The sequence below is a fragment of the Ranitomeya variabilis genome, chromosome 2, assembly GCF_051348905.1.
Source record: "Ranitomeya variabilis isolate aRanVar5 chromosome 2, aRanVar5.hap1, whole genome shotgun sequence".
Classification (NCBI taxonomy): Eukaryota; Metazoa; Chordata; class Amphibia; order Anura; family Dendrobatidae; genus Ranitomeya; species Ranitomeya variabilis.
Window position 1 is genome coordinate 339051436 of NC_135233.1, and position 72089 is coordinate 339123524.

Consider the following 72089-nt stretch of genomic DNA (forward strand, 5'->3'; position numbering starts at 1 on the left):
TCGCGCTGCCAGACATGTTCTCTGGCGGGCGGGACAAGTTTGTCTTGTTCCAGGAGGCCTGTAAACTTTATTTCCGGCTGCGTCCGGTATCCTCTGGTTCAGAGGAGCAACGGGTGGGGGTTGTTATCTCACTCCTGCAGGGGGATCCGCAAGCATGGGCATTTTCTCTCCCATCTGACTCACAGTCTCTCAAGACAGTAGAGGGCTTCTTTGAGGCTTTGGGCTTAGTGTATGATGACCCTGATCGTGTCTCCTTGGCTGAGTCATCTCTGCTCAACTTCAGCAAGGAGACCGTCTGGCGTAGGAATACTGCTCCGAGTTCCAGTGGTGAGTCACTGACACTAGGTGAAATGACCCGGCTCTCCGTAGTCAGTTCTGTGAGGGTCTCTCTGTGTGAGTAAGGGATGCATTAGCTCTCTATGAGACTCCAGACTCCCTTGAAGCAGCCATGTCTCTGGCAATCCGGGTTGATCGCCATCTTCACCAGAGACATAGGGAGACACATCTGGGGGCAGGAGGTTCAAGTTTGAACGTGACCAGTATTGATTCCACTGTGAAGCCCATGCAAGTGGGTGCGGCGTCCCAACCTAGCAAACTTGCATTAACCCGGCGTAAGGGAGGAGTGTGTTTCTGTTGTGGCAAGAAGGGTCGTTTCGTGAGCACATGCCCTACCTGTCACTTGTTTAAACAACCGCCGGAAAACTAGAGGGCCCGGGTTGCGGGGAGGTTGGCAACTTTGGTATAGTCATAACCTCTGTGGGAAAGACTCAGTTTTTCCTTCCAGTTATTTTATATGTGGGTGAAAATAAGGTTGATGTGTCTGCCTTCTTGGACCGTGTGGCGGGGTTTAATTTTGTCGACGCTAGGTTCGTCCCGGACCAAGGTCTGATCTCACATATCTTGTTCAGACCGATACCCATTATAGCTATCGATTCTGGCCCTCTAAAACAGGGGCACTTCACACGGGTGGTCCGTGACTTATGGCTTCTGGTGGGGGCCATACACTCTGAGGTGTTAAACTGCTATTTACTTGAGGGCCTGCCCTCAACTGTGGTAATGGGACTTCCTTGGCTCGCTCTGCACAATCCAGTATTTGATTGGCAGACACAGGAAGTGGTAAAGTGGAGTACATACTGTCAAGGACATTTTTTGGGTACCCGGTTGGCAAGGGTGGATACCCAGTCCATGCCCCATTACCTATCAGACTTTGTGGATGTGTTTTCTAAGCTAGGGAGCCAAGAGCTTCCTCTTCTTCATCCTTATGATAGTGCCATCAATCTGGTTCCTGGTGCCAAGTTGCCCAAGAGCAGACTCTATAACATCTCTGGTCCAGAAAGGCAGGCCATGACGGACTATATTTCAGAAAGTCTGGCTAAGGGTCATATCCGACCATCCTCTTCTCCCCTTGCTGCAGGGTTCTTTTTCATCAAGAAGAATGATGGCGGGTTACGTCCTTGCCTGGATTTCCGGGAACTTAATGCGATCACTGTCCGTGATCTGTATTTGCTACCTCTTATCCCTGACCTTTTTAATCAAATTGTTGGGGCAAAATGGTTCTCTAAGATAGACCTCAGGGGGCGTACAACCTCATCCGCAATAAGGAGGGGTATGAGTGGAAGACTGCATTCAGTACGCCAGAAGGACACTACACGAATCTGGTGATGCCTTTTGGGTTGACGAACGCGCCCACCATCTTTCAGCACTTTATTAATTACATCTTTAATCACCTAGTAGGCAGGTTTGTTGTTATCTACCTGGATGACATTCTTGTGTATACACCTGACCTTGAGTCACACCAGCAACATGTCAGGCAAGTCTTACAATACTTTGTAGCAATAAATTGTATGTCAAACCGGAAAAGTGTATGTTCTCGGTTGATGAGATCCCTTTCCTTGGATATATATTATCTGCCACCAGTTTTCGCATGGATCCGGCGAAAGTCCAGACAGTATTGGAATGGGATCGTCCTGAGGAGTTGAAGGCCTTGGAAAGGTTTGTGGGTTTCGCGAATTACTACCGTAAATTCCTAAAAGACTTTTCGGTAGTAGCTAAACTGCTCCCTGATGTGACTAAAACGGGGACGGACTCCTCCATGTGGTCCAGTCCTGCCAGGGAGGCATTTGACACATTGAAAAGGTGTTTTGCTTATGCGTTGATTCTTATTCAGCCTGATGTCACTCAGCCTTTCATTGTGGAGGTGGAAGCGTCTGAGGTGGGAGTGGGGGCTGTATTGTCACAGTGTGCGTCTCCTGGTAAATGGCAACCATGCGCACACTTTTCTAAAATACTTTCACCAGCTGAAAGAAACTATGATATTGGTAATAGGGAACTCTTAGCTATCAATGGGCATTTGAGGAGTGGCGTCATTTTTTGGAGGGAGTGGTTCATCCAGTAATGGTGATTACTGACCATAAGAATCTGGTTCACTTGGAGTTGGCAAAACGTCTTACACCTCGTCAGGCAAGGTGGGCATTATTCTTTACCAGGTTTAATTCCTTTGTTACTTTTAGGCCAGGGAGCAAAAATGTCAAGGCAGATGCTTTGTCCCATTGCTTTCCTGGGGGTGGCAATAAGTTCAAACGGTGCTGGCTGGACATCCTGGGAATAAGGCCACCGCAGATCTACTTACACATCGTTTTTGGTGGCCAGGTGCTTATAAGGATGTTCAGGAGTATGTGGCCGCCTGCCTATCTGTGCGCGTTCTAAGACCTCACATACTCGTCCGTCAGAGGTTCTCCTACCATTGGAGATTCTCAGCAGACCTTGGACTCATTTGTCGATTGATTTTATTACGGATCTACCTGTGTCTGCAGGGAACACTATAATCCTGGTGGTGGTGGACAGGTTCAGTAAAATGTCTCATTTCTCTAGTCACCTTCCACGACAGCAGTATCGGAGGATGTCTCCCCGCCCTAATAGGGGACAGGAACAGAAAGAGGTTAAATACCCCTCCCCTTCCTGCAACCACCAGTGTTTTTCCTGTCCCCTATGGGGCATGAAGAGGTTCTTTGATAGTGCTGCCGTGGCCGGCGAACGGGAGTACTGTTACCTGATAGCCGGGCAGTCGCGGTCGGGAGCTCCGCTCTCCTCCTCTTCTAGACTGCTCCCATCTCCGCGGTCCCCGCGTGACTTGGGACCTCCGCCCACTCTTCCTGCGCCACTTTCGGGTGGCAATGCAGAGTGGTGTAGTGCTCCGGGGTTCTCCTGTAGCTCCCCGGCTTCCTCCTCCCTCCACGCTGCAGCTGGGGTTGGCGCGCGCGCACTGGAAGTGAGGCGCACCCGGACTTCCGTTTTTTTCGGGCTGGTGCCGGCTGGTGTCCTGGACCTAGGATCATCAGCGGCAGCCAGGGCGGGCGTCTCGGACCCCCCCTCAGGGACACTATCGAGGGGGAGGAGCACAAAACTCGTTGGAGTCTCGGTAAGATTACTTATTCCTGACTGGGGAGGCCTCCTAGTAAGACGTCTGTCTGTGACTCCCTGGACCTCTGACGTTATGGACGGCGACAAACCCTTACACTCTGCTCCTGCAGAGCCCAGCGTGCACCCCTCTACCGTAAGTAGTGGGATGATGTCCCTTGTTGTCCGTTCTTTAATTTAAGCGACTCAGTCCAATTTTCTCTCTCGTTCCAGGGAGACAAGGTCACTGGCACTAAGAAGCCCAGCCGCAAGTGTGGTGCTTGTGCGTCCAAGCTCCCCTCAGCGTATAAAAAGAAGCTCTGCCAACCATGCACAGACGAAGTGCTGCGTAGCAAACAGCCTTCTTTAATGGATAGCATCAGAACCCTCATTAGGCAGGAGGTTCAGTCCTCTATGGCAGCCTCTTCTCAGGCCCCGACTCCGCAGCCTCCCCTCCTAAGAAAAGGAAGATGGGCCGGGTAGCCTCAGACTCTGACTCAGGCGAGATACATACCTCAGGTTCAGAGTATTGCTGGGAAAACGAGGGTTCTACTTCTACTTCTGCTCCCAAATCTGATAGTAGAAAATACCTCTTCTCCTCTGAGGATTTGGAAGAATTAATTTCCATGGTGAGAGGCACCATGGGGGTAGAGGAGGAGATAGAGGGCCATTCCGTGCAGGATGATATGTTCGGGGGTCTGAAACCTAGGTCGGTAAAGGGATTCCCCATACACGAAAACATCGAGAACCTTATCCTCCAGGAGTGGGGCCTGCCGGAAAAGGGGTTAAATGTTCCATCTGAGTTTAAAAATTGCTTCCCCCTTGAGGGAGATTGTTCTTTATTTGAATTGCCCAAAGTGGATGTTCAGGTGTCAAGGGTAACCAAGAAAACGGCCCTACCCTTTGAAGATTCCTCCCAGCTGAAAGATCCTATGGATCGTAAAACTGAGAGTTTACTGAGGAAATCTTGGGACACCTCAACTAATTTATTGAAATCCAACGTGGCCTCAACAAGTGTGGCCAGATCGTTGTTTCTCTGGCTTCGTACCTTAGAGAACCACCTCGTACAGGGTACATCCAGGGAGGACATCCTTAATTCTCTCCTGCTGCTCCAAAAAGCAACCGGATTCCTCGCGGATGCCTCCGCAGAATCAGTTCGGGTAGCCGCTAGATCCACTGTCCTTACAAATTCAGCTAGAAGGGCCTTGTGGCTTAAGTCTTGGGGAGGAGACATTACCTCAAAGTCCAAACTTTGTGGTATTCCTTTCCAAGGTCATCATGTCTTTGGGCCAGCCTTAGATGACATCCTGGACAAGGCTTCAGACAAAAAGAAAGTCCTTCCAGAACAAAGGAACCCTAGGAAGCGGTTTTTTCGTTCCCCTCGTGACCAACCACCCCAACAGAATTATAGGGGAAAAGGCAAATCGGGACGATGGAGCTACCCCAAAGGTGGGAAAGCCAGAAATATCATGGTCCCCCTGCCCCAGCAGTCCTCTGAGAAGCAATGACTGCTCCCAGGTCGGGGGTCGACTCTCGGATTTTCTCTCCAGGTGGCAGGAGATCACCAGGGATCGGTGGGTCCTGCGTACCATACAGGATGGCCTAAGATTGGAATTCGAGAGCCCTCCTCCTCACCATCTAACGATCACTTCTCCACAATCTCCAAAACTTCAGGAAGCTCTGAGGTCGGATATTCTGAGCCTGCTCTAAGCAAAGGTGATTTCCCATGTACCACATCAGGAAAGAGGAGAAGGCCATTACTCCCATCTCTTTCTGGTGAAGAAACCCTCAGGGAAACACCATATCATCGTAAACCTGAAACCTCTAAATCAGGTGACAAGATATTGAAGATTCAAGATTAAATCTATCAGATCAGCAATCCCGCTGATTGGACAGAACTGGGTAATGGCGACATTGGACCTGAGGGACCCATACTACCATGTGCCAATACATCCAGACCACAGGAGGTTCCTCAGGTTCGCTATTTCCCAAAACAAGCGGATCAGCCATTACCAGTTCAATGTCCTTCCTTTCGGAGTATCATCAGCTCCACATGTCTTCACCAAGATCATGTTAGAAGTGATAATCTTTATCCGACAACAGGGGGTCTGCGTCATTCCATACTTGGACGATTTCCTCCTCATTGCCCCATCAGCTTCTCGCCTCAATCAGGACGTGAGGAAGGTTCTCGATATTTTAACATCTCTTGGGTGGATTCCGAATCTGGCAAAATCAGATCTCCGGCCATCTCCACAGAAGAAATTCCTAGGACTTCTTCTGGACTCAGAGAATAGAATGTCCTTCCTACCCAGGGACCATCGGATCGATCTTGTCCACAAGATCTCCAGATTCAGAGGCCAAAAATTCCCAACTCTAAGAGACTCTATGTCAATCCTGGGTTCTCTAACATCATGCATCCAGGCAGTACCCTGGGCCCAGGCCCATACAAGAATTCTTCAATCTCACATCCTGTCATATTCAAGAGGACATCAGATGGCTTTATCCAGGAAGATCCCTTTTCCCACTCATGTAAGATCCTCCCTCTCATGGTGGCTGAACTCCCGAAACCTACAGCGGGGAGTCAGCTGGGATCAAACTCCTCTCAGCGTACTTACAACAGACGCAAGTCAGAGGTTGGGGTGCTGTGATCGAGAAATCCCACTTTCAGGGGTTGTGGCCCCCAGATGTGAGACGCAGTTCCTCAAATCTGAGAGAATTAAAAGCAGTAGAGCAAGCGCTGAAAGCCTCATCGGCCCTCGTCCAGTATCACCATGTACGAGTGATGTCCGACAATATGACCACTGTCGCCTATCTCTGACACCAAGGGGGTTAGAGATACTCAAGCCTAAAGCTAACTGCTGGAAGGATTTTTTCCTGGGCAGAGAAGCACCTCCTGTCCATCTCTGCAGTGCATATAAGGGGGTTGGACAATTCCCAGGCGGATTACCTCAGCAGGAGGGACTTTCATCCAGGGGAATGGTCCCTAAACCAGGAGGTATTCCTATCCTTGGTCCAGAGGTGGGGAACCCCCGAGGTGGACCTGTTCACCAGCAGACAGAATACAAAGTCAGACACCTTCTTCTCCCTAAGCACCTCAAACGAGGCTCAGGGGCTGGACGCATTCTCCCATCGTTGGGAATTTGCCCTAGCATATGCCTTTCCGCCAATCTCATTGCTATCCAGAACATTGCAGAAAATCCGGATAGATCAAGTCACAACGATTCTGATAGCCCCATTGTGGCCAGGGAGAAGCTGGTTCAACGCGTTAACAGACATGTGCCTAGAAGGTCCAATCCTGCTTCCCCAGAGACGCGACCTGCTTCAACAGGGTCCTCTATTTCATCCAGACCTGCACAAGCTGAAGTTAGCAGCCTGGTTTCTGAAGCCGAGATCCTGAAAGCCAGAGGGCTCTCTCAAGACGTGATTGAAACCCTACAAAAAAGTAGGAAGCCGATAACTAATGCCATTTATGGAAAAATATGGAAGAAATTTTCTTCATGGTGTTTCCCGAACAAACCAGATCCATTCAACCCAGAGATTGCACAAATCCTTCAATTCCTCCAGAAGGGCTTGGAGCTGGGGCACTCACCGAGTACCCTAAAAGTTCAGGTGTCATCCCTGGGGTCTTTCTTCGACCAAGATCTGGCAAATCACTGATGGATCAAACGTTTATAGCTTCAGCAACTAGAATCCGTCCAAGACGTCTCATCCACACTCCTCCGTGGGACTTGAATCTTGTTCTAAAGAGTCTGACCGGTGACCCTTTTGAACCTCTTTCAGCCTCCAACTTAAAAATCTTGACCCTTAAAACAGTCTTTCTGGTGGCTATCACTACCGCCAGGCGTATAGGGGAGATACAGGCTTTGTCAATCCAGGAGCCATTCCTGACCATAACTATGGACAGCATAATCCTCAAATTAGATCCTTCCTTTATGCCTAAGGTAGTCTCAGAATTCCATGGAAATCAAGAGATCATCTTACCCTCATTCTGTCCGAATCCCTCTAATCCAAAAGAGGAGGTCTTTCATACCCTGGAAGTCCGTAGAGTGGTCCTATTCTACCTTCAACAGACAGAAAGTTGGAGGGTGGATCAGAATCTGTTCGTCCAGTGGACAGGACGAAATAAAGGCAAGAAGGCAGCCAAAAGTACAATAGCAAATTGGTTTAAACAGGCCATTAGTCTTGCCTACTCATCCCAGAATCTGACTCCTCCAGCTTCTCTAAAAGCACACTCTACCCGTGCAGTCTCAACTTCCTGGGCAGAGAGGGGTAGCGCATCTTCGGAGCAGATATGCAGAGCCGCCACCTGGTCGTCAGTCCATACATTCACCAGACACTACAGGCTCAACTTCAATAGGGACCTATAGTTTGGCAGATGAGTTCTCCAGGCTGTCGTCCCTCCCTAAAGAAATTAGCGGTTGGTATCACTCCGATACTGCTGTCGTGGAAGGTGACTGGAGAAAATAGAATTAGAACTTACCGGTAATTCTCTTTCTAGGAACCTTCCACGACAGCACTAATTTCCCTCCCTATCTGATTTATGTATTAGATGTTTCCTGCACTTAAGTGGTAACTATACATGCTACTGTGTCCAGAAAAAACACTGGTGGTTGCAGGAAGGGGAGGGGTATTTAACCTCTTTCTGTTCCTGTCCCCTATTAGGGCGGGGAGACATCCTCCGATACTGCTGTCGTGGAAGGTTCCTAGAAAGAGAATTACCGGTAAGTTCTAATTCTATTTTTATTGCTTTGCCAGCTTTGCCTAATGCCAAAACTCTGGTGCAAATCTTTGTCAGGGAAATAATAAGACTGCATGGGATTCCTACGGATATTGTTTCGGATCGGGGGGTGCGGTTTATTTCCAAATTTTGGAAGGCGTTTTGCCCCCGCCTGGGGATCCATTTGTCTTTTTCTTCTGCTTTTCAACCGCAGTCTAACAGGTAGACTGAACGGGTTAATCAGAATTTAGAGACATATCTTAGATGTTTTGTCTCTGAGAATCAGGAGGACTGGGTAACCTACTTACCGTTGGCTGAATTTTCAGTTAATAATCACTGTCAGGAATCAACCGGTAAGTCCCCATTTTTCGGGGCATATGGGTTCCATCCACAGTTTAGTTCATTCAATGGTGATTGGCCTTCTGGTTTACCGGAGGAGGAATGGTTCTCTTCTTCTATTTCTACTATATTGCAGGGGGTGATTAATAATTAGCAAAAGATGGGTTCCAAATATAAGAGTGAGGCTGATCGGAGACGTTTGGTGGGTCCGGACCTGAGTGTTGGTGACTTGGTATGGCTGTCCTCAAGGAACATTAAGCTAAAGGTTCCATCTTGGAAATTGGGTCCCAGGTTTATTGGTCCTTATAAGATCTTAGCCGTCATCAATCCAGTAGCATTCCGTCTTGCTCTGCCACCTAATTTTAAAATCCATAATCTTTTTCACCGTTCACTTCTCAAGAAGTACGTGGCATCTGCAGGACCTTCACCTCTGCCACCTTCTCCTGTCATTGTCGATGGTAACCTGGAGTTCCAGATAGCAAAGTGTTATGATCCGGTGACCTTGGAGCCGCATGAGAGACTTTCTCAGGAGTAGGTGGTACCTATACTGACCGCAAACCCTAAACTAACACCGCTACTAGAAGTAGCCGTGGGATGTACCTAACACGTCCTAGACACCTCGACACAGCCGGAGGACTAAATCCCCCTATAGATGGAAATGGGAATTCTATCTTGCCTCAGAGCAGAACCCCAAAGGATAGGCAGCCCCCCACAAATATTGACTGTGAGTATAAGAGGAAAAACACACGCAGGCAGAAAAACAGGATTTAGCAAAAGAAGCACTTCTAGCTAAATAGAAAAGGATAGGACTTCATAGCCAACAACTCCCGATTGCCGACATCATAATTGCGTTCAGCAGGTGAAAACTTACGGGAAAAGAAGGCACACGGTTTCATCAAGGAACCATCAGAATTCCTCTGAGACAAAACGGCCCCTGCCCCAATCTCAGAAGCGTCAACCTCAACCTGAAACTGAAGAGAAACATCTGGCTGACGCAACAGCGGGGCAGAAGTAAATCAGCGTTTAAGCTCCTGAAAGGCAGAGACAGCCACAGGGCACCAATTAGTTACATCAGCGCCTTTCTTCATCAAATCGGTCAGGGGTTTAACCACACTGGAGAAGTTGGCAATGAAACGGCGATAAAAATTAGCAAAGCCCAAACATTTCTGAAGGATCTTCACAGATGTGGGCTGAATCCAATCATGAATGGCCTGAACCTTAACCTGATTCATCTCTATAGATGAGGTAGAAAAAATGAAGCCCAAAAAAGAAACCTTCTGCACTCCAAAGAGACACTTAGACCCCTTCACAAACAAAGCATTATCACGAAGGATCTGAAATACCATCCTGACCGGTTTCACATGAGACTCCCAATCATCGGAAAAAATTAAGATGTCATCCAAATATACAATCATGAATTTATCAAGATAATTCCGGAAGATATCGTGCATGAAGGACTGAAAAACAGATGGAGCATTAGAGAGCCCGAATGGCATCACAAGGTATTCAAAATGGCCTTCGGGCGTATTAAACGCAGTTTTCCATTCGTCACCCTGCTTAATACGAACAAGATTATATGCCCCCCGAAGGTCAATTTTAGTAAACCAACTAGCCCCCTTAATCCTGGCAAACAAATCGGAAAGCAAAGGTAAAGGGTATTGAAACTTGACCGTGATCTTATTCAAGAGGCGATTATCAATACAGGGTCTCAAGGAGCCATCCTTCTTAACAACAAAAAAAATCCCGCTCCCAACGGTGAAGAAGATGGCCGAATATGCCCTTTCTCCAAAGACTCCTTAACATAACTCCGCATGGCGGTATGTTCCGGCACAGACAGGTTGAAAAGTCAGCCCTTAGGAAACTTACAGCCTGGAATCAAGTCAATAGCACAATCACAGTCCCTGTGCGGTGGAAGGGAACTGGACTTGGGCTCATCGAATACATCCTGAAAATCAGACAAAAAACTCTGGAACTTCAGAAGAGGAGGAAGAGGAGATTGACATCACAGGAACATCTTTATGAACCCCCTGACAACCCCAACTAGTCACAGACATAGACTTCCAATCCAACACAGGATTATGTATCTGCAACCATGGAAAACCCAGCACAATAGCATCATGCAAATTATGCAACACCAGAAAACGACAATCTTCCTGATGGGCTGGCGCCATGCACATGGTCACCTGTGTCCAAAACTGGGGTTTATTTTTAGCCAAAGGTGTAGCATCAATGCCCCTTAAAGGAATAGGGTTCTGCAAAGACTGCAAGGGGAAACCACAACGCCTGGCAAATTCAAAGTCCATTAAGTTCAAAGCGGCGCCTGAATCCACAAACGCCATGACAGAAAATGACAACAATGAGCAGATCAAGGTCACAGATAACAGAAATTTAGGTTGTACAGTTCCGATGGTAACTGAACTAGCGATTCTCTTTGTACGCTTTGGGCAGACTGAAATGACATTAGAAGCATCGCCACAATAAAAACACAACCTATTCTGACGTCTGAATCCTTGTTGTTCCGTTCTAGACAGAATCCTATCACACTGCATAGGCTCAGGCATCTGCTCTGAGGAAAACGCCACAGCGCGCACAGTTCTGCGCTCCCGCAAGCGCCGATCAATCTGAATGGCCAGAGACATAGAATAACTCAGACCAACAGGCGTGGGAAACCCCACTATAACATCTTCAACAGATTCAGAAAGACCCTTTCTGAAAATTGCCGCCAAAGCATCCTCATTCCATTTAGTCAGCACAGACCATTTTCTAAATTTCTGACAATACAATTCTCCCGCATCTTGACCCTGAGACAGGGCCAACAAGGTCTTCTCCGCTTGATCCACAGAATTTGGTTCATCATATAATAATCCTAGAGCCTGAAAAAAGGCATCTACATTAAGCAAGGCCGGATTCCCAGATTCCAGGGAAAATGCCCAATTCTGAGGGTCGCCACGCAGCAGGGAGATGACAATTTTAACCTGCTGAATGGGATCACCAGAGGAACGAAGCTTCAGAGCAAAAAACAGTTTACAATTGTTTTTAAAACTCAAAAATTTGGACCTGTCCCCAAAAAACAAATCAGGAGTAGGAATCCTAGGCTCTAAAAGCGGAGTCTGAGCAATATAATCAGAAATACCCTGTACCCTAGCAGCAAGCTGGTCTATACGAGAAACTAATCCCTGAACATCCATGTTAGCACTCCTCAGTCACCCAGAGGAAAAGAGGGAAGAAAAGACAAAGCAGGCTACAGAAAAAAAATGGCTCTTTCTTCCCTTCTTCTGAGATGCATTTAACTCATTGTTGGCCAGTTGTACTGTTATGATCCGGTGACCTTGGAGCCGCATGAGAGACTTTCTCAGGAGTAGGTGGTACCTATACTGACCGCAAACCCTAAACTAACACCGCAACTAGAAGTAGCCGTGGGATGTACCTAACACGTTTTAGACACCTCGACACAGCCGGAGGACTAAATCCCCATATAGATGGAAATGGGAATTCTATCTTGCCTCAGAACAGAACCCCAAAGGATAGGCAGCCCCCCACAAATATTGACTGTGAGTATAAGAGGAAAAACACACGCAGGCAGAAAAACAGGATTTAGCAAAAGAGGCACTTCTAGCTAAATAGAAAAGGATAGGACAGAATTCTAAGCAGTCAGTATTAAAATCCTAAAAATATCCACAGCAGATAATACAAATATTCTACATCTAACTAAAGACATAGAAAGTATATCTGCATCTCCTGAGAATCCAGCATGACTGAAAAATCCAAACAAAGTCTAAGCTGGACAAAAAGACAATGAATTGCACTGAATTGCAAAGCACACTGAATGTGTACACAGAGACAAAAACCAGACACTTATTTTAGCTGAATTGGCAGCAGGGCATGAGGAGCCAGAGAGAGATGCAATCCCTCCAAGAACAATGGACAACTGGCAAGGACTCATGGATCCTGCACACCTAAATACCTAATGGAGCTGAAATCAGCAGAAACACCTGCCCTGGATTACAACCTCAAGACAACTGCACTACCACCAACAACCACCGGAGGGAGCCCAAGAACAGAATTCACAACAGCAAAGGTCTTAGACTCTCGTCTTGTTCGTCAGTCACTTCAATACATGGTACATTGGAAGGGGTACGCTCCTGAGGAGAGGATGTGGGTTCCAGCTTCTGACGTCCATGTGGCCAGATTGGTTCAGGCCTTTCATACGGTTCACCCAGATAAACCTGGCCCTGAGGTTCTGGAGGTCCCTCATAGAAGGGGGTGTATTGTCACGGAGTTACTGTGACAGAGCAGTACCAGAAGTCCACAGCGTCTGATGGCTCCTGCTTCGACGCTGAGAAGAAGTACTTCTCCGGCATATTAAAGGTCCTTGTTTTCTTTCAGCAGGACAGGGGTTAATAGGCCATGTGGAAATCCCTGCTTTCAGCTGTGCTCAGTTAGTCACTCCTCTCTCCTATAAAAGCTAGGCCTTCTGGCCAGATTCTTGTCTGAGATAGCACTTGCTAGATAGATCTGGAGTAGTGAGGAGATGGTGTTTGGAGAGCTGGAGGAGTTTATTGTGCGACAGGTGTTTGGTTTGTACGTTTGGAAATTCCTCATTCTTTCCTGCCTTATTTTCTTCCCCCGTCCTTCACACCCTGGTGAATACCTCTGTTATTTGTGAGAGTATATTTTGTGTGAGTGGAGTTTTCTTTTACCCTTGTCTTGGTTCCCCTGTTTGTCGGGTTTGTGTACTACGGTACACGGTAGTGTCTATCTTCCCTGGGTGGGGAAGGGGACAGACACAGGGCTGCAGTTAGGAGACAGGTCAAGGGCGGAGGCCCCGGCATCCTCACCATCTGAGGTATCCCGGGGAACAGGGCAAGTTAGGGTGCCCCCTAGTGCTAGGGCCAGGAAAGGTGCCCCTGGTCCCAGTTTACTCGCCAGTCCAATCGTGACATTATCGAAATGAGCCATCGGGGAGGTCAGCTGGCAGGTGGGACAGGACATACATAAATTCACAATATCACAGTGATATTCGGGCCACTAGAACCTCCGGAGGATCCGTTCCTGGGTTTTCTCTACCCTAGATGACCACTAACACATGGGCATGGGCCATATCTAATACCTTGCATCTGTACGGCCCTGGTACTAGTAGCTGCTCTAGTACCTCCCCTCTCATCTTGGTGACCCAATATATTAACCCCTTCACCCCCAAGGGTGGTTTGCACGTTAATGACCGGGCCAATTTTTACAATTCTGACCACTGTCCCTTTATGAGGTTATAACTCTGGAACGCTTCAACGGATCTTGGCGATTCTGACATTGTTTTCTCGAGACATAATGTACTTCATGATAGTGGTAAAATTTCTTCGATATAACTTGCGTTAATTTGTGAAAAAAATGAATATTTGGCGAAAATTTTGAAAATTTCGCAATTTTCCAAATTTGAATTTTTATGCCCTTAAATCACAGACATATGTCACGCAAAATACTTAATAAGTAACATTTCCCACATGTCTACTTTACATCAGCACAATTTTGGAACCAAAATTTTTTTTTGTGACGGAGTTATAAGGGTTAAAAGTTGACCAGCAATTTCTCATTTTTACAACACCATTTTTTTTTAGGGACCACATCTCATTTGAAGTCATTTTGAGGGGTCTATATGATAGAAAATACCCAAGTGTGACAACATTCTAAAAACTGCACCCCTCAAGGTACTCAAAACCACTTTCAAGAAGTTTATTAACCCTTCAGGTGTTTCACAGGAATTTTTGGAATGTTTAAATAAAAATAAACATTTAACTTTTTTTCACACAAAATTTATTTCAGCTCCAATTTGTTTTATTTTACCAAGGGTAACAGGAGAAAATAGACCCCAAAATTTGTTGTACAATTTGTCCTGAGTACGCTGATACCCCAAATGTGGGGGTAAACCACTGTTTGGGCGCATGGCAGAGCTCGGAAGGAAAGGAGCGCCATTTGACTTTTCAATGCAAAATTGACTGGAATTGAGATGGGACGCCATGTTGCATTTGGAGAGCCCCTGATGTGCCTAAACATTGAAACCCCCCACAAGTGACACCATTTTGGAAAGTAGACCCCCTAAGGATCTTATCTAGATGTGTGGTGAGCACTTTGACCCAACAAGTGCTTCACAGAAGTTTATAATGCAGAGCCGTAAAAATAAAAAATCATATTTTTTCACAAAAATGATCTTTTCGCCCCCAATTTTTTATTTTCCCAAGGGTGAGAGAAGAAATTGGACCCCAAAAATTGTTGTGCAATTTGTCCTGAGTACGCTGATACCCCATATGTGGGTGTAAACCATTGTTTGGGCGCAGGGCAGAGCTCGGAAGGGAAGGAGCGCCATTTGACTTTTCAATGCAAAATTGACTGGAATTGAGATGGGACGCCATGTTGCGTTTGGAGAGCCCCTGATGTGCCTAAACATTGAAACCCCCCACAAGTGACACCATTTTGGAAAGTAGACCCCTTAAGGAACTTATCTAGATGTGTGTTGAGCACTTTTACCCAACAAGTGCTTCACAGAAGTTTATAATGCAGAGCCGTAAAAATAAAAAATCATATTTTTTCACAAAAATGATCTTTTCGCCCCCATTTTTTTATTTCCCCAAGGGTAAGAGAAGAAATTAGACCACAATAGTTGTTGTGCAATTTGTCCTGAGTACGACAATACCCCATATGTGGGGGTAAACCACTGTTTGGGTGCATAGCAGAGCTCGGAAGGGAAGGAGCGCTATTTTACTTTTCAATGCAAAATTGACTGGAATTAAGATGGGATGCCATGTTGCGTTTGGAGAGCCCCTGATGTGCCTAATCATTAAAAACCCCCACAAGTGACACCATTTTGGAAAGTAGACCCCCTAAGGAACTTATCTAGATGTGTTTTGATAGCTTTGAACCCCCAAGTGTTTCACTACAGTTTATAACGCAGAGCCGTGAAAATAAAAATTCTTTTTTTTTTTCACAAAAATGATTTTTTAGCCCCCAGTTTTGTATTTTCACAAGGGTATCAGGATAAATTGGACCCCAAACATTGTTGTCCAATTTGTCCTGAGTACGCTGATACCCCATATGTGGGGGGGAACCACTGTTTGGGCGCATGACAGAGCTCGGAAGGGAAGGAGCGCCATTTGGAATGCAGACTTAAATGGATTGGTCTGCAGGCGTCACGTTGCATTTGCAGAGCCCCTGATGTACCCAAACAGTACAAACCCCCCACAAGTGACCCCATATTGGAAACTAGACCCCCCAAGGAACTTATCTAGATGTGTTGTGAGAACTTTGAACCCCCAAGTGTTTCACTACAGTTTATAACGCAGAGCCGTGAAAATAAAAATTTTTTTTTTTTTCACAAAAATGATTTTTTAGCCCCCAGTTTTGTATTTTCACAAGGGTATCAGGATAAATTGGACCCCAAAAGTTGTTGTTCAATTTGTCCTGAGTACGCTGATACCCCATATGTGGGGGGGAATCACTGTTTGGGCGCATGACAGAGCTCGGAAGGGAAGGAGCGCCATTTGGAATGCAGACTTAAATGGATTGGTCTGCAGGCGTCACGTTGCATTTGCAGAGCCCCTGATGTACCCAAACAGTACAAACCCCCCACAAGTGACCCCCATATTGGAAACTAGACCCCCCAAGGAACTTATCTAGATGTGTTGTGAGAACTTTGAACCCCCAAGTGTTTCACTACAGTTTATAACGCAGAGCCGTGAAAATAAAATTTATTTTTTTTTTCTTCACAAAAATGATTTTTTAGCCCCCAGTTTTGTATTTTCACAAGGGTATCAGGATAAATTGGACCCCAAAAGTTGTTGTTCAATTTGTCCTGAGTACGATGATACCCCATATGTGGGGGGGAATCACTGTTTGGGCGCATGACAGAGCTCGGAAGGGAAGGAGCGCCATTTGGAATGCAGACTTAAATGGATTGGTCTGCAGGCGTCACGTTGCATTTGCAGAGCCCCTGATGTACCCAAACAGTACAAACCCCCCACAAGTGACCCCATATTGGAAACTAGACCCCCCAAGGAACTTATCTAGATGTGTTGTGAGAACTTTGAACCCCCAAGTGTTTCACTACAGTTTACAACGCAGAGCCGTGAAAATAAAAAATCTTTTTTTTCCCACAAAACTTATTTTTTGGCCCCCAGTTTTGTATTTTCCCAAGGGTAGCAGGATAAATTGGACCCCAAAAGATGATGTCCAATTTGTCCTGAGTATGCTGATACCCCATATGTTGGGGTAAACCCCTGTTTGGGCACACGGGAGAGCTCTGAAGGGAAGGAGCACTGTTTTCCTTTTTCAACGCAGAATTGGCTGGAATTCAGATCGGATGCCATGTCCCGTTTGGAGAGCCCCTGATGTGCCTAAACAGTGGAAACCCCCCAATTATAACTGAAACCCTAATCCAAACACACCCCTTACCCTAATCCCAACAGTAACCCTAACCACTCCTCTAACCCAGACACACCCAACCCTATTCCCAACCGTAAATGTAATCCAAACCCTAACCCTATCTTTAGCCCCAACCCTAACTGTAGCCCCAACCCTAGCCCCAACCCTAGCCCTAACCCTAACCCTAATGGGAAAATGGAAATAAATACATTTTTTAATTTTTTTATTTTTCCCTAACTAAGGGGGTGATGAAGGGGGGTTTGATTTACTTTTATAGCGGGTTATTTAGCGGATTTTTATGATTGGCAGCTGTCACACACTAAAAGACGCTTTTCATTGCAAAAAATATTTTTTGCGTTACCACATTTTGAGAGCTGTAATTTTTCCATATTTGAGTCCACAGAGTTATGTGAGATCTTGTTTTTTGCGGGACGAGTTGACGTTTTTACTGGTAACATTTTCGGACACGTGACATTTTTTGATCGCTTTTTATTCCGATTTTTGTGAGGCAGAGTGATCAAAAACCAGCTATTCATGAATTTCTTTTGGGGGAGGCGTTTATACCGTTCCGCGTTTGGTAAAATTGATAAAGCAGTTTTATTCGTCGGGTCAGTACGATTACAGCGATATCTCATTTATATCATTTTTTTAATGTTTTGGCGCTTTTATACGATAAAAACTATTTTATAGAAAAAATAATTATTTTGGTATTGCTTTATTCTCAGGACTATAACTTTTTTATTTTTTTGCTGATGATGCTGTATGGCGGCTCGTTTTTTGCGGGACAAGATGACGTTTTCAGCGGTACCATGGTTATTTATATCAGTCTTTTTGATCGCGTGTTATTCCACTTTTTGTTTGGCGGTATGATAATAAAGCGTTGTTTTTTGCCTCGTTTTTTTTTTTTTTTTCTTACGGTGTTTACTGAAGGGGTTAACTAGTGGGGCAGTTTTATAGGTTGGGTCGTTACGGACGCGGCGATACTAAATATGTGTACTTTTATTGTTTTTTTTATTTTATTTAGCTAAAGAAATGTATTTATGGGAATAATATATATTTTTTTTTCTTTATTTAGGATATTTTTTTTATTTTTTTTTTACACACATGTGGGGAATTTTTTTTTACTTTTTTACTTTGTCCCAGGGGGGGACATCACAGATCATTGATCTGGCAGTGTGCACAGCACTCTGCCAGATCTGTGATCTGCTGTGCAGGGCTGCAGGCTTACCAAGTGTCTGCTCTGAGCAGACACTCGGTAAGCCACCTCCCTCACTGCAGGACCCGGATGCCGCGGCCATCTTGGATCCGGGACCTGCGGCAAGGAGGGAGGTAGGAGACCCTCAGAGCAACGCGATCACATCGCGTTGCTCCGGGGGTCTCAGGGAAGCCCGCAGGGAGCCCCCTCCCTGCGCGATGCTTCCCTTTACCGCCGGTACACCGCGATCATGTTTGATCGCGGTGTGCCGGGGGTTAATGTGCCGGGGGCGGTCCGTGACTGCTCCTGGCACATAGTGCCGGATGTCAGCTGCGATAGTCAGCTGACACCCGGCCGCGATCGGCCGCGCTCCCCCCGTGAGCGCCGCTGATCGGTGATGACGTACTATCCCGTCGGCGGTCATACGGGCCCACCCCACCTCGACGGGATAGTACGTCAAATGTCGGGAAGGGGTTAACTCCCCTCTCATGGCAAAATATAAGTAGCGGGCGTCAGCCTCCGGCTCTTGAGCAACACCATTAAGTACTGTCACATTATCAAACGCCCTTTTTAGAGTTAAATCCCTGAGTTGGGCTGTTGCAAAGTTTCCCCCAGACACCTCTAGCTCAGGGAAGTTGGCCTCTGGGGATGCTGTCTCATCCTTATCGCCAACAAGCACACATAACGGAAACCTATCAGCTGCGGCCTGCAACAAGGTTTCTTTAGGAGGGACCTGGCTGTTGTCTGGGCAACCCGATGTCCTCCCTATCCCCACAAGTCCCCAAAAAATGCAAAGTCCCTACCTGTTATAATAGGGAGCAATAGGTCTTTGACTATGTTTACCTCATGGGACTCAGTACCACAGTCTGTGTTTATGGCCACTTGGGCTGCAGGGTAGTCTTTAGCATCACCATGCACACAGCAGACCCCCACCTTCTTCCCAGGAATCAGCCGATGAGGAATGGTGGCCATCACTAGGGTTACCAAACTATCTGAGTCCAGCACGCCTGTCATTTGCGCTCTGTTTACTGACACCGGGCATGCCTGCAGCCCCCCTCCCATTTGAAGGACAGCACTGCAGGCAGGATATGTAAAATATAAGCAGCACTGTCCCATGCTGCAGACCATTGGCTCAGTAGTCATGGGACAATGGGCGAGTATGTGGCCTGGGGTATGAAACCTCCAACAAATTACCCTATTGGATGCGACCTTGGACAATAACTCCTGGGCTCTTGGATTCCCCACAGGTGTGGCACTCTTTTGGGTTTCAGCCCCCCTTTGGGAACCCCATTATGGAGATTCTACAACCCCTTGCTTCCTCAGGGAACTCTCGACTGCCCGGTACATCTCCACTTGGCCTACCAGGTCATCTGCATTTTGGGGATCTCCCTGGGCAACCCAGGACTGAATGGGCTTTGGCAGAGAGTGGATAAACCAATCCACACCCACTCTGTTGACCATCTAGGCTGGGGAACAAATCTCAGGTTTCAGCCACGTTAATACCAGGTGCAAAAGGTCAAACATTTGTATTTATCGCGGTGGAAGTCCCAGAGATGGATGCGCTATGCCCTGACTGCCAGGGTTATACCCAGCCAAGCCAAAATCTCAGCTTTAAGTGTGTCATACTCTTGGCATCTCTTAGGGTCAAATCAAATTACGCTTTTTGTGGCTGTCTGGGCAGATATGGCTCTATAACCTCCACATACTGCTCTGGTGGTAGTCTCTCACGGTTCAACACCCTTTCAAACACGGCCAGGAATGCCTCAACGTCATCCCACGGAGTCATCTTTTGCAACACCCTTCTCACGGATTTCCTCACCTGGTCTCGTCGCTTCAGCCTGGAGGTGGTGCGGCTTCTCTGACATGGACAGCCTCCGCCAGGAGCGTCATCTGCTCCTGATGCGTTGTTGCTGCTGTTGCATTAACAGATTGTTGGTCTCCTGCTAATGTAGCAGGAGACCAACTGCACCAGCTATTAAATTAGCTCCTCCATGGTTGCAGGCTGCGCTTGCATGGCTCCGGCTGCCTTGACCAAGACAGCAATTGCCAGTCCTTTAGGATTTCTGCCTGCATTCGAAGCACCAATTGTAGGGTTTTGTACTCATTCAGCTGTGGTTGAGGTAGGCAAAGGAAAAGGTGTTGCTGAAATGTCCAGGCAAGTTTATTTAAACTTCATAAACCACTCAGTATAGCAAACAAAAGAACAGCCTTTCCCGGTGCAAAGTCTAAACACAAAGTAAAAAGTCCATACACCATATAGCGGGTGGGTCCACCCACTCAGGATAGTGTCTGTTCTTTAGGTTTTAGCACAAACCAACACACAGGAGATCCACACATCTCCAGATCCAGACACTGAATGAGACACTCGGTCGCCATTTTATCTGCCAAACTACGCCCCTGGGGTTGGGATATGTGAGCAGTCATCCCCACCCATCTCCTATGACTGCTTGTAAAACCTGACTTTGGAATGGCCTATTAACTCTCTCAGCACTATATGTGCTGGAGCATGCTTCCGAGCTCACATCACTGCAGCTAATAACCGCGATGATACATATTTCCTCTCAAGGACCTGTCCGGCCGCCATCTTACAATAGATAGAGAGATGATGGAAGATAGATATAATAAAGAGGTGATTGATATTATAGAGAGATGATAGATAGATAGATAGATAGATAGATAGATAGATAGATAGAAAGATAAATAATAGATATATACATAGATAGATGACAGATAAATAGAAATATAATAGATAAATAGATAAAGTCAACACTCCAAAAGTTAGAAATGGAAAAGGATGTGAGTTTATTTATTAACCCGGGATGCGACATTTAAAGTTACACAATGAGGCCTTTCTGAAGCTTCTTCTAAAAGGCTTCATTGTGTATGCCAAAAAGTTGTATCCGTGTGGAATGAATTCACATCCTTTTTCACTTTAGTACTGGCTGTTATGCAGAGTACAGATTTGCACCTGCAGATGTGGATTGTGCTGTTATTTTTTTACTGTCAATATAAATAAAATAGATAGATAGATGATAGATAGACTGATAGATGAGAGAGAAAGAGAGAGAGAGAGAGAGAGAGAGAGAGAGAGAGAGAGAGAGAGATGGTAATAGATTATAGAAAGTCCCAGGCAATCCCTTTATTACACAATTATAAATGTGCACTACATTGGTGAAAGGAGGTCCCTTCTGTAGAAATGGCATAATTGACAAAATATTGTCTGTTCTGTTTACCAATTTAATGAATGAATGACAGCAGAGTCTTCTCAGTGTGACTCAGGCAGGGGCTGCCCTCCTCTGACCACACCTCTCAGTCCCAATATTTATTCTGCTCTGTTATATTGAGAAGCAAAACACTGAGCTGCTGCTGGTTCCAGAATAAGCCATTTGGTAAGTGCCCAGTGATGTTTTATGAGAATTACACTTATGGCAAATATATTTTAAAATTAGGAAAAAATGTTACTATGTGATCAGATTAATTTAGATTAGCTTTATGGAGGTGCTTGGTTTTTTTTTTTCTTTTGCTTGTCAGTATATTTTTAACATTAAAAATATCAAACATATTGAATAGTGGTGCTGTCTATATGTTTTGGTCTCTCTCACAATCTATCTATTACCTATCTTTCTATCTATCTCTCTATTATCTATCTATCTATTATGTATCTATCTATCTTTCTATCTATCTATCTATCTATCTATCTATCTATCTATCTATCTATCTATCTATCTATCTATCTATCATTATCTACCTATTATCTATCTATCTATCTATCTATCTATCTATCTATCTATCTATCTATCTATCTATCTATCTATCTATCATTATCTACCTATTATCTATCTATCTATCTATCTATCTATCTATCTATCTATCTATCTATCTATCTATCTATCTATCCATTATCTATCTATTATCTATCTAACTATTATGTATCTATTATCTATCTATTATCTATATATCTTTCTATCTATCTATTGTATAAAATGTGATATATGACACATATAAGAGACTCATTTGTTATAATAACATTTTCTTTCATGTATCAGTTTCACCTTTGGGCACGAGAATCTCAAAGTCTTACAAGATAAGTCATATTTATGAATAAATAATTTCAGAATTTTCATGTTCTGATTTGAGCAGGCTGTAATTATGGGGGTGAAATACTTTAGCTGATTGCATTCACCCCAAACCCACTAATATGGGTGAATTATTAAATGCAATATTAATAGCGACATTTGCATTGGAAGCAATGTATGATTTCTTGTACTGACCACTAACGCTGTAATATTTTTGGGCAGCAGGTCGGGTCCTACAATGACCTTTTTGTATAAATGTATCTGAGTATAGAGTCTGTTGCATACATACAGTAGGGCTGCTTTGTTATCTATGCATACTATACTTATATATAGCAAATGCAATGGATTCTCTGTATATTGTCCATTTATAACATGTAGTTCTTTTATAGAGGCAGGTTATTGTGTGCACACCAACAGCACAGTCCTGCAGCGACGGCCACTAAAGTCTGTTGACAAGCGAATATTGGGCCTTTGTATCTTTTTATTGGAGAGGGTTATAGACGCTTTAATGAGGAGCTTTATGGATGCTGTTCTTGTTAGGCAGTGCTGAAATTGGCAGCAATAATTGGCACCGCAGGTGGCTGACACTGCTGAAACACAAAGCTCCTGCAGACATCAGGCAGTGGAGATAACTAGACTATTGTTATATTTCTCCAGTATTATAATGAAGTAACATAAGAACAGAAAGTGTTAAAAAATAATAATAACATAATCTTTAAAATAAAAATTAACAATTTTTTACCCATTAAATCTCTTGTTTATTCATAAAGGGATTGTCCTGGACTATTTTTTTTTTTACTTTGGACCTACAAACTAGCAGGCACTAAGTTGAAAAATGAGGTAAATACCTACCAGTTCTACTCAGCGCCGGCTCAAAGATGTCACCAACCGCTCCTGCCGGTGATTCAGCTGCACCACGTCATCAGAGCAGCTCTTCCCCTTCCGGGATGTTTCATCGACAGGGCGGAACTGCTGAAGATCATGCTCCCCACAGTTAAGCAGCGGGGAGCTGACATCAATCAGCATGACATCGTCAGTCACGCCCCATAAACAGGGCAGAGCAGAAAAGAAGCAGCTGCTTTGTTGATGTGACGTCAGCGGAAACATTAACTATCAATTTGTTAGTTCTTAGACCTGTATTAAAAAGCTATATAGTTCTGGATAACCCCTTTAAGACATCGCGTGTCCCATCCATGCCATTAATATTTCTATTGTCTACGTGCTCCATTTTCTTTACTGCCAGACAGTAAGCAATAGAATAATACTTTGGGTGTCACATATGTGGCATAGTTGTGTAAGAGTTGTAATTCTGCAAAGTTGTTTCAATAAAGATCGGTTACGAATACAGTTGAATATACATAGATTTAATAGCTATCTCTAAGCTAGTGGGTGGAGACTAGCTCCAATGATGTCTCCCATACACAGCACACAGTTTCCTGTTCTTCTGTCTCTATGTAGTACATGTTTAGAAGCAGCAGCCACATGAAGGACATTATACACCAGTACTGAGCAGTGTAGCTGTGAATATGGCACTGAAATGATTTAATATAGTTACTAAAAAGCCAAACTGTTGTTTCATTGACTGTTTAATCTGTCCCTCCTCTCCTTTTCCCCATCACCACAAACTACAAAAATCAGCTGAAATATGATCCATAAGTGAGCTTGCAGCCTATCTTGTTTCAACCATGCTGGATTTTAGCAGTTTTTAAGTGTGATTGATAAAATGGGGAGGTAGGAGGAAAAGAAGGGGCTCATAAATGGAGAAAGAAACCAACTGCACAAAAATGTACCAACTTTTTTCTATACTAGTTTTGACCAGCTCTTGTAAAATGGGTAGAGCTGGGGTGGGATGTAGATGGGACAGCATGGGCGGACACATTGCATGTGCAGCCGGTGCAGCTGCATCGGGGCCCAGAAGCTCCAGGGGGCCCCTGCAGGGCAGCTAATAATGAGCGCAATCTGGCCTGGCCTGAGGCTCTGGGGGGCCCCTGGCCAGATTGCCCTCATGTGGGGCGGGCAGGGAGAGATCACTGCAACTCTGCCTACAGAAGAAAATGGCAGCGGAGCTGCAGCGATCCATTCTGCGTCCTGCTTCTTGGCCGCACTTCCTGTCTCTCACAGCAATCAGCGGCATGGCTGGATGACGTCATAATTCAGCAGCGTGGCTGATGGTTGTGCCAGAGAGAGGAAGCTGCCGGAAAAGGAGATGCTGCGGGAGAGCGTGTGGAGAGGTGAAAGGGGTATGTGGGTGTGTGTGTGTAGGAGAGGGGAATGATGGGGGTGATTTCGGAGAAGGCATTGATGGGGATGGTGAGGGAGAAAGCAATGATGCAGGTGGTGGAAAGGACAATGATATGGGTGGTGGAGAGAAGGCAATGATGGAGGTGGTCAAAAGGGCCATAATGGGGTGGTGGGGAGGAAATGATGAAGGTGGTGGAAAGGGCAATTTTGGGGGTGGTGGGGAAAAGGCAATGATGGTGGTGGAAAAAGACAGTGATGGTTGTGGTCAAGGAAGAAATAATGGGGTGGTGGAATGGGCAATAATGGGGGTGGTGGGGGAAAAGGCAATGATGGTGGTAGTGGAAAGGACAATGATGGGGTGGTGGGGGAGAAAGCAATGATAAATGTGGAAAGGGCAATAAAGGGGGTGCTGGGGAGAAGGCAATGATGGGGTGGGGGAGAAGGCAATGAGGGGTGTGGGGGATTGGGAAGGGAGGAAGGGGGATTTATAATGGATTTAGGAACAGGGAGAGGTGGAGGAAGACGTTATTAATGCTTCTTATGTTTAAAGGGAACCTGTCACCTGTTTTGGCCTCTATATGATATGGCCACTGCCTTTCAGGGCTTATTTACAGCATTCTATAATGCTCTAGATAAGCCCCCGGTCGGACATGCAAGTGAAGAAAAATAAGTTATATTATACTCACCGGGGGGGGGGGGGGGCGGTCTGGTCCAATGGGTGTCGCAGGTCTGGGTCCAGCGCCTCTCATCTTCTTGCGATGCAACCCTCCTGCTTGGTTTGTAGCTCCCTGGCATCGCGCTCCTGCGCAGGTGCACTTATCTGCCCTGTTGAGGGCAGCTTAAAGTACTGCAGTGTGTATGCGCTGGGCCTCTCTGGCCTTTCCTGCCTTCTGCGCACTGCAGTACTTTGCTCTGCCCTCAACACGGCAGGTAAGTACACCTGAACAGGAGCGTGATGGTGCTGTCCCTTAATATATAGCTTCCTCTGGTGTTATGTACAGTGCTGTCTCTTACATTGTGTATTTTTGTTATTTTGTTATTCACAGCACCCTCTTTTATTACATAGTTCGCTCCCTTATTAGATATAAAATGACTGCTAATGGAGGAGCCGGTGACCAGACTACCAGTCTATTATCTCCTCCATTAGAAAAGAAGCTTTCCCATTCTCCATCAGCCATCATTGCATTATATACCTGTATGTATATACAGTACATGTATGTGTGTGTGGATATATATATATGTAGCTTTGTCGCCATAAAAGGAGGGTGGTCCAGATGCATTTTTTGCACAGCGGCCCCAAGCTGTCAGTGTCCGCCCCTGTGCAATGCCCTTCTGTCGAATTCATACTGAACTTTGGCTTACCTTACGCTACAAATCTTACTCCATGTGCCTCTATATGAATCAGTCACATATCACTTCAACATACTTCATCATCAAGACCTGCGTGAGGTACGCTGCTCTTGATGACTCGGGGCTATATAGTTATTTTATAAAGATTGACTTCCTTTTATTGTATGCAAGCTATCGCTGAGGTCTTAGATCCATTTATCATGAGACCAAACTGATCTAATGATCAATGGGTAAAGGTAAGACCGAGAGGAAATGTCTTATTCTTTAAAAATTCATTAGATGCATTTCAAAATTTCATCTCCGCTTCATCCATGCCTTCATGCAAGTTTTTGGTCTAGATTTGTGTGTTTTGTCCCTTTTTTTTGTTTGCACCCAATTCATTATTCTATTTGCACTTTTTTAAAGTTTATTTTATGTGTTTTCTTTTTTTTTTGTTATTTGCTTTGTGAGGTTTAGCGATACCAGATGTTTTTGCCTGATTCATCAACTGCAACTTCATAAAAAGTCTGAACATTTGTCACAACTCAGTTCAGTCACCCGCCTCGTGTACTTTAGAGTATTATTTTGCTGCAACTTTTGCATCATTTTGCAAGAAAGAAAAAAAGGCCATTTTTAGCTGCACCAAATTCATCATCCCCACGCACAATTTTGAAGAATTTTGCGTCAAAAACAGTAACTAATACCGCGAGACAAAAAAAGGAAAGTAACTGAAAACCCTCACAAATTTTATTTTAATACTTGCGTTAATTATCACTGTTTTCCTTTCAGTGATCTTTTTGTGTGTTGTGAAAGGAAAATAAATGTGGGACGTGGACCGAACCTCCCTGTGTAATAATATGAAAAGTGTAAGTCTTCAGTGGATATCAAGATTTATTGTGTACTTGACCCTTGCTATCCCGTACACATCATCACTACAGATGGCAGGTAAATATTAGCTTTTTTATGTGCCTATTCATTATTACACATCAGTTTGTATCTGCAGAGTCATAAACTCATCGGATTGTTGGCGCTAAATTTCTAAATAATGTAGAGAAATGAGAAATCCTTCCAGGAACCCAGAGCGTAAAACTTCCTGCTAGTTTGTTACTTCTATGTTTCAGATTGGACACCTGCCAGAATAGTGGGAGTTTTTGTTAAATAATATTCAACACTAAATATTTGCATTGTTAGTTTTCTCATGTTGCATTACTGTAACATCATTGTCTGTTATTAGAAAAAAAAAATGTTTTTTTCTTCCTCCAGGAAAACTGCTTCTATAGTCTATAAGTTTTGCTTGAAATAGCAGTCCAGTCCATGTCAAGTGAGTCTGAACTGCAATACCAGACACAGCCCATAAACAAGAGAGGCGCTGTTTAAAAAAAAAAAAAAAGCAGACATCTGTGATTTAAGCCCCCATTATTGTAAATTTACTGGTGGGATTAAAGTTTATGTTTATATGTCACTGTAGTGGTCTGCTCTCCTCTGGAACTGAGACTATAGATGCCCCCTGGTTACAGTGAAAAGAAGCAAAATAAAGGAAAAAAGTTATGTTAAAAAAATCACATTAAAATATCAGTTTAGTATTAATCAGTAAATTATTTAATAAATCAGTAAAACATTTAAAATCTCTCTGGCAGATTGGTTCTCATGCAAAATATATTTAAGTACAAATATTTAAAAAGAAGTTGCATAAGTTAGGTATCCACATGACCATAATAACCTGAATAATACATGAGCAATGAAAAAATATAGTTCGTGTAGCAAAAAAAAAAAAATAAAATCATTTTTCAGTAATTTAAGTTTTATTCAAAACATTGGCGAAACAATGATACAACTTCTCGCAACATAAAAAAGGTTTCATAGAAGTAAAAACAACGAAAGAAGAATAAATAAGTAAATAAAAAGTTTTAGTTACTGAATTGTGGAAATTAAAAAGCAAAAATAAAATTGGCTGGTTGTTAAAGAGGTTGTCCGGGACTTTTACATTGATGGCTTATCCTTACGATAGGTCATTAAAATGTGATTGTTAGCTGATCACCGATCAGCTGTCTTCAGTCCCAGGCTGAAATGCTCCGATTCTGCACAGCTCCATGAACTATAGAGTGGCCGTGACTGGGTACTGCACTTCCGCCCCCATTCAAATCAGCTACAGCAGTGTTCCCCAACTCCAGTCCTCAAGGCCCACCAACAGGTCATGTTTTCAGGATTTCCTTAGTATTGCACAGGTGATAATTGCATCTCCTGCACAGGCAATAATTCCATCACCTGTGCAATACAAAGGAAATCCTAAAAAGATGACCTGTTGGTGGGCATTGAGGACTGGAGTTGGGGAACACTGAGCTACATAGTGGCCACAGTTGTGTACTGCACATCCACCCCCCCCATTCAATCATTAGGGGCAGATGCGCAGTACCTGGCCGCGGCTACTATACAGTTAACGGAGATGTGCTGTGCAGCTCCGCAACTGAGCTCTTCTATTGGCACGGGGAACAGGTAATCAGCGGGGGTGTCGGGTGTCGCATCAGGTATTGATTGTTTATCCTGGATCACGCCTTTAAAACGCTTTCAAGCATAATCATTAGAGGGTTAAAATAAATTTTAACGATGATTTATTCGACATTGGATAGAATGATTCTCTTTTTACCACCAACGTGCCAAGAAGAAACATTTTTAAGTGCCTCAACAATGCTCTCTATCCTAAGTCACAAGGTGCTATCACATGTCATGAAGAATGCTGACAATTTACCTTTTGCACAAAGAAAACCAAAACGATCCTGGTCACCAACATCGAGTAACGATATTCTGGGAATGAAATATATGTATGAGAACGTCCAACCTGCAAGGCATAAAGTCATTGGAAGAGTCAAGCAAAGCCTGGAAGCCACATCAGATTCACCTATAGATCCTTTTTCTCATGGATCATAAATTGTATGAACCACTTAACGTCTTTTTTTTTTCTTAAGGGAATAAAAAAGGTCCTTTCTCCTCTTGAATTTATCATTCAGAAATGCTAAAATATAATATTAAAAACAAATGTTAGAAGGGTAGAAAAATGATTGACAATAACAATTTAATTCTTCTTCTTTGCAGTTGGTCCTCCTAATAATATACATATTAAAGACCTTGGGAATTTGGGAATTTTAGAAATGACGTGGGACCCTCCAGCTTTCATAAATAGCACAAGTGAATGTCCTGTACGGTATGAAATAACCCACCAAGTCGTCAATGAACAAAGATGGAAGGTAAGGTAACAATTATAGACCGCCAGAGCAATGTGTGCTGTGTATTCACATAAGCGACTGTTAACCCCTTAAAGTCTAGTCTATTTTGGACCATCAGGACCAAGCATTTTGTATTTTTTCATCAATACATATCAACAGACATACATTTTTTTTTAATTTTTTCATTGGCATAGCTAAGGGGTAGGGAATTATCTTTCTGCCAAGGGCCATTTGGATATTTATACCATCCTTTGGGGGCCATACAAATCATGCGATAACTCCACCCACAAAGTATGTCCTGACTCTGGCACTGGTGTCAGGACGTAATCTTTCATTGCATGCCCTTCAGGGTTCAGTAGCGGACACTGCATGAGCAAGAAGAAATTAACAGGTTGGCGGTTGTCAAAATATAGCTGATAGTCCAAACACTGCGGTCTACCGGGGATGGCGGAAAAAAGGTAATTGAGGGCTGTAAGCGACCCACGGGCTTGAGGTTCCTCACCCCTGGCTTAGCTGTATGATGATTTACATTCTGTCTTATATAACTTTTTTCGTGGGGGGTGAGTAATGGAAAAAATCTGAAATTTGGCCACAATTTTTTTTAGATTCCATTCCCATAGTTCACTGAACGATACAATATATATTTAGTAGGTGATTGGAACAAATAAAGAAATACTATATAGAGCCCAAGTGTGACTTGTTTTCTGTCATTATTATTGTTACAATTTTAGGGTGCAAACTATTTTTTTTTTATAAAATTTAAAACATTTCATTGAAGGCAATAGAAAAAAACAGCAATTTTGCAGTTGTGTACTGAGGTTTCTTTCACACTATGTGTCATGCTGTTTACATAATATGTAACAGTATTTAGTTAGAATTTTATCTTTTTTATTTTTATTTTTTAACAATTTTTAAAAGTATAATGGTATAGTATCTCCCTGTACCAAACTTAGATGCCCCTGGTTTCTCTGATCCTGACTGTTACAGGAAGAGTTCAGTTGTTGATAACTGCTAGGCTCCAACTTTTTCTAACATAAGTGTTTTTGTACATGGGCTCTCTTATATGTAGAAAAAAAACAAAATGTGTGTTGCATTTTAGTAAGGCAGCCCATTACTTTTTTCCAGTTGATGTTGGGAAAGAAACAGAAAGAGGAACAATAAAGATAAAATAACTTGAATTTGTTAATCAAATAAATGACAAGGCATTTGTATACCAGTCTAAGGGTACCGTTACACTAAACGATTTACCAACGATCACGACCAGCGATACGACCTGGCCGTGATCGTTGGTAAGTCGTTGTGTGGTCGCTGGAGAGCTGTCACACAGACTGCTCTCCAGCGACCAACGATGCCGAAGTCCCCAGGTAACTAGGGTAAATATCGGGTTACTAAGTGCAGGGCCGCGCTTAGTAACCCGATGTTTACCCTGGTTACCATTGTAAATGTAAAAAAACCCAAAACACTACATACTCACATTCCGGTGACTGTCACGTCCCTCGCCGTCAGCTTCCCGCACTGACTGTGTCAGTGCCGGCGGTAAAGCACAGCACATCAGTGATGTCACCGCTGTGCTCTGCTTTTACTTTACAGCCGGCGCTCACAGTCAGTGCGGGAAGCTGACGGCGAGGGACGTGACAGACACCGGAATGTATGTATGTAGTGTTTTTTTTTTTACCTTTACAATGGTAACCAGGGTAAACATCGGGTTACTAAGCGTGGCCCTGCGCTTAGTAACCCGATATTTACCCTGGTTACAAGTGAACACATCGCTGGATCGGTGTCACACACACCGATCCAGCGATGACAGCGGGTGATCCAGCGATGAAAGAAAGTTTCAAACGATCTGCTACGACGTACGATTCTCAGCGGGGTCCCTGATCGCAGTAGCGTGTCAGACACAGCGAGATCGTATGTATATCGCTGGAACGTCACGGATCGTGCCGTCGTAGCGACTAAAGTGCCACTGTGAGACGGTACCCTTAATAAAGTCCTGTAATTATATCAGGTTAGGCATTGATTCTATCTGATAATTGCTATGTACTCATGAGAAATGGAGGAATTGTAAAGCATGATATAAGCTAAAAGGATTGTAGAGGTAGAGACCTGTGATTACAGCAGCCTTGACACTGATTTGACCTGTAATTGCAGCAGCCTTGATACTGATTTGAATTGTGATTACAGCAGCCTTGATACTGATTTGACCAGTAATTACAGCAGCCTTGACATTGATTTGACCTATATATACAGCAGCCTTGACATTGATTGGACCTGTGATTACAGCAGCCTTGACTTAGATTTGACCTATAATTACAGCAGCCTTGACACTGATTTGACCTGTGATTACAGAAGCCTTGTCACTGATTTGAACTGTAATTAGAGCAGCCTTGACTCTGATTTGACCTGTGATTACAGCAGTCTTGACACTGATTTGACCTGTGATTACAGCAGCCTTGACACTGATTTGACCTGTGATTACAGCAGTCTTGACACTGATTTGACCTGTGATTACAGCAGCCTTGATACTGATTTGAATTGTGATTACAGCAGCCTTGACATTGATTTGACCTGTGATTACAGCAGAATTGTCACTGACTTGACCTGTAATTACAGCAGCCTTGACACTGTTTTGAGCTGTAATTACACTGTTTTGAGCTGTAATTACTGCAGCCTTGATACTGATTTAAATTGTGATTACAGCAGCCTTGATACTGATTTGATCTGTGATTACAGCAGCCTTGACATTGATTTGACCTGTGATTACAGCAGCCTTGACACTGATTTGATCTGTGATTAGAGCAGCCTTGACACTGATTTGATCTGTGATTACAGCAGCCTTGACCTGTGATTTGACCTGAGATTACAACAGCCTTGACACTGATTTGCCCTGTGATTACAGCAGCCTTGATACTGATTTGATCTGTGATTACAGCAGCCTTGACATTGATTTGACCTGTGATTACAGCAGACTTGACACTGATTTGACCTGTGATTACAGCAGTCTTGGCATTGATTTGACCTGTGATTACAGCAGCCTTCACACTGATTTGACCTATAATTACAGCAGCCTTGATACTGATGTGAATTGTGATTACTGCAGCCTTGACATTGATTTGACCTGAGATTACAACAGCCTTGACACTGATTTGCCCTGTGATTACAGCAGCCTTGAAACTGATTTGACCTGTAATTACAGCAGCCTTGCCACTGATTTCTCCTGTGATTACAACTGCCTTGACATTGATTTGACATGTGATTACAGCAGCCTTGACACTGATTTCTCCTGTAATTACAGCAGCCTTGACACTGATTTGATCTGTGATTTCAGCAGCCTTGACATTGATTTGACCTGTGATTACAGCAGCCTTGACACTAATGTTGAGCAGTGTCTTGCAATGTACTAAGAAAGGAAACGGTAGAGAAAAAAAGTGTAATATTTGCTATCGCGTTTGTAGAGACAGAGCTCATTACCAGCCCACATAACCACTGTAAATAAAAATTTTTAAGGAGAAATGTACAACACAAACTGCTGAAGTGAAAAGTGCCACATAGATATTGTATATAAGAATGTAAGAGAACTGTGCATTTTTTTTAGAAAAGGCAGATCTATCAACAGATGTAATAATATAAGCTGCATGCATAATTAAATAAATCTCATAGACATAATGGTGATGTACTGGTACTGGGTGGTGTACTTACAGTAAAAATCAGTTTATATAAATGTAGCATTTTATGAGTCCAGCTAAAAAGTGAGAGAGCTCATGAGTCCAGATGAATTCAGTCTCGCCCCACTAACCCAGCGAGACAACAGCGGCTTGTACTGAGCTATGTTACCTCTTTCAGCAGCAGCAGGAAGGGGGTACATTGAGGAGCTCTCAATACGGTTATGCAGTAGAGATTGAGTCTAAACCCTAATAATAGATGAATATACAGTCATTTTGACATGGATTTTCATAGCAGATCTGTATCACAATGTATGCAGCTTGTATTGTGAAATGTGGTGACCCATCCACTTCACCCAATAGAACAATGCTTCTTTGTGTTGGTTAATAGTTTCAGTAAAATGCCCGTTCCTTTTATGTATTTGTATTTCTTTTTACAAAGTCAGTTAGGATTAAGCAGCTAACATACAGAGGAGCCTTTAATCTTGAGAAGAATGCCACCATAAAAATGAGAACATATTTGAAAGGCCAATGTACAGAAGGAAACGAAGTATGGAGTAAATGGGTGGAAGCCAACTACCAGGTTTCTTTACAAGGTAAAGAAAAAAAGGAATCTCATATCAATATCACACAGTTGTATCCTAAATATATGGGATCTTTAAAAGTTCTGTTAATACTCTAATTACAGGTAATTCCCATTTACAGATATAGAAGAATGTTTGGTTATCTCAGGGATTTTACATTTAATAACCAATTCAGCCTCATTGCATGCAATGGTTAGGTTCCTAATATTACCCTGTTTGAAGCAAGATTTACTACAAGACCAATATTTCTAATGATACCTCCGTCACAACTCTTAACAGTGTGGGTGTCTTGAGAATACCGATTCTGTTAACAACGTAGCAGACAAGGTGGCCCATGACTAGACAGGCCCTTCTGGCATTTGCCAGAATTGCAGATGGCCAGTCCAGCCCTGCTGGCCACCTTTACAGTATAGAAACAGTGGCTGAACATGTGAAATGCTTACAAGATGTTTCCAATGAAGCTTGCAAATGATGCTCTGAAGCTAGCTGGATCGTTGGAGTTCTCTGTTAGTTCCTCCTGATCCACCCAGCTTCTCCGATGCTGCAGAGCCAATGCTGGCTCATACAGTAGTATCGGAGAGCACACAATTTGGGCCACAATTGGGACAATGCCCCTGGTCACAACGGTAAGTCAAGCAGAAGTGCATCGAATCCCAGCAAGCAAGTAACTGGGGGCTGTGGAGCAGTGCACTCCTGTCGAAGACGATGAGACAAGACTACTAATTATAAGGAAAAGGTTTTGATTTGGTTTTGCCTAATATTGAAGTATATAACAGACAAACAATTTGAGAATTCCTTATTCTGCAGGAGCTCCTGAAACAAAAGTGAAAGACTTCAGGTGCGTCAACCATAAATATGAAAACCTAAAATGTGAATGGAAATCTGGTGTAATCGGCAGCAATGACAACTATGAGCTACTGTACTGGTAAGCGCTTGCCATCTTTAATTTGGATTGAAGGGGTATTCTAATTTCAGCAAATAAAGTTTACTAAATGTATACATTTTCATTATGCTTCCTATATTAATTCTTTGATTTTCAATATCTTTCCTAGTTATATTATTAGTCAGTACCAGTGGTGTAAATAGAGTCTGATGGGCCTCAAGGCAAAATTTGGACCTGGTCCCACACCTCCATATTGGTTAGATGCATGGGCATTTGTAGCATTCTAGTTCCTATAAAGACATTTGTGTTAACCCTCCATGTAATGATGTCCCCGTCCTGGCCCCTTCTTGTAATAATGTCCCCCCATCCTAGAGTTAGCAAGCTGGTGCCATGCTCCTGATTAAAAAGGGAGGACAGACTCAGGTTAGGTCAAAATGACAAGGCAGGCAGAACTAGGGATTTATCCAACTCACAAATAAATCAATGTCTTTAAAATATTTCTAGGGATGAGCAACGATTTTACGGTGAAACTTGTGTGCCCAAAAGCTTTCCGCTATAAATAAGAAGCCACATAGCTACTCACAGCTAGTATACAGATGTGTCACAACAGTATTCTGTCCATAACTAACATCTCTAACCATTAGAGATGATGAGCAAATCGATTTGATGTGAATATAACTCATGTCACGTTTTTAGGAATTTACTTAATGTGAACAATTTTCAAGTCACATAAATTTGCCTAAAAGGGCCACAGCAAGTTTACACTGAGCACAAAGCTCACATAATCCCAGGCATGTCTGTTCAGGCTTTCCAATTATGCCTTGCAGCTATCACAAAAGTTAGCACAGCCAATAAGGAAGGACTGTCATAGACAGTATAAAAGCAGAGGCAGGGAATGCAGCAACTAAATTGAGTTTGAATCTGCATAGTGAGATAACACCATAGCTCTCATCTTAGCAATAGAGTAAGAAAGCAATAAAACACTGAATAAACTGTTCAAATAATGTGTGAAAGCACAACAGTAAAGACTTCCTAAATATTGAGAGAGACATAGAAGAGTCATACATGTCTTTTCATGGTGATTGAAAGCTTTTGGAACACTTTCAATTAGTGGTTAGAAAACTTCCTGATCAAAATTTATTTTTCAAAATATTCGCTCATCACTGTTTGCCAAAAGATGATTTCATTCTTTTATAATGTGGTCAATAGGTTTTACAAATGTGCGGTTCTTTGTTGGAAAATTTAGATTTCTTTCCTTTCTACTTTCTATGCTTAGTAACATTTGTTCGCTTTCTATACTCTCCATACAAGCAGGTAATCTCCACATGTGTTGAGGCTGTCTTAACAGCTGCAAATCATGCAGCCTCAGGGACTTGAACATAATATACAATCACATCCAGATGCTCTGATAACACCCGAACATGCTCAGATAAGATGTTATCCGAGCACATTCGCTCATCACTAACAGACATATATTAAAGTTAATGTGTTGGACTCATGAAAAGTTCTCCAAGTTGGGGTCTTTAAGGATCTGAGTGTTCCTTGAGATGACCAATTCTGCACAGTAAATAATGAATTTGATAGACATTGGCGCACATGTGCTCTACTTGTGAACACTTACTCCAATCTGTTATTTTGAAGGCAAGATGGAATGTCTCAGAAGAAGATGTGTAGAAAATACATGACGCGGAATGAAATGAATACAGGATGCGATTTTGGAAGTGAGGTATTCGAGATGTTCTCCGACCTGTTTATTTGTGTCACTGGAATTCCAGGCATGGATCCAATAAGACCATCATACTTTATTTTACAGCCACAGAGTATAGGTAAGATAAAAATAATCAATTACTTATTATTAATTGTGATATAATAACTTTCTACTGGACAAGAACAACTAGACATACATTTAGGTGTCTGAAGGCCAACACAAGCCCGCATTAGTATAGAGTGGTGAAGGAATAGACAGTCACAATTCCTTGACCATTGCATCAATAATGCCATCCTTTTAGGGCATTTCAATGGGAAACCTCCAACTCTTGACCCAACTGAATTAGCTGGACCAGAAAGCAAATTGTGACACCAACTGTTGTCACCGCTTCCTCGGGTGACAACTTACAATTACTGATGGAAAAGAAAATCCCTATAAGTTATGAATACAGAGGCAGTTTTGTTATAACTTTCCAGAAGGATGCATAATTTCCATCCACTTTAGAAACCAGCTTAGAATTGCCCATTTATAAATCCAGGATTTTGCATGTATGTACAATAAATCACATACTTGTGACCAGACGCTCTGACTGGCAATGTTGGTGAATCCTAACAGTGTACACATGACACACTGTCAGGATCCAAAAGTGTGCGATATCATACAGTGAATGCAGACTTTTACAAGAAGCCCGGACAACCCATCTAATATTATGCTTGGTCAGCACAAATATTTTTACAGATAAGTCTAGGGAAAATGTATAGAAATATGTTTTATTTTGAACAGTAGAAAATTCATGGAAAACTACAAATTCGAATTTGTCATGTGTTTGATAGGTAAACCTGGTATACCAGAAAATCTAAATTTGACCATGGCCATATCTGATGAATTAGTCCTGAGCTGGAAAGATCCCAAGGGAAAACTTCCTGCTCATTGTTTCCAATATGAGATCCAGTCCAAAAACCAAATGGATATGTGGCAGGTTCGTATTACATGTAATTGCTAATAACTTCTCCTTGGCCCCAATACACAACCTATATTACACTTTACCAACTATTACAACTCGATCTTCTACATAGCATCTGTATTTTCTTACATAGCAGAGTAGCCATTGAGTCCCTAAAATACAGTGCACCTGTCTAAAGAATACCTGAATAACCAATTTTGTGAATTTTCACCCATTTTGGTAGCACGGGAAAATGAAGTTGGTTTATTATATTTTGGTTTGAAATTTTAGCTATAACATTGTATATAATTTTTTTTCCAGACTGTGGCTAATCAGAAAGAAAGCAGTCAATATAGTGTTAAAAGATCTGAGACATCAAACACCTGTCTACGTGTCCGAGGAAAAGCAAACATATACTGTGCTGATGATGGATATTGGAGCGACTGGAGCCCAGAATTGTGTTGGACAGGTAATATTTGAACAATAAGGATTGGTAGCAGCCAGTGGCATAACTTGAGTCTGATGGGCCATGGTGCAAAATTTAGACCTGGGCCCCCACCTCCATGTCGGTCAAATGTATGGGCCTTTGTAGCGTTCTAGATCCTATAAAGACATACTTGTTCACTCTGCATGTAATTATCTCCCCATCCTGACACCTTCCTGTAGTAAAGTTCCATATCCTAGCCTCTTCCTGTAATCATGCCCCCATTCCTGGCGCCTTTCTGTAATAATGTCCTCAATCCTGGGCCCTTTCGGTAATAATGTCCCACATCCTGGGCCTCTTAGTGGTCTAATGTCCCCCATCCTAAGCCCCTATCTCATATAATTTCCCCCATCCTGGACCCCTTTCTTGTATAATTTCCTCCATTTTGGGCCCCTACCTTATAATGTTCCCTATCCTGGATCCCTTGCTGGTATAATGTCCATTATAATGCTCTTTTTCTAACACACGAAAAAAAGTAAATTCTTTTTGCTTTCCTTCACACTCTTACGACGTTTGGTGTCCTCTTCTATAGTCTGCAGCTGGCTTTGGCGTACCAGCCATGGGTGGCGCATGATGTCACTGCCATGCATACTGCTCGTGACATGCTGACATCAGATGCCAGCCTTTGATTGGCCAGCAGTATGTATTATTTAGCTTTTGGAACTTACCAACAAAGTTAAAGAAAGGTTCTCATCTTTTTTTCTGAATACTGCTCTGCCCCTGACTTCCTGTTTTGCAGCAAGTAGTGCACTCTGGAGACTGACAGTTTAGGCCAATGGCATGGTCCTGCTTCTGGTCAGAACTGAATACTCTCCCTTGTAGCTAGCAGAGAAAGTTTTGCTTCTGCAACATGGAAAAATTTACAGGAGACTGAGGCAGGTCAGATCCAATGATGTGGTCCGCTTAAGAGTGCAGAAAAAAGTTCCCACTACCTACGTAGTTACCTAGGTTAGTGGTCATTCTGAGACTACAGAGATGGTTGATAACTTAAGACACTAGCTGTACACAATAGAGTTAAAAATCTCTCTTGAGAAGGGAAAGGATTTTTAATAAGAGGCAAATGGCAGAGTTGTTTTTTTTACAAGCACTATGCAATTTTAACCATTTAAGAGCTTGAGAAAACTTCTCTAATTTGTTAACTCCTTGTTTACCCAATTATCCATAATACTAGTATTCATATGGAACGCCCGCCAGGGCCCTGGGGTACTCGGTACCAGGTCCGGTACTTAAGGAGATATGTCATGGCAGCGGCGACCTGGTCTGTGGCCCTGGGCGCCCATGTAAAAGGGATTTAAATAAAGTTTGTGTTTGTGAAGCCACCTGTGGTATTCGGTCATCGGAGACCAACACTGCTTAAGGGGTCCTCTGGGGTGATGTTATGGCAGTTAAGATGGTATAACTTCACTAAGATGGTGGTGAAGTCCCTTGCTGCCTGTGGCTTCTGTCAAGGTCCTCACTGTTCTCTCTGTCCTTCTTAAAGGGTAGGACACTACCCCATATTACAGTTGGCTCAAGCCTTTTTACAGGATCTCTATCAGGACCCGGGCTCTATATGCCACTGTGTCTCCTGGGTATTAGGGTGGACAGGTAAAGTGTAGTCCAGCTGTCCTGCCGGTTTCTGCTGTAAGTCTTTGAGTTCCTCACAACCTCGGTCTTCCGGCAACCAGTGTCTGCGCTCTGAAGGTAGCCCAGTCGCAGCTGTCCTCCCCAATTGTCACTGTCCTGTGCTTCGCTCTCCTGCACGCTCACTGCAAGCTGTTCTTCCTTCTGTGTTATCTCTGTCCAGGAGCTGCAGCATCCTCTTGGCTGCACGGCCCCTCTGCTTCTTTCTCCTCTGTCTCTCTGACAGGAACTAACTCTCAGACTGGCTGACTTTCCCTCCAGACCAGAATATATATAGGGGAGCCACCCACAAGCTGGATCAGAGCTCCCTCTTCTGGCCTGGAGTGTGAACATGTTGCATGCTTATGTTTACCTGATAAAGAAGATCTTCCCTCGCTTCCAAGCGTGACATCACTCTCCCCATGAGGTAAGCAATGCCACTGTAACAACCAGGACCCTGGGGTGTTACACTCCCCCTCCGTTAAATCCAGTACTCCCGGACTGGGAAAAGAAAGACAACAGTACAGGTTAATGCTTATAAACAGGTTAAACTGGTGTAAACATTGGCTTCCCTTTATGGGAGGTAATTAATTCTTAAACATTACAGGAACATATATACACAGTATAAATAACTTTCAAAAAAATATAAAACCTTCTTATAACATACTATGAAATGGCGACTACCCTTTACGGGTATACTATCTTTAGGACTCTCTTCAATCAAAGTGCAAAAACTTCAGCCTTACTTTCACTATTATTCTCAACACTATTTGCATATTTTATCTCGCATATAAAACACTATCTACTTCACTTACAAGGTAACGTCTCTGACGGTATTCAACACTATCACTTCTATAAAGTGCAACAAATTCAACATTCTTTTAAAAGTGCAATCAATATTCAAGTCAATAACTCAACATTTTAACAGCAGCAACAATGTGGGGGGCCCGTCATAAACCCGCAATGTAGGATTTGGGCGGGCTACAAGGCGTAACATCCTGACCTGGTCTTCAGCCTCGCCAGACGGTTTTTCTTCAGGTCTCTGTAAAACAAATAAACTCATAAGGCAAACATCAGCAACAGTTTCTTTAAAGGTTCCACGTAAAACCAGTAGAAAGCACCTGAAGAGGTGCCAACTATATACAATGGAGAGTTTGTGAACCATTCACCATCCATGGCCTCAGTGTCTTTAAACAAATGAACTTTCTTTAAACAGAAATCTGGTCAGGTTAATCAAACATTTAAACTCTTTAACTATTCACATTCATATTCAAACTTGCAATCAAAACTGTCTATTTCCTTTGCCAGTGTAGCTCTGAATGGGTGCTGCTCCCTGACCGGAAAAATTCAGGATCATATCTTTCTGCAAATGTCACAACAGGTGACTCAAATGGTTTTAGTCCAGTATCTGGGGTCTGTGCTTTGGCCTGCATATTCCTTTTCTCATATTCTGCCTGCTGGGCCAGGAATTGCTGTCTTTCTTGCTCCTCCCGACGTCTACAGTGCTCCCACCAGGTAATCATGGGGATCTCCCTTTGCAACGCAATCATGTCCTCCTCCATGGGTCCCTCTAATAGGTGGGGCTCCACATCACGCCTGGTGACAAATATTACCAGCTGCACGCCAGATTCTTTGATAAATCCCCAGCTGGATTTGATACGGAATGGTTCTACAGTTCATTGTCTCTGTGGGCCCCGTTCTTCATGGTTAATCTTTCTGGCCTGAGCTTTGGCACGCAAATTTCTTTCTTCTATGACCCTGCGTTGGAGGTCCCGCTCTCTGTCCTCCTTCTCCTGTTTGAGCGCCTTCTGCCGGCAGTATTCTTTCTGGCTGATGACCTCCAGACATTCTCCCTCAGCCTAGGCCTCCCCGGGGAACCCCATCGGGTTGGTGCCGGAGTGCTCCCGCCGGAAGGTCACCCATTATCCCTGTGCTTCCTGGGTCCCCCTCATCATCTGCAGTGGGGCTGCGGAGGTATGTATGATCTCCCAGGGCCACTCAGAATCAATCAATCTGCACACCCAGCTGGGTGGTAGGGGTGGCAGAGCGTCTACGGGAAGTATCAGGGTGTCCTCGGCTACCAGGGCAGGGTATGTCTTCTTACCTGCTGCAGCGGTGTCTCCGGTGCCGGACTCCTCCATCACAGGCTGGGCTCTCGGGAAGCTAGCTCCGTCGCTGTTCCCACGCTTTTGCAGCTTCACGGAACCAGGAATGCCGTAGCTGACAGCACAGCTCTTCCACTTTTTCTCCAAGAACCTCTGGGTTCATTGCTGACAGCAGGTCTTCTTCTTTCTTCCATTGGCTGGGGCAGCTTGCTGCTTCCTCCCCTTCCTCCGGGTGACCTCCACTCTCCATCTTGCTGTCTGGGTTCTGAGCCGCGTCTTCCTGCTGTTCCTTCCATGCCTCCTTTCGTGGGCGGTTCCTTCTTCCTTGTTTCCCGCCATCCCAGATCAGGAGGCGGACGTCTCTTGGGGATGGACAGATCTCTCGGACATAGTAATATCGATGAGGGGCGGCCATAACTTTCGCGCCATTCTTCCAAGCTCCGCCCATGACAACATGACCCACTCCTCCTGCTCGCCACATGGTGCTGTAATGGCAGCGGTTTTGGCAGCAATTCACAGTTCAACAGTCTCTCAGCACAACACAGTCTCTTAGGCGCACATGACCCACTTCAATGTGTCGGTCCATCCTGTTTGTGACGCCAAAAATGATACGCCCGCCAAGGCTCTGGGGTGCTTGGTACCAGGTCCGGTACTTCAGGGGATATCTCACAGTGGTGGCAACCCGGTCAATGGCCCTGGGTGCCCATGTAAAAGGGATTTAAATAAAGTTTGTGTTCATGGCGCTACCTGTGGTATTCGGTCAGTGGAGACTGACGCTGCTTAAAGGGGTCCTCTGGGGTGATGTTATGGCAGTTAAAATGGTATAACTTTCCACAGGTGAAGTTGGGTCCACAGGGCTCCCGGTGTGTAGATGAAGATGGTGGATGGTGCGGTAAGAAACGGAAGACACAGGTTTGCAGTCTCTTTACCTGGTTTACTGAAGACTTCAGGCAACCACAGTCCAGGGCACCAGATCACTGGTACAGGCAGGGTCCGGCTGGCTTGGAAGCGAGTTCAGAGTCCCCTTTACCAAGAGTTAGTTAGAAGCCTTCTTACTAGCACGGTGGTGTAGTCCCTTGCTGCATGTGGCTTCTGTCAAGGTCCTCACTGTTCTCTCTGTCCTCCTTAAAGGGTAGGACACTAACCCGTATGACAGGTGGTTCGATCCTTTTTACAGGGTCTCTATCATGATTCGGGCTCTATACGCCACTGTGTCTCCTGGGTATTTGGGCAGACAGGTGACGTGTAGTCCAGCTGTCCTGACGGTTTCTGCTGTAAGTCTTTGAGTTCCTCACAACCTCAGTCTTCTGGCTACTGGTGTCTGTGCTCTGCAGGAAGGTAGCCCAGTTGCAGCTGTCCTCCCCAATTGTCACTGTCCTGTGCTTCGCTCTCCTTCACGCTCACTACAAGCTGTTCTTCCTTCTGTGTTATCTCTGTCCAGGAGCTGCAGCATCCTCTTGGCTGCATGGCCCCTCTGCTTCCTTCTCCTCTGCCTCTCTGACAGGAACTAACTCTCAGACTGGCTGACTTTTCCTCCAGACCAGAATATATATAGGGGTGTCACCCACAAGCTGGATTAGAGCTCCCTCTTCTGGCATGGAGTGTGAACATGTTGCATGCTTATGTTTACCTGATAAAGAAGCTCTTCCCTTGCTTCCAAGCATGATATCACTCCCCCCATGAGGAAAGCAATGCCACTGTAACAACCAGGACCCTGGGGTTTACACGTGCATTTTTGAGTGTTAATGAGTCAGTTTTCATAATTTGTTAACTGGTCATAGAGTCTATAAGTATCACACACTTAAGATAAATAAACTTTTGTATACTGAAAGAACTATATTTAGACAAAAGTTAAAAAAAATAAAAAAAATAACTGCTGGACCACCCAAAGACTATAAATGTCTTTGCAGTCTACACTTTATCATGCTATGACATTCTAAAATGTTAATGTAGATTAAGCAGCTTTCAGGAATCTGTGCAGCATTAGGGGCAGGAAGCTGACCCACAGAGAAGACAGACATGATTTATTATCATGTTTGCCTTTCTGATCATTGTGTACTCACAGTACTTCCTCCTCCGGACCCAGTGATCATGTAATTGCTGGGTGTAGGGAAGGAACAGGTCCTACTCCTAAGAGATCTTATCAGCTATGATATTCAGTCAAAAGCTGAAATTCCCCTGGAACTGGATCTCCAATACAGTCCTAGTTAAAGGGGACATCAGCAATAAAAGTAATGTATTAATTTATTCAAGCGTCACCCAAAAAGTCTTCTAACACCTAATTGGGGGCACAGTTTGCAAAATAAATGAAAGAAAATAAATAAATAATGAAAAAAGCAAGAGGAAAACAAACAACACCACTAGTCTGAATAACTGCTGACTTAAAAAAAAAAAAACCATATGTTTAACATAAAAAAAATTTTGTACGAAAACAGAATTTTAAATATTTTTAGCGGTCTTTTGTGGTCATAAAAAAGCAGAAAGCACGCAAACAAATAGGCATTTTAGATTTTTCTTAACAATTTTCCTTGTTATGAACACAAAAAAATAAAAAGGTGGATGAGGGTAGGAAGTGGGGGGATATGCCCAGTCTTGAACTGGTTAATCAAAATATACGGTTGTCTCAAATTCTTAAATGGCTAAAATTGCAAAGTGCTTGTAAAAGTAACCAACTTTGCAATATATCTCTTAGTAAAAATCCTCTTCATTCTTTAGAATGGAGGAATTTTACACTTTATACTTTACTGCTCATTGCTTAGGTGACTGGCCACTTCTGCAGTCTATCAATGATGGCCGGTTTCCTATACAAAGAGCACAGTTCTTAGAAGTTTTTTCCTATTTTGCAACATGTAATGCCCCAGGTAACCGGTTGTTACAGTGGCATCGCTTTCCTCACGGGGAGAGTGATGTCACGTTTGGAAGCAGGGAAGGATCCATTTAACAGGTAATCAGCACATACAACACCATTCTGACTTCAGGCCAGAAGGGGAGCTCTACACCCAACTTCAGGGGAGCTGCTGTCTCTGGTCAGGAGGATGAGGCAGTTGCTAGGCAGTTAGGAAGAGTTAGTAGTTGGTGAGAGGAGAGCGACATTTGAGGAAGGAAAGCTGGAACCGTGCAGCTCCTGGGAAGGAAAGCCAGAACAGAGCAACTAAAAAAGAGACTGAAAAGGAAAAGAGGCAAAGTTGAAGTTAAGACCAGAGGAGAATAGCTGCAATTTAGCTACCTCTTGACAGAGCGCAGACACCGGTAGCCGGAAAAACCGAGGTTGTGAGGGGCTCTAAGACTCACAGCAGTAACTGGCAGGACAACTGAACTACAGGTCACTTGCCCGTCCTAACACCTGAAGACACAGTGGCGTATAGGGCCCGGGTCGTGATAGAGACCCTGTGAAAGGGCTCGAGCCACCTGTCATACAGGTTAGTGTCCCACTTACACAAAGGACAGAAAACTCTTGAGGACCTTGTTGGACAGCTATAGGCAGCAAGGAACTACACCACAGTGCTAAAGGGAAGGCTTCTAACCCCACCTGGTAAGGGGGAAATCCCAACTTGCTTCCAAGCCAGCCGGACCACCACCAGCACCTGTGATCCGGTACCCTGGACTGTGGCTGCCTGAATTGCTTTAGTAAAGAGACTGCAACCTTGTGTCCTCTGTTTCTTATTACACCATCTCCAATTACACACGAGAGCCCAGGGGACCTACTTCGCCTGTGGGAAGTTATACCATCTGGCTGCCATAACATCACCCCAGAGGACCCCTTTAAGCAGCATCGGTCACCCCTGACAGAATACCACAGCTGGCGTCACGAACATTCCTTTATTTCAAAAACCCCTTTAAAGACCGTTCCTTTAACATGGACGTTCAGGGCCTCGGACCAGGTCGCCGTGACACATCCCTTTAAGTACCGAGTACCCCACGGCCCTGGTGGGCATTCCATAACACCTGCTTGAAAGCTGGTAAAATCTCTTGATCCAGTCAGTTTCACTGACTGTGCGCTCAGTTTATGTTGGAACAAAGCTTACAGCATTGGAAAGTGCACAGTTCCTGCCAGATGTGCAACCATGCCACTTAACCAAACTGTCAATCAATCAGGAATGTACCACTCCTTAGCAAGCAGGAAGCCTGGAGGCTGGGTAACAGTGTGTGCCCGATTGAGAACATGGGACAGCTTCTTTAAAAAAATCCCAATTTTGAAAATATGATAAAGTGTGAATATAATCTTTTTACTCTTAGATGCCAATGGTTTTACTTTATCTCCTCGCAAAGCCCCAATTACCAATAATTATTTTTGGTTTTGGCTTCCCTTACAGAACCTCCTTCAGAGCTTCATCTCAAGTGGCTATATTGTATTGCAGCGGTGATCACAGTATTCACAGGTTTATGTGTTGTTGCATGTATATACACAGTTAGAAAGAGGAGGTAAGTACCTAAACATCAACTCTGTTTCTTTTATTCCTTAATCCCTTGCCTCCGTGGACAATTTTCATTTTTATGTTTTCATTTTTCCCTCTCCTTGTTCAAAGAGCTATAAGTTTATAATTTTTTAATCTACATAACAGTATGAGGGCATGTTATATGCAGGATGAGTTGTAGTTAGTATGACACAATCCGTTTTTTCATACAATGTGCTGAAAAATGAGAAAAAAATTCCAAGTGGGATAAAATATCAAAATCAATTCTGCCATTAAGTTTGGGGTTTTCTTTTAAAGGCGTTCATTTTTTAGTAAAAGAAAGCCCTGTAAGCATGATTTACAGATCAGTATGTTTATGGTGATACTAAACTTGTACAGATTTGTTTTATTTAAGTGGTGAAAAAAAATTAAAGTTTACAAAAATAATTTTTTGTCCCTGTCGCAATTTTCTGAGACCCATAACATTTTTATTTTTATAATCAGCCAGACAGACACTTTTCTGACCATTGTCTAAGGGCTTGCTCACATCTGTGTAAGGATCTGGTGAGTGCAATGTGAGAAAAAATCTTATTGCACTTGCACTAATGTTATTCAATGAGTCAGTGTTCATCTGCAAGTTTTTCCTCAGCTGGAATTGGGTTGAAGGAAAAATCACAGCATGCTGCGTATGGCTGCGTGAAATGTCCAAGACTCACCAATGCAAGTCAATGGGTGCGAGTAAAAAATCGAATGGCACACAGACCATGCATGTACCATCCAAATTTTACTCACACATCTCAAAGGAAGCCCGACGTTTCATCAGCTGAGTATAGTAAAATCACAGCCGGAACTGTCAGAATAGAATAGATTAAATAGAAATATGTCAGTGGGATATATAATCATTACTTTGCGTGTGTAGTTTATTGTACATGTATTTAGATAATAAATCAATAAATAAATAAAAAAGAATGGTGTGGAATCCCTCTTATTTTTAATAACCAGCTAAGGGAAAGCAGACAGTCACGAGCTGGTCTTAGTAGTCTGGGAAGGGTCCAATAAACATTGAGCATCTCAGCCTATTTATATCAGCACTCAGCGTTTTGCTGTACCTTTACTGGTTATTATAAAAGGAGACCCAAAATAAAATGATTTGGGGTCCCTCCTATTTTTAACACAGCAAAATGTGAGCAGACAGCTGTGGGCTGATATTAGTAGGTTGAGAATTACCATGGTTATTTCCCCTTCCCAGACTAATAACACCAGCTCTCAACCACCCCAGAAATGGCACAACCATTAGATCTGCCAATTCTGGGGCTTAGTCTTGGCTATTTCTGATTGACCTGGTGCGGTGACAATCGGAGTAATGGTTTTGAGGTTAATGTAGTCAAAAGAAATAAACAAACACACATAAAAGTCCTTTAGTTGTATAAAGCACTCCCAGACAATTACCCTCTTTTACCCATTTTATAAAAAAAAGTAATCCACAGGGGTACGGCGTAATCCATAATATGGAGGTCCTAATTCTGGTGCTTAGTATCGATATTCCCACTTACCCTGGTGCGGTGGCTAGTGGGGTCATAGTTGCGGGGTTTGATGTCAGCTTTGTAATGTCAGCAGACATCAAGCCCACAGGTTAGTATTGGAGAGGCTCCTCTAAGGGTACCGTCACACATTGAAATTTCCATCGCTACGACGTTACGATTCCTGACGTTCTAGCGATATCGTTACGATATCGCTGTGTCTGACACGCTACTACGATCAGACACCCTGCTGAGAATCGTACGTCGTAGCAGATCGTTTGGAACTTTCTTTCGTCGCTTGATCACCCGCTGACATCGCTGGATCGTTGTGTGTGACAGCGATCCAGCGATGTCTTCGCTTGTAACCAGGGTAAACATCGGGTAACTAAGCGCAGGGCCGCGCTTAGTAACCCGATGTTTACCCTGGTTACAAGCGTAAACGTAAAAAAACAAACCGTACATACTCACCCGTCGGTGTCCTTCAGGTCCCTTGCCGTCTGCTTCCTGCTCTGAGTGCCGGCCGGAAAGTGAGAGCAGATCACAGCGGTGCTGCGCTCTGCTCTCACTGTACGGCTGCACTCAGAGCAGGAAGCAGACGGCAAGGGACCTGAAGGACACCGACGGGTGAGTATGTACTGTTTGTTTTTTTACGTTTACGCTGGTAACCAGGGTAAACATCGGGTTACTAAGCGCGGCCCTGCGCTTAGTTACCCGATGTTTACCCTGGTTACCCGGGGACTTCGGCATCGCTCCAGCGCCGTGATTGCAACGTGTGACCGCAGTCTACGACGCTGGAGCGATGATTATACGACGCTGCGACGTCACGAATCGTGCCGTCGCAGCGATGAAAATTTCAATGTGTGACGGTACCCTAAGACGTGCTCATTACTAACCCCACAGTCTTGTAATAAAGAGACAGCAAGAATAAAGTCCTTTATTTGAGATAAAACTCCCCACCCTTTAATACACATTTATTTAAAAAAAATGAAAAATAGAAAACACCATATTGTTCACCTGTCCAACTAGAAGATAATCCATATCTGTCCCATGAAGAACTCCAGCTCTGCTAAATCTGGTTGGTTTGTTGAGCGGTGACATGATGTGACTGCTCAGCAAACCAGCCAGAACTCACTCAGACAGGAGCATGGGAATGCTCCGGTAGTTTGTAGTTCTGACGTGAGAAAGGTCCCTGGAGTTCACAGCTCACTTCACCGCTTGCTGAGTGGAAAAGTTCTGATGAGCGCTGACATCAGTGAGGTGATCAAGTGATCAGCACTGCACACTACAGGAGCATAATCACGCTCCTGTTTCAGTGTGTTCTGACTGGCATGGAGACCAGTTAAATCACTGATCTGACAGCTCTCCAAATCATCCAGATCGCCATGGGACATGGCCATTAACGGATTATCGTCAGACAGGTGAGGAATATAGTATTTTATTCTGACTATGTATTTTTACAATTTCACTATGTGGTTAGTAATGGTGGCATCTTATAGACACCTCTCCATTACTAACCCTTATGTTTGATGTCAGAGGCCATAAAAGAGATGATATCAACCCCAAACCTATTACCCCAGGGCAAGTGGGAAAAGCCAGACAAAGTGCCAGAATTGGGGACCCATTTATTTTTGATAACCAGGCAATATAAAGCTGACAGCTGGGAATTGCAGCCCACAGCTGGGAATTGCAGCCCGCAGCTGTCAGCTTTACCTGCCCTGGTTATCAAAAATAGAGGGGAACACACACCATTTTTTAAATGTATTTATTGCACAGGTGTCGGTGATATGTATTTCCAATGTTTCTATATATTTTTTTCTTTTAGACAATGGTCCAAGAAGTTACAATGCAAGGCAAAAGAGCTGGTGTATGAAATTGATTCTGGACATAACATTAAGTGCTGATCTCACTTTTCTGAATCATTGGTGTCCCAAGAGTTGGAGAGAAGTTGCTTTCGGAGGAAAGTTTTTTCATTTTTTTTTTAAACTGCACTGAAAAAAATGTGAACTGGTTTCTATAAGTGTCCAGGAGACTTTTTTTTAACAAGACACTTATAATGAGGAGAACATATCACTGGTTGGGTTTAACAGTTGGTTAATATCATCACGTTCAATTGTAAAACTGCAATCTAAATATATTCAGTACTGTGCTAAAGTTTTAGGCAAATGGGGAAAACATGCTGCAAATTTGTAAAAATGCTTAAAAAAACAGAATGTTAATAGTTTATTTTTGTCAATTAACAAAATGCAAATGAATGAACAAAATAGAAATCTAAATAAGATCAATATTTAGTGTAACTGCTCTTTGTCTTCAAAGCAACATCAAAGCATGACATTTTCTAGATATATTTACACACAGTTTTTGAAGGAACTCGACAGGGAGATTGTTCCAAACATCTTGGAGAACTAACCACAGATCTTCTGTGTATGAGGCTTGGGCAAATCCTTTGTCTCTTTATGTGATCTCATGTAGTCTGGATGATGCTGAGATCAGGACTCTGTGGGGGCCGGATGATCACTCCCATGACTCCTTGTTCTTTACACTTTAGAGCGTTCTTAATGGCATTGACTTTATGTTTGTTATAGTTGTTATGCTGCAGAATAAATTTGGAGCTCAGATGCCTCCCTAATAGTATTGCATGATGGATAAATATCTGCCTGTATTTCTCAGCATTGAGGACGTCATTAAAGATGAACAAGGATTCTCGCAAGTGATGATTTGGACCCTACAGAGCCTCGATTTCAACATCATTGAGGTTTGGAAGGCAATGGGTGATCACAAGTGTTCATACATTTCCTGTGTTTTTCCCATATCTGACTAAAACATTTTCAAAGTAAAATGTATATGTATATGTTATATAGCTCAGCATAAATGAGTACACCTCCTTTGTAAATTAAGACTTTAATCAATATCTCACTGGCCACAAGAACAATTTCACACATTTTTACATGACTGTGTTTTATAGAAAACTTTTCTAATCCATAACATGAAAGTAAGGTTCATAATAAAACTTTAATTACAAAATGTTCAATTTTACAACATCACAGACGACTATATCTAGTATGACCTCGGTGATTATTAAGGACAGCACTAAGTCTTCTCGGTATGGAATGAACAAGATGGCGACATATTGTAAAATCTATCTTTTTCTATTCGTCAAGAACAACTTCTTTTAGAGCATGAATGCTGGATGGAGAATGATGACAACTTGTCTCTTCAGAATTCCGCATAGATTTTCAATTGGGTTCAGATCAGAAGATACTTTGCCACTAAATCACTTTCATCCTGTTTGTCTTAAAAAATGCAATAATGGCATTACATGTGTGTTTTGGATCATTGTTATGTTGGAAAACTATGTCTATCAAGGAGGGCACGAAGTGATGGTAGCATATTCTCTTTCAACAAATTGCAGTACATCTGTGAATTCATGACACCATCAATGAAATGTAGCTTTCGACACCAGCAGCCCTCATGCAGCCCCACATAAGTACACTGCCATCACCATGTTTCACTATAGGCACAATGGATTTTTCTCTCCTTTGTGATAAAGTGTTGAAGCAATCAATTCCAAAAATATTTATCTTTGTATCATAAATCCAGAGTATAGTGTCCCAGTAATCTTCATATTTTTCAGCATGGGCCTTGGCAAATTGTAGGCTGCTTTTTGTTCATGAACTTTAGGAGAGACTTCCTTCGTGCTTTATTGTGTGATGGGAAACACTCATGCCTTTTGGATTAGCCTTCTAGTTTTTTAGCTTACTGCAGTGAACTTGCATCTCACTTTTCTTCAACAATTCTTATCAGAAGACACTCCTATTTAGGTTTTAATTTCTGTGGTCTGGAACCCTATGTGAGCTGGTTGCAGGTCTAACTTTGTTAAATTATTGTACACATTTTACTACAGTATTCTGACTTCTAAGTAAAGTTTTGCTGATCTTGCAACCTACACTTCTGTCTTATACAAAAAATATTTTCATCTCAGGTCTTGTGACATTTCTCATCCATGTGGTGCCATTGCTGAAAGCATGAAATGGGATGGATTTTCTTTGTTAAGCGATGCCCTCTTATGGTCATCTGTCTTTGCACAACTATTTAATGAATCATGAGACTTACCTGTGGTTGAATTCCTGTTAAAGGGAATCTGTCACCTCAAATTGGTGGGCTATGTAAATGCCCTGTGTCCGGTCCGATGGGCAGTGTTTTGTCTTTACTCCACCCCATCCTTCCCCGCTGTCAGCAATATTTTCGTGAATTTGAGTACGCGCGTGCGTAAAGCAATTTTGACTCGCACATGAGCAGTATGCTTTGCCCAACTGCGGGCAAAGCTGAAAAGCATTACTGCGCATGCGCTGGCGCACTATGTCCCGGAACACAGCAAAATACTTCAGGACATAGTGCGTGGGGGCATGATCAGTAATGCTTTTGAGGTTTGCCCGCAGTTGGGCAAAACATACTGCGCGTGCGCGAGGCAAGATTGCATTGCACATGTGCGAACTATGGAGGACACCTACTCCGATTCACGAAAATATTGCGGACAGCGGGGAAAGATGGGGTGGAGAAAAGAAGATGAAACACCGCCTATCGGACCGGACACAGGGCATTTATATAGCCCGCCAATTTGAGGTGACAGATTCCCTTTAATTAGTATTTTGTAGTCCAAACTTTAGCTTTACTACTAAGAATTTAATTGGGGAGTACTCAGTTTTGCAACACAATCTTGAATGAATTTGTTATGAAAATTACATTTTGGGTGTGGAAAATAAAAAATTATGTTTTGTTTTCCAGTATTTTGTAGTTTTGTATCCCAAAGAAAATGTTTATTATTAAAGAAACATGTTTGTCTGATAAATCTGTTGGGGTGTACTATGTGTATATATACAGTATTTATTGCAGATTATAAGACACACAGTACCATAAGGCGCACCCCAAATTTTGGGGAGGAGAATAGGAAGAAATTGTAATTGAATAAAATGGGGGTCTGTCTTATAGTCTGAATTTACAGTAGCTTATGATGGGGTCAGCAGCAGTGGAGCCGGGGTCACAGGAGATAGGGTCCCTGCTGCAGGAAGCCAACGGTGGCAGGAGTGGGGTGAAGCTGTGGGCCCTAGGCTGGGAAACTAGATTTCAATCTATTCATGTGCAGCCTCCGGCAACCATTTTACTGAAGCAAACCGCTCAGAAATCCGTGCACCAAACAAGGACTCCGCTCCTGCATCACCGCTGACATTTTATTGAAGCCCAGGGCCCGCAGCCTTGCACCACCAGGACAACTCTTCCTCCCAGCCCAGGGGCCTACAGCATCTCCCCACTCCTGCCACTGCTGGCTTCCTGCAGCAGGGACCCTGCCTTCTGTTACCGCACTCCACTGTCGCCACCCCCCGGTAAGCTTGGACTATAAGACGCACCCCCATTTTCCTCTCAAATTTGGCAGACAAAAAAGTGCGTCTTATAGTCAAAAAAATACAGCATACAAATACAGTACAGTGTGAGTTTTCAAGGATAAGTGAAATAATTTCTTGCCTAAATGTATAATTTTTAAATTAAATTTGCAGTATTTTTCAATAAAAAAAGTTATAACTCGGCGTGCAACCTCTTTGTATACATTAATGATTAGCTTATTTTCTAGTGTGTAATAATATTCACACAATATGTAATAAGTCTCTCTATGAAGCAAAGCTCTGTGTATACGTCCAAAATCACTTGTAGCACATCAACGTGAAAAAGGCTCTCACAGGCCCTAATGAAGCTTTCAGCAAAAACAAAAAACACATACTGCATTATGTTGGATGCAACATTTTTCTTAACTTAAAAATTCGCAGCCATCATGTACATATTCACATTCATCACACAAAGACAATAGTTTCCTGTTTATTTTTTTTGCAATTCAAAAAAATAATGTGCCAATACATGTTTTGGCTATACATCTGTTAGTGACTTTTCAGAAACCTGGTCCTCTTTGATCTTGTGCGAGGCTGATGGAACTATTATTAGTGGACATATGATAATGATAAATTAAATTTCAGGAGGTCATGCATGCAATAAATTCCTATAACATGAGTCATAAGAACGTAATACATGAGAAAACATTCTCAGTCTGCTCATTGTGGCTAATAGTCATGTGGAGTCTAAAAAAGCCCAAATGGAAGTTACCAGTTTTTTAATCTTTGTTTTTTTTAATAAAGATTGTATTACGGAGAAAAACATATTACAATTTTGTTTTTAAATAAATACATTTAACACAAAAACTTGATTATTTTGTACTCCCTTTCAGATTCAATAGCTCTTAATAAGTCAAAGTTCTCCACAGCTGTTATTTAAGTCTTTCAATAATACATTACATAGTGTTAGGGAAGAGTCAGATGGCCGAATAACTCAGGTAAGGGTCGTAACTAATGATGAGCGAGTGTACTCGGCACTCGGGTTTTCCGAGCATGCTCGGGTGTTCTCCACGTATTTTGGGCGTGCTCAGAGATTATGTTTGAGTCACCGCAGCTGCATGATTTGCGGATGCTAGACAGCCTGAATATATGTGGGGATTCCCTAACAAACAGGCAATCCCTGAATCCCTGCGTGTGTTCAGGTTGTCTAACAGCCGGAAATCATACAGCTGCGGGGACACAAACATAATCTCTGAGCACGCCCAAATTACTCAGAGAACACCCGAGCATGCTCGGAAAACCCGAGTACACTTGCTCATCACTAGTCGTAACATAATGTTCAGGCTGGTTGTTGGCTTTCCTGACCTGAGAGTGACAGCATGTGCTTCTATACAGCAGTCATGTTTGGATCAGGAGAGCCAACGACCAGCCCGAGCATTGCATTGCGTTCCTGGTCCAAGTTACCACACAGTAGAAAAATATGTTTTTCAAAGCACAAAGTAGTCTGGCAGCAGATGACCAGCTCTAGCAGCCCCACAGCAGCACAGTATATTATTATCAAACCCATTGGCCATCCAGTTTATGTGAGGCTGGTGTGGCTCTACATTGGCAGAAACTTCACAATATAGAATAGGATGGACAGATGGAAGATATTTGGCAGTGCAAATTCAGCCATAGCAGCGTTGGTAGCAGCAATACAGTTTTGTTGACAGGATGGACATGGAGAAATGTAAAGTATTCCACGCATGTCGAGGATATTCTGATCTTCTAGAGTGTAACAAAGCCACTGGAGGTGAGAAGGTTTTTCCACCAACATAGAAGAGGATTCTTTACTGTTAAGGCAGTGAGAATCTGGAATTCCTTGCCTGAGGAGGTGGTGATGGCGAACTCAGTCGAAGGGTTCAAGAGAGGCCTAGATGTCTTCCTGGAGCGTAACAATATTGTATCTTACAGTTATTAGGTTCCTTAGAAGGACGTAGATCTGGGGATTTATTCTGTCGGAATATAGGCTGAACTGGATGGACAAATGTCTTTTTCCAGGTCACCACCTGACAGCACCCTGGAGGATGTCCTTCTTATCCATCATGGGACAGGAAACACGAGAGGTTAAAAGGACCCTCCCCCTACCACCCTTCAGTGTTTTCCTGTCCCATGATGGATAGGAACAGATGAGAGAAGACTGACCATTCTGTGCGGGAGGTGTGGATCGGAGGGCTCAGCTTCTCCCTTCCTGCCATGAGGCACCCGCAGGCTGACACCCGCCCGAGGGTCCCTCTGCCTACCAGTGCAGAGCTGCTCCTGGTCCGAGGGTCACTTCCCCCTGCCGGGGGCTCTCGACCCTTCCATCGCGCCCCCTGTGGTATCGATGCTCCGGATCGCCTCTGCTGATCGCTGATCTTCATGCGCCATTCTCCGGGGGAACTCTGCTCATGATACACCACTCTCAAGTACTGGCCGCACGTCACTTCTGGTTCACGGCTGAGGGGGGCGGACGGCGTTTTTCTCCATGGAGAACACTTCCAGAGCGGTCGGATTGCGCGGGAGCAACAGCAACCAGGACATAAAGGTATGAGGGGCTGTGGTGCATGCGATCCTCATTCTACCATGGAGGACGCATCTAGGTCTGATGCAGGGCAGGAGGTCCTCGGACACGTAAGTGATAGGGCGGTAGCTCTAGAATTCTATTTGCAGCATGATTCTAGGTAGTAGTGGCAATTATATATTTTGTAGGTCTCCTCCTTACCAGAAAAGACCATAAAGAAGCCCAGCAAAAATAGGAAATGCCCTATTAGTGCAGCTAAGCTGAAGGATGACTGGCAGAAACCCCTATGTGAGGCATGCACCTGCAAGATTGTAGGAGAAGAGCAGGCTTCTCTTATGTCTAATATGAGAGCCATTATAAGAGAGGAAGTTCAAGCTTCTGTATCAGGCTTGGTTCCCCCTCAACCGTTACCTTCAGAAAAATCCAGGAAGAGGCCAGGAGAAGAGGTTTCCTCAGTGGACTCGTCCCTTTCTGACTCTGGAGGAGGAGGAGGAAAGTAGAGAGTTTCCAGAGAAAGAAAGAAGATACCTGTATTCCACTGCAGACACAGGAGAACTTTTAGAGGCAGTAAGGCATACTATGCAAATTGAAGAGCCTCAACCAATGTGTTCGGTACAAGATGAAATGTTTGGGGGGTTACGCTCCCAGACTTCTAAGGTTTTTCCGGTAAACTCCCATATCCGCTCTATGATTTTAGAGGAATGGGAGGAGGTGGAGAAAAGACTAACCATTCCCAAGGACTTTAGACTCCGCTTACCCTTTGACCCAGAAGAGGTCAAGGAATGGGTGGACATTCCTAAAATAGACATCCCGCTGGCTAAAGTGTCCAAAAGGACGTCAATTCCTTTTGAAAACTCCTCTAACCTAAAAGAGCCCATGGATAGGAAGGCAGATGGCCTTTTAAAAATGGCCTGGGAAAGTTCAGCGACAATCATAGGAGCTAATATAGCGGCGACATCAGTGGCTTGCTCCATGCACCTGTGGATAGATGATCTCCAAGATCAGTTGTCAGCTAAATCGCTTAGGGAAACTATTTTAAAATCTCTCCCTCTGTTAAAACTAGCAACCACTTTTTTAGCAGATGCTTCTGCAGAATCAGTAAGGTTCGCGGCTAGGAGTCAATCCCTATCCAATACAGCCAGAAGAGCTATTTGGCTCAAGAGCTGGTCAGGAGATATGCATTCTAAGAACAAACTTTGTTCTATACCCTTTTCAGGGGGCAGAGTCTTCGGACCTGTCCTCGATGATATTTTGGATAAAGTTCATGATGGGCCCCATAAGATGCATTCATATTAAAATATACTCCATATAATGCTGCATAGAATATTATGTGTTAGGGCAAGCAGAACGCACAGAGTAAATATAAATGTTTTATTGAAACAGATGCGTTCGCAGCCCGGGGTCCACCGTGCAGGAGAACCTGCTGCTAGGAAACGGCGGCACTATATGGCGGTATGAACCAGCTCTGTTAGCTTCACAGAACAGCTGAGAAAGCAAAGCTCTGTGCCCTGTTAACTTTCACAGAGGCACAGGCTAACTACCCAAATTAGAGCAGTCAGTGGTCATGCATGCATACAAAACTCCTCGCCGGAGGTGCCATCATTCTAGGGGCTTATTTCAGCCAGTTCCCTGAATACATTCAAACACAATCTCCTCGCCGGAGGTGCCAGCATTCTAGGGGCTTATTTCAGCCGGGTCCCTGAACACATACAACCACATGACCACACTGGCGCAAAGCACATAACTTGAAAAGACACTAGCGCATGGCCGTGCGGCCATGCGAGCCTTAAATAGATGCAGCACGTACAGGACCTTCCTAGAAGGACCAATGAGAGGCTGCTACAGAGCCTGCGCACCTACAGGACCTTCCTAGAAGGACCAATAGAATTGACAGCAGTATCTGAACATGTGACCCTCGATCTCCACTGAGAGATCTTACTCTGGGCATGTTCAGAACGAGGAAAGCAGGACTTAGTCCCAGCAGCGTCTTCTCGCCGCTGCCCAACACTGACCTCAATGGCAGAAGCAGGAAAGGCAGCTCTTTGCACAGAGTCAGCATGAGCGAGACGCTGGGACCGACGTCTCCGCTGAGCAGGCTCCACTGTGGCAGGAGAAGATTGGGAGACCGCAGCGGAGATGGCCCGAGATTCCCTCTGTGCAGAGGTGGGAACTCGACCCCTAACATTACCCCCCTCCTTGGACCTCGCTCTGCTCGAATGCAGCAATGAGCTGCGGAGCCCGAATGTGCTCAGCAGGCTCCCAGGACCTGTTCTCAGGACCATAACCCTTCCAGTCCACCAAATAAAATTTTTTGCCACGTACCACCTTGTACCCCAAAATAGCGTTCACCTCGTAATCGTCTGTAGACGAACCCGATGTCCTGGCAGATGACTCGGAAAACCGGGACATGTATACGGGCTTCAAGAGGGACACATGAAAGGTGTCAGTGATACCCAGGCGTGGCGGAAGGGCTAAATGATAGACCACAGGGTCAACCTGCTCGAGGACCTTGAAAGGACCCAAGTAGCGAGGTGCAAACTTAGTGGACTCAACTCGCAGCCTGATGTTATGGGCGGAGAGCCACACCAAGTCGCCAGGAGCAAAGGTCAGAGTGGGGCGCCGATGTGCATCGGCGGAGGACCTCATTCTCTCCTTGGAGAGACCTCATTTCTCTCCTCCTGAATGGCATCCTGAGTGTGGTCCCAAATATCCCGTGCCTCCACAGCCCAGTCTGCCACCCTGGAGTCGGCGGAAGACACGGGCATAGGCACAGGTACCCGCGGATGCTGACCATAATTGAGGAGGAATGGGGTTTGTCCAGTGGAGTCGGCTACGTCATTGTTCAGCGCAAACTCTGCCCACGATAGCAAGGATGCCCAGTCATCCTGCCTGACTGAGACAAAATGTCGCAAATATGTGACCAAGGTCTGGTTGGCTCTCTCTACCAACCCATTCGTCTCGGGATGATATGCGGAGGAGAGATTTAACTCAATGCTGAGAAGACGACAAAGCTCCCTCCAGAACCGAAACGCAAACTGGGGACCCCGATCACTGACAATTTTGTCCGGCATACCGTGTAGGCGGAAGACGTGTTTTATGAACAATGCTGCCAAGGCCCGTGCAGAAGGTAAACGTGGTAGCGGCACCAAATGCACCATTTTCGAGAAATGATCAGTGATGACCCAAATGATGGTATGGCCGCGAGACTTGGGCAAACCCACTACAAAGTCCATCCTGACCATCTCCCAAGGCCTGTCTGCCACCGGCAAGGGATAGAGTAACCCAGCTGGCCGTTGTCAAGGAGACTTATTTTTGGCGCAGGAGACACACGCCTGAATATAATCTCTGACATCTCAAACCATATGTGGCCACCAGTACATCCTAGCCAGCAGTTCAGATGTCCTCTTTGTCCCAAAGTGTCCACCCACCTTGGACGAATGAGCCCAAGAGAGAACCTCCGGTTGCAAATTAATGGGCACAAAAGTCTTGCCCGGAGGCACAGACTCTTGCGAAACCGGAGCTACGGTTCTCAGGCTCTCCGAAGGGACAATAAGCCGAGGCTCTCCTTCCTCCTCCTCAGATGACACAACAGAGCGAGAGAGGGCATCAGCACGAATGTTCTTCTCCCCAGCGAGATAATGGAGGGTAAAGTGGAACCGGGAGAAGAACAAGGACCATCTGGCCTGGCAAGAATTTAGCCACTGGGCTGTTTGTAAATATAACAAGCTTTTGTGGTCTGTGAAGACTTGAAAGGGAAAACGAGCCCCCTCCAAGAGATGTCTCCACTCAGAGAAAGCCAACTTCATTGCCAGCAACTCCCTGTCCCCGATTGAATAATTCTTCTCCGCAGGTGTGAAGGTCTTGGAGAAGAAGAAGCACGGATGCTTCCGACCTTGAGCATCCTTTTGAAAGAGGACTGCTCCTGCACCAACAGAAGAGGCATCCACCTCCATTATGAATGGCTTATCAACATCGGGACGATGTAGGATGGGAGCGCAAGCAAAATGAGACTTAATAGCAGAAGAGGCCCTGGAGACCTCTTCACACCACAATTTGGGATTTGCTCCCTTCTTGGTGAGGGCTACCAAGGGAGCTACCAAAGTTGAAAAGTGGGGAATGAACTGGCAATAGTAATTTATGAACCCCATAAAGCACTGCACCGCTTTAAGAGAGTGGGGTTTTTGCCAGTCCATCACAGCCTGTAGTTTGGCAGGATCCATAGCCAATCCTTGGGCTGAGATGATATAGCCCAGGAAAGGTAAAGACTCCTGCTCAAACATACACTTCTCCAACTTTGCATAAAGAGAATTTGCCCATAAGAGGTTGAAGACTCTGCCAACATCTCTCCGGTGGGAGTCAATATCTGGAGAGAAGATGAGAATATCATCCAGATAGACTACGACCGAGGTGGAGAGCATATCCCGTAAGATGTCGTTGACAAAGTCTTGGAAGACGGCTGGGGCATTACAGAGCCCGAAGGGCATCACCAGATACTCATAGTGCCCATCTCTGGTGTTAAACGCCGTCTTCCATTCATCCCCTTCACGGATGCGAATCAGATTATAAGCACCCCGCAGATCTAATTTGGTAAATACCCTTGCTCCCCGAAGCCTATCAAAAAGCTCAGAAATCAGGGGCACGGGTACTTATTTTTAATGGTGATGGCATTAAGACCCCTGTAATCTATGCAATGACGTAACTCTCCATTCTTCTTCTGCACGAAGAAGAACCCCGCCCCTGCTGGTGACACTGACTTCCTAATAAACCCTCTTGCCAAATTCTCCTGGATGTATTGGGACATAGCCTCCGTCTCCGGGAGAGAGAGGGGATAGACACGTCCCCGAGGAGGTTCTGCTCCAGGCAAGAGATCTATAGGGCAGTCATAGGGACGGTGAGGCAGAAGGGTCTCCGCAGCCTTTTTGGAGAAGATGTCAGCATAGGACCAATAGCATTTGGGAAGAGAAGAGAGATCTGCGGGTATCTCAGTGGAGAAAACCTGAATGCAATCTTTCAAACATCTGCCCTTACAAGCATCACCCCAACCCAATATACTCCCAGAGGTCCACTCAATATGTGGGGAGTGGAAACGGAGCCAGGGTATCCTGTTGTGAATTCTGTTGTGGGTTCTGCTCTTAGGCTCCCTCCGGTGGTTATAAGTGGTAGTGCTGCTGTTTGTCCTTCACAACAGTCATCAGCTGCTTCCACTTTGGACGGGGCTATTTAGTCTGGCTCCTTCCTTTAGTGAGTGCCAGTTGTCCATTGTTTTCTAGGGATCCACATCTCTGCTTGGTTTCTCCTTCTGGATTGTCCAAATCATCAAAGATAAGTCCTGGCTCTGTTTTTGCAGTCCACATGCGGTGGACTTAATAGTTCTGTGAATTGCTATGTTTTTTCTTGTCCAGCTTTGTCTGTGTTAAGATTTACTCAGCCAAGTTGGAAGCTCTGGAGTCACAGAGTTACCCTCCATGCCTTTAGTTAGGTGTGGAGATTTTTGTATTCTCTGTGGTGGATTTTGTAGTATTTTTTATACTGACCGCACAGTACTCTTTCCTGTCTTTTCTTTCTAGGTAGCGTGGCCTCCTTTGCTAAATTCTGTTTTCAGTCTGCGTTTGTAATTTCCCTCTCCTCTCACAGTCAATATTTGAGGGGGGCTGCCTTTCCTTTGGGAATTTTCTCTGAGGCAAGATAGTATTCCTGTTTCTTTCTTTAGGTGTAATTAGTCCTCCGGTCGTGACGAGGTGTCTAGGGAGTGACAGGAACATCCCACGGCTACTTCTAGTTGATGTGTTAAGTTCAGGGTCTGCGGTCAGTATAGAGGCCACCTACTCCAGAGCTCGTCTATGCTGCTCCTAGGCCACCAGTTCATAACAGTACAACTGGCCAACAATGAGTTAACCGCATCTCAAAAGGAAGGAGCCAGACTAAATAGCCCCGTCCAAAGTGGAAGCAGCTGATGACTGTTGTGAAGGACAAACAGCAGCACTACCACTTATAACCACCGGAGGGAGCCTAAGAGCAGAACCCACAACAGAATTCACAACAGTATCCCCAACAGAATCTCATCCATTCCCTCGGGAAGGACAAGAGGGGAAATAATCTCCTGGTGGGATGGGGACATGGCTAAGGTGAAAGGGACAGTCTGATGTGTGATCTGTAATGGAAGTGTTGACCCATTCACCACTCTAACAGTTACTGGTTTGGGTAGCATTACCAGAGGTATTGTGTGGCGCAAAGCAAAAGCAGAGGACATGAAATTCACCTCTGCTCCTGAATCCACACAAAGCTCAACTGTATGAGTGGATGAGCCTAAAAGGATTGTCCTTTTAAAAGACAACATGGAGGAAAATGCCGCTGAGACTAGTGAACCCCCTCCTATGGTCACTAGACGCGATCGTTTCCCTGACCGCCGTGGACATTGATTTGCATAATGTCCCAGTTGTTGGCAATTTTTACACACCACGGGTATTCGAGCGGACTGAGACCTAGGTCCTGCTCGAGAAACCTCTATGGCCTCATGGGAGTCGGATGCCTGAACAGGAGACTCTAGAGGTTTGGCAAAGGTGAGAGCCAGCCGAAACCTCTGCCTACACTGGGTCTGCTCCAACCTCCGCTCGTTAAAACGGAGATCGATGCGGGTAGAAATGGAAATGAGCTCCTCCAGTGTGGTAGGAATCTCCCTGGTGGCTAAGGCATCCTTTACGTGATCTGTCAGTCCTTTCCAGAACACCGGAATAAGAACTTTATCTGGCCATTCTAGCTTAGAGGCAAGAGTCCGGTATTGGATGGCAAACTGGCTGACCATGGACGAACCCTGAGTAATTGGCAACAATTGGAGCGTGGTATCGTGGGTAACACGTGGTCCTAAAAAGACCTGCCTCAGAGCGTCCAAGAAGAGAGGAGTAGTGTTGAGCATTCCGATACCGCAAGTATCGGGTATCGGCCGATACTAGCGGTATCGGAATTCCGATACCGGGATTCCGATACTTGGCGCGTATCGGATACCGGAATCGGAAGTTCAATGATTCAAAATTCAGAAATTCAGCCAATGAGAAAGATTCCAAGTGTGGGCACATCCTGTTTAGCATGGAGGGCATGAAACTACTGGCAAGGCTGTGATTGGCTGCTGAAATGATGTCATGATGCAGTTTAAAAGTCGCTGGCGCCATTTTGCGATCACTCTGCTGTGAATTCAGTTAGTGACAGGACGCTGTTTGCTGACTGAGGGACAGTTTAGAGATAGCGATTTAGTCCATGAGCCAAGAACCAAATTTGACGATATCGGTACCAAGCGGAGTGACTAATTCTCTTTGGTATTTTTAGGTAGATGCATGTCTGTAGTTTATTTTTTGATATGATAGCCCTTACATATACGTAGCTTATTAACCCCTTCAGCCCTAGGCCTATTTGTACCCAAGTGCCTAAGCCAATCTGACCTGTGCCACTTCATGGGCTAATAACTTTGGAACGCTTTCACCTATCCAAGCCATTCTGAGATTGTTTTCTCGTGACATATTGTACTTCACGTCAGTGCTAAATGGGAGTCAATATATTTTACCTTTCTATATAAAAAAATGCTAAATATTCGGAAATTTTGGAAAAATCGGCAATTTTTTAACTTTGAAATTCTCTGCTTTTTACAAAAATACTGATACCCCCCATAATAGTTATTAATTTACACTCCCCACATGTTTACTTCATATTGGCATCATTTTGAAAATGAAACCTTATTGTTTTACGACGTAATAGGGCTTATAGTTTTATGCGCAATTTTTCACATTTACAGCAAAACCCACTTTTCAAAGGACCAAGTCACTTCTGAAGTCACTTTAAGGGGCTTACATAACAGAAACCACCCATAAATTACCCCATTTTGCAAACTACACCCCTCAAGCTGTTCAAAACTCATTTTTAAAAACTGTTAACCCTTTAGGTGTTCCACAGGAATTTTAGCATGAGCCAAGAACCAAATATGACGATATCGGTACCACCCGGAGTGACTAGATGTAGTATTTGTAACAAAATTTAATCCAAGTTATGTAAATACACACTGAACATGTCATGTGCATATATATATATATATATATATATATATATATATATATATATATATATATATATATATGTTACTCCATAATATCTTCAACATCGGACTCTGAATCTGACTGTTGTTCTACTGGCTCGTCTTCAGTACCCTTGTTCTGGCATGTCTGTAATCTGCACATGTCTGTGCACTTCAGGCCATTGCTGAGGCAAGTACACTGAGGAAGTTCACATGACCGCACACACTTGCAGGACAGTAGCTGTATAATAGCTTCTGGTGCTGGTGCCCCTTGCATCCACTTGACAACAAGCTTTCCGTCGTTATCTATCATCCAACCGCAGTCTGTTGGGTTTGCAACCCATGGCTGGCTCTGCAGACTTCTCCTCCAGATCGCAGCCTGGTAGTTTGCACGCAGTGCATGCATGAAAAGGCAGTCCTGGCAAGGAGGGAGTTGACTTGACTCTACCACTCCACGTCTGGCACAGAACAGCTGATAACGGAGCCTGTTTACCTCAGTTGTTTGGGTAGTTGGCAGGTACATGTGGCAGGTGATTTCCTGTAACTTCTCAAAAAGTTCGGTAGACACTTCCCATGAACGACCAACTTCCTGAAAGGCATCCTGGTATGTCTTGTTCATCTTCAACTGCTTGAGTGTCGTCATCTTCCCACGGCCAGCGAATGCACTGACGGTGTCACAGCCTGTAAATGCATGCATACCAATCAATGAATCACATACGCTGCCTCCCAATGTTCGGCTCAGAGTGGTGATATCCAGGAATCTTGTCCGGTTCTGTGTACCGCATTTCTGGAACAGGTGGGATGGGATTTTGTGGCACATGCCCAGACACAGGACCATGACATCAGTATCCTCCGAAGTGATGATGACCGACTTGTAACCAGATTCTGCTGCATGAAGAGCATGGAGAAGGAGGCGTGTGTCTGCTTCTTCTTGATTTGACTTAAGGTCAGCAGCCTCTTCCCACTGTTCTTTGGTGATCTTAAAGCAGAGCTGCTCACATGTGACATACAGCTCCTTCTCCTCAAGCTTCTCCCTGTGGTGTTTCGCCTTCCATTCTTCTACCAGAAACTTTATGAGACTTGCCTTGTTGGAGGAACTACTTAGAAGCTTTTTCCACTGCTGGATGTTGTGCCCATGTTGAATGTTCTTGAAATGGATCCCTGTGCCTTCATATCTGTTGACTCTTTCTGTATCTTTGATGGATGTCTCCTTGTAGACGTCAAAGACAATATCAATGCGCTTGCTCTTAGCACCCTCATGGATAGCGCGACTCATTGCTGTGCCTGCTAGCTGGCCAAATGTTGCATTGTTTCCCTTCAGTTTCTGAACCAGGCTCATCCCATCAATGATGGTTGCAGAGGGCTCGGGGATCACTTCTGCAGGACGAGCATTCCTCTCCAACTCCCTTGCGAGGGCAGCCTTGTTGGTCTTGCGGATAGACCCATCACCATTGGCAAGTGCCCATGGCAATGGACCCAGGGGATGAGTCAAGACATCACTCATTTGTAGCTTTCTGTTCTCAGCTACAAGTATCATCTGGCCAAATAGGTTTCTGTCAGCCTTCAAAATTACCTCCTTGCCAAGACCTTGTCTGCGTGTCTTCATTTGGATGTTAGAGAACGTTTTAAGTTTGTTCTTCGTCATCTTGTCATGAAACAATGTAGTTGGCTTATCGGTACCCAAACGCTCATCCTTGAATGTTTGATATGCATCCTCTCCTATACTGTATGCCCCTTGAAGGTCTTTGGCTACATCTGGTGGTGCTACAGTCGCTGTTGACAAACTGATAAGTTCACCATTATGCTCTTTGTTGAAGGGGTTCACCCAACCTGTCTCCAGCAGTTGAACGAAAGATTGGACATCGGCTTCATCTCTTCTAATCCTAGACACCTGTAGGTCTGAATGGCTGAAGTCAGTATATTGTTGGCCTACCAGGGCCCTCAGCTGCCTCAAGTACATACTGCGGTACTCTGATGTCAGGTAGAACCTGGAAACAGCTCCAACTTTGAGGCTGAAGCCTTTTGTGCCCCCTGGTGTCTGGGTGTCTTTGTTGATTGTCTCTTCAATGGTCTGGTCCACAGGAATTCGTCCAAAAGGATTCTTGCTACCGATCTGGACCGAAAAGCCACCTTGCATGAAGTATTCATGGACCTCTGGGTGTTCTATGGGCAGCCGAGACATTGTGGCATAGTAATAGGTTAGGTATCGGGCATAGTTGACCTTGTCATAGGCAAAACACCATGGTATCATCTGTCGGATTGCTCCTAGGTGAAGCATCCAGTTGCCTTCTCTTGAAGCTCGAACCAGGGCCAGCATGGTCTCGACCATGTCCAAGTATGACATCCAGAATGCTGAGAGTTGTTCATTTCTGAGGGTCTCAAGATAAACTTGAAAGAGCTTCAGGGTAAGTGTGCAAGATTCATTATCCAAGAGCTTTTCGAAGGATCCCTGCGACACACTGATGCGAAAGTTTGTGATGTTCTTCAGTGTTTCATCCAGATGGTGAAGGTCCCTTGCATGGTTTTCTTCTAGCCATGGAAGGAAGTTTTTCCATGCAAGCAGAGGGAGATAGGAGCTCTGCAGAGAAGACCGGAGAGTCCTGTTCAGCACAGAACGTGTATGTGTCAGTGTGTGTGCGTGTGTTGGGGCACCTCAGGGTGTCTTCAAATGTGACATAGCCCCCTAGATTTCTTCCAGTAAAATTTGCACTCCAAAAGTCATTTGGCGCTCCTTCCCTTCCGAGGCCTGCCGTTCCCCAATACTGCAGTGTACGACAACATATCGGGTGTTGTTGTGTTCGGGAGAGATTGGTGAACAAATAGTGGGGTGCATTTTTTGCTGGTACACCTCTTAAAAATAAAAAAATGAGCCTAAAATGACACCTTCATGTAAAAAATGCACTTTTTCCATTTTCTCAACCAAGTGTTTCCAACTACTGTGAAACACTGGTTGGGTCAAAGTGGTCACTATACCCCCTAAAAGATTCCTTGGGGGTGTAGTTTCCAAAATAGGGTCACTTTTTGGGGTTTCCACTGTGGGTGTACCTCAGGCAGCCTTCAAATGTGACATGGCCCCCTAGATTTCTTCCAGTGAATCCGCCACCCAAAAACCACATAGCGCTCCTTCCGTGTTGAGCTGTGCTGTGTGCCCATACTTTAGTTTACGAGTACATGTGGGGTGTTTCTATAAACTGCAGAATTAGGGTAACCAAGTTTGGGTTTGCCGTTAACCCTTGCTAGGTTGCAGGTAAAATTGGATTACAATGTAATATCTGGAAAAAAAATGAAATTTTGAAATTTCGCCTTCATTCTGCTAAAATTCCTGTGGAACACCTAAAGGGTTAACAGTTTTTAAAAATGAGTTTTGAACAGCTTGAGGGGTGTAGTTTGCAAAATGGGGTAATTTATGGGTGGTTTCTGTTATGTAAGCCCCTTAAAGTGACTTCAGAAGTGACTTGGTCCTTTGAAAAGTGGGTTTTGCTGTAAATGTGAAAAATTGCGCATAAAACTATAAGCCCTATTACGTCGTAAAACAATAAGGTTTCATTTTCAAAATGATGCCAATATGAAGTAAACATGTGGGGAGTGTAAATTAATAACTATTATGGGGGGTATCAGTATTTTTGTAAAAAGCAGAGAATTTCAAAGTTAAAAAATTGCCGATTTTTCCAAAATTTCCGAATATTTAGCATTTTTTTATATAGAAAGGTAAAATATATTGACTCCCATTTAGCACTGACGTGAAGTACAATATGTCACGAGAAAACAATCTCAGAATGGCTTGGATAGGTGAAAGCGTTCCAAAGTTATTAGCCCATGAAGTGGCACAGGTCAGATTGGCTTAGGCACTTGGGTACAAATAGGCCTAGGGCTGAAGGGGTTAATAAGCTACGTATATGTAAGGGCTATCATATCAAAAAATAAACTACAGACATGCATCTACCTAAAAATACCAAAGAAAATTAGTCACTCCGGGTGGTACCGATATCTGGCCCGGCTCATGGACTAATTTGCTTCTTTGTGCTTTCCAAAGGCTAATTTAGCAACCGCTGTGTTCACCTACTATTCACCTTCCTTTTGCCTTGTAGCGCTGTTTTCACAGCGATCTGCAAGGTCTCTCTGTGTGTGTGTGTGTGAGTGCAGCCCACTCTCTAGTCTGAGTGCAGCCACATAGGCCATCCATAGCTGGTTGTATTCAGTTCAGGGAGGGTGGTTCATTGCCTCATACTGTCCTTTTTTTTTTTTTTTTTGAAGTAGTGCAGGCTGCTGCACATTTTTTCCAAAAATTCCTATTAGTGTCTTTCCACCCGTCTCCAGCTAATTTGTGGAAAAACACTACATAGGATAAAGTAGAGGAGGGTTTTTGGGCCTTGCAGCGCCGTTTACGGCTGTCTGCACGGTCTCCGTGTGACTGCAGCTCGCCCTGTAATCTGTGAGCAGCTATAGCCTGGTTGTCTCCAGCTCAGGGTTTTTCACTGCGTCATACCGCCAAATCAATTTTCTTTTTTTTCAAAGTAGTGTAGTCTGCTGCTAATTTATTTTAAAAAATCCTATTAGTGTCTTTCCACCCGTCTCCAGCTAATTTGTGGAAAAACACTACATAGGATAAAGTAGAGGAGGGTTTTTGGGCCTTGCAGCGCCGTTTACGGCTGTCTGCACGGTCTCCGTGTGACTGCAGCTCGCCCTGTAGTCTGTGAGCAGCCGTAGCCTGGTTGTCTGCAGCTCAGGGTTTTTCACTGCGTCATACCGCCAAATCAATTTTCTTTTTTTTCAAAGTAGTGTAGTCTGCTGCTAATTTATTTTAAAAAATCCTATTAGTGTCTTTCCACCCGTCTCCAGCTAATTTGTGGAAAAACACTACATAGGATAAAGTAGAGGAGGGTTTTTGGGCCTTGCAGCGCCGTTTACGGCTGTCTGCACGGTCTCCGTGTGATTGCAGCTCTATCCGTTGTCAGTTCAGCCCCCAAAAAATAAATAAATAATAAAGTTCACCAAACACACCAGTTACACACCACTTTACATTTGTGTAGGCCACATTAGCTCATATTCAAGTCTAGTCCACACTTAAGAAAATTAGTGTGTCTTATACCTGTTAGGAGGAGTTGCTCAGGAATAAGCACACAAAGCCGTTAGTACTTTTCTGCTTATCTTTATCAGTCAACCAAGATGAAGAAGGCAGTGAGTAAGGCACGTGGGCGTGGGCGTGGGCGCGGAGCAGGGAGGGGACGTGGGGATTCTGTGCCTGCTGCGGGCACCGGTGAGTCATCAGCACCCACTTTCACAAGGGAACAGTCGTTCATGCGCAGCTTTGTCGCCGAGCGCCGTACACCGCTGCTGCGTGAAGACCAAATTGAAGCCGTTGTGGGATGGATGGCAGCTAATGCATCAACTTCCATTAGTGCCACATCCTCTCAGACACAGAGCACTGGAGAGCAGCCATCTGTCTCTTCACCACCTGCAAAATTGCCCAGGCAGACAGAGATCCCAGGACAGGAGCAGTCTCTACTTCTGTTCTCTGAATCATCTCTTGGCTTGGAAACAGGGGGCCAGCCAAGCAGCATTGGAGAAATGGAAGAAGAGGCAGGGTGCAGTGATGCCCAACAGCTTTTTCTGTCTTCCTCTGAAGAGGCGGGTGGGCCAGTGGCTCCGGTCACCACCTCGCAGGCCGCATCAGCTGATGATGACACTCAGGTGCCACTTACTGGTGCGTGCTCTGCTGCTGAGACTACCCAGGAGGAGCAGTTGGGGGCAGAGGGTAGTGTAGATGATGAGGTCCTTGACCCATCTTGGCGTCAGGGACAGGAAGGTGGTGGGAGCAGCTCTGAGGAAGAGATTCCCCGTACGGCCCAAAGAGGGAGAGGGAGGGGGAAGACTGCGGATCCTGCAGCCTCCGCTTTGGCACCCGTAAGGAGCATGTCTCTTCCAAAAGTCAAAAGGGGGGCTCCCAAGACTTGCAGTGCCTGGTCCTTTTTTGACACAGTTGCAGATGACATTTGCTATGTCAGATGCAAGGTGTGTCATCAAAAAATCAAAAGAGGTCAAAAAGTCGCCAACCTCAATACCTCCAACATGTGGAAACATGTGCGCAACAGGCACCCGGCGGAGTTAGACAAACACACTGAAGAGCTAGGCCAACCAACAGCGGCAGCTACCACCTCTTCAGCTTGTGTTGCCTCTTCCTCTAGCTCACACGCAGCTGGTTCGGCTTCCTCCCAGGATCGCCGTGGAAGAACCTCTGGCCCTGTTGTCCAGAGACCCGCTGTCATTCCACCCGCAGCACCACTTTCCCAGTCAACCACACACTCCCAGCCCAGTCTACAGCCATCGGTAGTACAGGCATGGGAGAAAAGGCGGCCTTTCTCGTCAAACCACCCACGAGCACAGGCTCTGACTGCAGGCATTGCCAAACTTCTGTCACTGGAAATGCTGTCATTCAGGCTGGTGGAGACTGACAGCTTCCGTGACTTGATGTCATTGGCAGTCCCACAGTACAGTGTGCCCAGCCGCTTTTACTTCAGCAGGCAAGCCGTCCCTGCCCTGCACAAGCATGTGGAGGGACACATAAAACACGCGCTACTGAACGCCGTCAGTAGCAAGGTCCACCTCACCACCGATGCGTGGACCAGTCAACATGGACAGGGGCGATACCTTTCCCTCACTGCCCATTGGGTTAATGTCGTTGAGCCGGGTACAGACCGTGCGAGTGGCGCAGGACGTGTCCTGCCCACTCCAAGGATTGCAGGAATCCATTCTGTACGCATTGACTCCTCCTCTTACACCAGTTCCTCAGAATCATCGCTGCAGGAGCCGTCACAGTCCACCTCCACATGGACCCGTGATGAACGTGTACCTGTTACGACCGACATGAGCACAGCCGTGGCCAAACGTCAACAGGCCGTCTTGAAATTAATTTTTTTGGGGAATCGTAGCCACACAGCGCAGGAGCTCTGGAATGCCATCAAGCAGGAGAGCGATGTGTGGTTTGAGCCAGCGAATCTCCAGCCAGGCATGGTAGTGTGTGATAATGGCCGAAATCTGGTGGCAGCCCTGGGCCTCGGCAACCTCACTCACATCCCATGTCTGGCACATGTGCTCAATTTGGTCGTGCAGAGTTTTTTGAGGGACTATCCGGATCTTGATGCACTGCTGCACAAGGTCCGCCTAGAGTGTGCTCACTTGCGGCGTTCCAGCACGGCAAAAGCGCGCATTGCGGCTCTGCAGCGCCGACACCGCCTGCCGGAACATCGCATCATATGTGACCTACCTACCAGGTGGAATTCCACGTTACATATGTTGGAGCGGTTGTGTGAGCAGCAGCAAGCTGTAATGGAGTACCAGCTGTATCAGGCGCAAAAAAGTCGCAGTCAGCGCCGTACAGACTTCACAACCACAGAGTGGGCCACTATGAAGGATGTCTGCCAGGTTTTGCGTCCCTTTGATTATTCCACGCGGATGGCGAGTGCAGATGATGCACTAGTCAGCATGACTGTCCCCCTTATCTGCCTGCTTGAAAAATCACTGCAAGCGCTAAGGGATGATGTTGTGGAAGAGGTGGAGGATGAGGATTCACCACTTCCATCATCTTCTGGACAGTCAGCGCCACGTGGTTCCTCACAAACGCGTAGGCAGGGGACAGTTTGTGAGGAGGATGAGGAGGAGTCAATGGAGGAGGAAGACATCCGTCCAGAGGAGGGAGTTCCCGAATTGTCCAGTACTCAGTGTGTACAGCGAGGGTGGGGTGATGACGAGCGGGCAGAGATCACGCCTCCAGCTGGGGACAGCGTTTCTTGGGCAGTTGGCAGTCTGCAGCACATGGTGGATTACATGCTGCAGTGCCTGAGAAACGACCGCCGCATCGACCACATTCTCAACATGTCTGATTATTGGGTGTTCACCCTCCTCGATCCTCGCTACCGGGACAACGTAGAAAGCTTCATCACACCGTTGAACCGGGAGCGAAAAATGCGGGAGTACCAAGACACACTGGTCAGTTCCATCATCTTCTCCATTCCAACTGAGAGAAGTGCTGCTAGTGCATTCCAAAGCAGCTCAGTGCGTCCAGGCAGTGGTGGAGGCTCTGCACAAAGAGGGAGCAGAAGCAGTGCCTCTGCCCAAGGCAAGACCAGTATGGCCGAACTGTGGCACAGTTTTCTGTGCCCGCCACAAAAGTCTACACCATCACAGACGGCTCCAGTCAGCAGGAGGCAACGGTTCCGTCAGATGGTGACAGACTACATGTCTTGCCCTCTTGCTGTACTCCCAGATGGCTCTTCCCCTTTCAAGTTTTGGGTCTCAAAGCTGGATACATGGCCAGAGCTAAGCCAGTATGCATTGGAGGTGCTGTCTTGCCCTGCGGCCAGTGTATTATCGGAACGTGTCTTTAGTGCTGCAGGTGGTGTACTAACTGACCGTCGCATGCGACTATCCTCCGATAACGTTGACCGGCTTACTTTCCTGAAAATGAACAAGGCCTGGATCTCGCAGGAATTTGCCACTCCTCCTCCTGATTAAATAATTAGGTCACTGTATACGTTATCCAGGTCTCCTGTTGTGTTCATCTTTCTACCACCTGAACTTAAATTCCTGGGCTCCAACACCGCCAGTTGAGGCTCAGATGTGCCGTCTGCACAGTCAAAACATACGACCCAGTGTTATTGGGTTTCAGTAACGTCAGCTGATCCCCAGCTGTGTAGCCGGCAATGTGTCATGCGACCGCCACGCTGACACAACAACTGAAATGTAAGGGAATCTGTCCCCCCCCCCCAAGGCGTTTGTTACTGAAAGAGCCACCTTGTGCAGCAGTAATGCTGCACAAGGAAAAAGGTAGCTATTTTGGTTTTGCTCCTTGCACACGCAAAACTTAACACTTATAAAATGTGTCCACTGATACCGTAAAACTGTCCCGGAGGTGGGACTTTCCTTCGTAATATGACGCAGCACAGCCGTCATTCCTACCCCCCCGGCGCCGCGCCCCGGCTCCTCAGCGTTGTTTGATTCCGTCCCGGAGCCTGCGCTGTTATGTTATCCCGTGGCCAGGCACACTTAGCGCTGCCCGTCTTCTGGCATCATTTGGTGTCAGGCTGGCTGCGCCTGTGCGGCCACGCTGGCCGAGAGCCCGCCTCGCAGTGTCTTCTGATTTAATCCCACTGGGGGCCTGGGATCTATGGACATGCGCAGTGCATATCTGAACCTCCACCTCTCACTCATCTCCCTATGGCTTCTTCAGACTGTTCGGTGTCAGCTGGTCCCTAATAGCATGCCACGGCCGTGACACCGCACAGTCTGAAAAAGAAGCCGTAGGGAGGGGA

General features: G+C 44.7%; 1 protein-coding gene across 2 annotated transcripts; it reads left to right on the forward strand.

The window, feature by feature from the left end:
• The first annotated feature begins 21395 nt into the window (after window positions 1-21395).
• Window positions 21396-48836, forward strand: IL13RA2 (interleukin 13 receptor subunit alpha 2). 2 transcript variants are annotated; one of them, XM_077285381.1, is made up of 10 exons: window positions 21396-21445; window positions 26492-26647; window positions 28793-28944; window positions 33025-33178; window positions 33974-34091; window positions 35691-35875; window positions 36591-36736; window positions 37022-37169; window positions 45205-45313; window positions 48628-48836. In XM_077285381.1, exons 2-10 carry the CDS (start codon window positions 26524-26526, stop codon window positions 48704-48706), a joined length of 1215 nt encoding a protein of 404 aa, XP_077141496.1. In that variant the 5' UTR covers window positions 21396-21445; window positions 26492-26523; the 3' UTR covers window positions 48707-48836. The 2 variants fall into 2 exon arrangements, with proteins under 2 accessions (XP_077141496.1, XP_077141497.1); XM_077285382.1 differs by lacking the exon at window positions 21396-21445 and adding an exon at window positions 22839-22972.
• Window positions 48837-72089: the final 23253 nt, after the last annotated feature.

Coding starts and splice junctions, on each gene's coding strand:
- IL13RA2 (XM_077285381.1), top strand. CDS start 26,524: ATGTGGGACGTGGACCGAACCTCCCTGTGTAATAATATGAAAAGTGTA. Junction 26,648..28,792: donor ATCATCACTACAGATGGCAG/GTAAATATTAGC, acceptor TCTTCTTTGCAG/TTGGTCCTCCTAATAATATA. Junction 35,876..36,590: donor TTTACAGCCACAGAGTATAG/GTAAGATAAAAA, acceptor TGTGTTTGATAG/GTAAACCTGGTATACCAGAA.